The following is a 72089-nucleotide window of genomic DNA, read 5'->3' on the forward strand; positions in this document are numbered from 1 at the left end:
TTCTAGGATAACAGGCACAGCAGTATTTGACAGAGGAGGTGAGAACTCAAGGAAAAAAATGGTGAGAAGTGAAATAAAAGGTTCTGAGTGAGAACGGGAGTAGAGCTAAGTTTGTTAAAAAAAGAAGAGATGAGTTCTATTAATCTCAGTAATGTCACTATAGTCCTTCATTTCTATATGGAAATGTTTGCTTCTTAGAATGACTTTAACTTGTGTGGGAGACAAATACAAATGCAGCGTATAATCTATAACTGCACTGTGTAATTACAAGCGCATTCTAATATTTTGTTACAGGAGAGGTTATTTGATCTGCTAAACATTTTGAGAAGATTGAAAGGCAGGAAGGTCTAAACTAAACCCAAAGACTAGAGAGGGCCAAGTTCATCTGCATAATAGACATTGGAGTTCTTCCAGCAGGAAGAGCCTCGAAGAAGAAAGGCAGGAGGGCAGAGGAGGGGTGCTCCGAATGACGTGGGTCTGCATGAAATGAGGCATAAGGTTAGGAGATGTTCGGTATGAAGTCGCCTTGTTCGTGTCCCCGTCCGCTGCTCCCGTCTCACTTCACAGCCCTTGCACGCTGGTGTGTGTGTGTGCGCACACGTGCCTAGTCCTCTCACGTGCAGGTGTAGGTGCAGGGTACAGTGTAGAGACACTGCAGGAAGCTGGGCTGCCCGAGGCTGGTAACTCAGATAACAGCAGGGAGATGACTCATAATTGAAACAACAAGTCCACAGAGGCAAGATTTGGGGATAAGGTAAAAAAAAAAGAAAAAAAGAAAGAATTTGGAACAAGCTTCTAAAGAACTCCCAGAAATTTTAGGAAGAGCTTCGAACTTCCAGTGAATATGGAATGGATTTTTGGAAAGAATCCATTTTTTTTTTTTATTTCTAGAAGCAGAGTGACTCTTGTTTAAATCAAACTTTTGACATCTCTTATGTCTTAATCTGTTGAGGCTGCTACGTACAATACCATAGACTGGCTTATACACAATACACATTTATTTCTCACAGTTCTGAAAACTGCAAGTCCAGGATCAGGATGCTGGAATGTTCTATGTCCAGTGAGGGCTTTGGGGTTTTTAGATGGTGCCTTCTCACTGTGTCTTCACAGGGTACTAGGGGCTAGGGAGCTCTGTAGGGTCTCTTTATAAAGCACTAACCCCACTGGTGAGGCCTCACCTCTGAATGCCATCAGAGGGCGTTAGCTTTTCAACGTATGAACTGAGTGGGACACAAATATTCAGGCCATAGCACCTCTATTTAGGGGCATTTTCTATTCATATATCCGGGCTTATAAAAATAATGCAAATATTAACGCTTCATTAAATTGGTCTCGTTTGATGAAATTAACCATTCAATAGATTCTTTTTAACTTAATTGTGAAAATTTAATCTGTGCTTATTGTACTTTTAGATTTGCCTTTTTGTAATGTAAATCTGGATTTACTCAATTGTAATTTAAATCTGGGTTCCCTGTACCTGCATATTACTTTCTAAAGCAACATATAGGAACATGTATGTTTGTATAGATATAGGTCTATGTATGTTACTGAAATCTATGCACTTGTAAAAATGCTGATTTTAATGTGAGTTTTCCCTAAATATTAAGACAACGGGATGACTTCCACAATTTGTGCACCATTTGCCAAAACAGAAAAGGAATTCTAAGTTCAATGTCCTAGAAGCAACTTGCTTTCAATTTCCTGTAGTTTAAAACTAGCAACTGCCAGCAGGTATCACCAAGCACATTTCAACTGTCAGACAGTATCAGAGAGATAAATAAAATCACTAAGGTAACCAGCTCCTAAAAACCCTGTGACTCATGAAGGCTTTTTCTCATAATGTCAAACCTAAATTATGCTTGGGAGACTGAAATCTTAAACTGCTCCCTTAAAAGTAGGATTCATTTTCCACTATTGTCTGTTTCCAAAAGTTCTAAACACACATTCAGCATTTGTGCTATATTAAAATTTATGCTATATAGAAAAGAAACTATATTAGTTTCTTCTAAAACTCAAAATAAAAACAAAACAAAATAGAGAAGTTTTTCTTTCCTCCTTATTTTTGTATCAAACCTAGTCAAAGAGAGGCACCTTAACAGGTGAGTCAAATTAGGTCACGTGCATTCCTGCCACGTTAATAAAACAAGTGATACATTGAGAAATTGCGATGAAATGGGAAATTTGGACCCAGGCGGAACCAACATTGTGACCAATCTCAAATGTTTTCTTTTTCTGACTACAGCGCTGCATTCCTAAGCCTGAGATGGACTCCATCCCTTCTGCAACCATTTCTCAATTATATTTGGCCCCTGCATCTCCTACCTTGCCAGCTTTCCTCCCAGCCAGGCGACTCACACACAATATCAATCCTCACCTCTCAGACCCATACAATCCATTTATCTGATGCATAGCTGGCTTCAGACTGGCTTCAGATAGCTGTCATCTGTTGTAAATGAAGTCCCCGATGTGTGCACTGCTGACTACTCCCTAAAGGGTAGTGGTGGGCACATAAAACAAGTAATGCACTTGTAGGTACAGTGCTGTGAGAGACTTCTGCTTGTAATCAGTTATCGCAGGCCATATCCCCGACGATTTTGTCACCTGACAATGGTCCTGTGTCTCAGCACTGCAGACCGCCTGCCAAAGTTTGCAGAAATACAGCTAAGACAACTTTTATTTTCCCCAAACTGACATACAATGCTAGTTCATATGGGCCTCCAGAGCGTTTTAAGATTAATGTCTGTGTACTTTTTAAGCGTTTGCGCTAAAGCACAAGTTAACTGTTGCATGGACAGAGGAGAGATTATGAATTATACTTGCCATCTCTGAGGGACAGAAAAGGAGGTTCCTTTTTAATGTTTTTATCTGTCACGGACTGCTGAGAGATAATACACACAATGGTGACGGTCTGATCATTTTCTGCAGCTTTCTGAAGCTTGCCAATTCCAAAATTACTCCTGATGCAAGTTAATAAATAATGTATGCACTGTTAATAGATCCAAAATCTTAAGTTCCTGTTAGAGAGAGAAATTGTGCCAAATCATCAGAGAAGTGCTGTATTAAATTGGAGCGGGAAGGAAGCAGAGAGAGAAAGAGAGAGAGAGAGAAACAAAACCAAAGATGTGTTTATATCATGAATGCTACTTCCACTTTAAGAATTAAAAGTAATAAATTTTAAGTTATCAGAAAATTTTGTTCCAAGCCTTGAATATTTTTTATAATATTGCCTTTTATTTCCCTTCTGGTTTGAAAATTAACTTTCCATATTCTCCGTAACTTTATGAAGGTTAATTTCAAATATCGGGGGTTTGGCTCTCTTTGTTTGTTTCCTGGGAGTGGCTTCTAGTTTACTGTATTTTTAATCACCATTACATATATATTACAATTAATTTATACCATATATATATATATATATGTGTCTTTCATCTCAATAGCTCTTACACATCTACAATGTTATATGCAATAACTATTTTATTTTTTAAACTCTTACAGGATCGACCTTCATGTATGCATACGTTTCTACATAAAGGGATCAGCAAATGTCTCCTATAAAGGACTCAATAGTAAATATTCTAGGCTTTGCAGTCATATTGTCTCTGTCACAACATTCAACTTGGCTGCCATGATGAAATCCGAGTGCAATTCACAAATGGATCAGGGTGACCGTGTTTGAGTCTCTGGGTCGTAGTCTGCCATCCCGTATCCTTAGGAAAACTTAATCCAAAACAAGCATATTCCAATGTTTTCCTAGAATTCCCCAGGTTATTGTAAAAAAAAAAAATTTAAGGCGTTGGGAATTCTCCTTTGGCTGAAAAAGTGTGTAACATGCTGTACTTTAGAGGTATGAAGACAAGCCCAGTTTTCTTCATGGATTCAGGTGGATTGCTCATGTACCAGGAGACCAGATGGAGTCCCTTACCCACCTGTGCATGGCTGATTTGTCTCTGAGTCTAGGAGGGGACCCAGCCACCCACCACCTATCCTCTTTAAAGCAGGAAGGGCAAGCAGAAGAGCAGCTGGATGTGTGCGCCCAGAGCCTTTCTTGCTTCTGGAGAGCACTAGTTTTGTGAGGTCCTGCCAGCGAGCAGCATATAGAATGGCAAACAATGGGAGCTAGGTAGAATATGCACCCTTCTCTGCCCGTTTCCTGTTCAATGAGCTCCTTCCTGGGTTCAGAGTGAAGAGTTGACACTATTATCTCCGTGGAGAAAAGGATCAAAATGATAGATATTTGATCAATGAGTATATAAAAAATTAACAAATGTCAGTGAGGAGCATGCCTTTGACCGGCCACAAAATGAAGTGCTTTGTATCTTTCTTTTAACCACTTTTCAATGCACTTTGTTTGATTTCAGCAACCCCAAGGGACTGTATTTCAAAATGGCTTTTTATCTCCTGTACCATATGAAACACCCTTTGAAAGTCTAAACAAAATAATGTCACCTGTGTCTGTGTCACCTAGCTTTGCATTATCCTCGAAAAAGTCAAACGGATCTGCTCCCATTGGATGCCATTTTGATTCCAGGCTGGTGGCCAGTAAAAAAGGCGTTTTCTCCAAATCACTTTTCCAACACACACCCAACCCCACATTGATCAACACGTTTTATCTACTTATCTTTCATGTTATCCTCTGCTGTAATTGCCAATGAATAATTTGCTTATTTGAATATTCAGTGGAATTATTTTTTATATTAAAATGAAAGCAAACCATAAACACATGAACACTATCAAATCCAAAATGTCATCCCCCAGATCTGTGGTCTGAGCAAGTCTCTCTCTGTTTCTCCAACTTGTCGAATGCTCATTTCACCCAAGGCCATCAGGCTGCAGGGAAATCACCCTTTTAATCTGTGAAGAATGGACTTGCAAATGGCCAAGAGCATTGGTTATTGTCCTATGGCAGATTGTGTTGCAGATTAGACAAAATGTCTACTGCATGGCTGTGTGGACATCCAGCACCATCACATCAAAGACATTCACCTTTGCCAGCTCAGGGGGTACAGGTGTGCTGTGTTGTGACACATTCTTTCAGACCATGCTTTCTATATTTTTTAAAATTTCTGATGATGTTTTCAAACTTCTTATGTATATACAAAAACATAAAAAATATTTATAAGGTTACCTATCAATTGAATTCTGATCCCAGAGTACCTCTTGTTTTTCACATCTGTTCTTTGCCCCAATGCATGCCTCTCCTCTCCTGACCCTCCAGATGGCTCTCTGGTCCCAATGTAGGAGTAGAAAAGCAGTATCATGGGCTGTTGGAGTAAAAGAGTCAGAATCTTCCCACGTTTTCCCTTAAAAACATTTGAGAATTTGGAAAGGGCTCAAGGTCACCCTCAGGTTCAATGATTCAGCAGAAGGACTCACAGAGCTTGGTAAAGCTTTTGTATTCATAGCTACAGTTCAGGGATACCGATTACAATCAGCAGATGGAAAAAGTGAATAGGGTGTGGTTAGGAGAAACCAGTTGTAGAGATCCCAGCTGTGCTTATGTGTCCTCGCAAGGATGTGTGCCAACACTCATGGGATATTGCCAACTGGGAACATTCACCACCCTGTGGTGTCCAGAGATTTTATTGGGACTTTGTCCCATGGACATGACTGACCACCTGCATGACTAACCTGTGTCTCCTGTCCCTCCAGAGGTCAAGCTCATACCACATGGCCCAAGGCACACTGTTGGCATAGATCTCCATGAGGGCTCTGCAAGTTGTCCGCATCCGACATTCCTTGGGGAAGTCCCAGGTATCAACTTCTTTGTCACTCTGCTCATCAAGGTACTTCTCACTGATATATGTCATGCAACCTATTCCTTTTTGTCATCCCTTAGTTCTGGAACAGACAATCAGCCTGACTATTCTTACATTCTGACTCTTGTTCTTACTTGTTCCATCATTTTCATTCGAGTTGAATTTATTTTATGAGAAAAATCAAAGGTGCTACATTTAAAGATCAAATTAAAATTAAGGCAAAATAAATTGGCATGCACTATGTTTATCATATTTTTATATGTTTACACTTTTAACAAGGACAAGTGCTGCCTTGGAAATGCTGCAGGAGAAAAAGCCTGTAGTAGATTTCAAAGCACTGAAATGCGGAGGGACAGAAAATAGTAAATTTTCCTTCTTCAATCAATCTTTAGAAGTCAATTTAAAAAGGACAAAAACATTTTCAGTCTCTATGAGGGTGGTTTGAAAACATGCATCTGTGTATAATTTGGCTCTTTTCTCTCATATCCTTAACTATTGCTTTGCTGCAAAGAGCCATTCTGACCCTGCTTTAGTCACACGTCCTTCATCCTGGCTCTGTTTCTTTAGCTCGTGGGCATCACAGACACTCAGAATCTTGTCTATCTGTCATTTGCTTTCAGTTGGTTTATTTTCCACTTTTCTCATTTTTTTCAAGATAGTCTAAGGGAAAACCCAAATTTCCCTTCAGCGTTACAAGCAGGCAGTCTCAATAGTAATGTCTTTTCTGTCATTCTACAGCCATCCCAACAGAAATGGAGGGTGACAAGGGCTGTTTTTAGTGCTGAGGGCTTCCTGCCTCTTCCTCACACTACACCTGCTCTCAGCAAATGGACCTTTAAATCAGGCACGTAGAATGCTCTTTTCTTTTCTTTCTTTCTTTTTTTAAAGATAATAATGAATAGTAATGATTATGAATTGAAACTCACGTGTGCTAGAACATTCACGGATGTACAACTGGAACATAGATGCTCGTAAAGCCAGGTTTGGAATTACAGATCTGGCACTTGCTAGTTAGAGAGGTTAGTTTCCCTAATGTTTTCTTTACCCTTTTTGTCTGCATCATTACAATTAGCATAAAAATTCCACACGTGGGGGTGCTTGGCTCAGTGGGTTAATTGTCCGACGCTTGATTTCAGTGGAGGTCGTGATCCCAGGTTCGTGAGATCGAGCCTCCCATCGGGCTCCCTGCTCAGCAGGGAGTCTGCTTGAGAGTCTCTCTCCTTCTCCCTCAGCCCCTCCCCCTGCTCACATGCGTTTTCTCTCAAATAAATAAATAGATTTTTTTTTTTTTAGAAATTCCACGTTTATTAGCTTATTGAAAAGAGCAAACTGGGCATCACGTGGGTCCTGGGTTGCACTACAGTAAAGCACAACCCCAAACAGTAGTAACTTAGAAAACAAAGGCTTATTTCCTTCAATGGCTTCCCAAAAGTGCGCATGATAAAGTAAATAGAAATGTAAAATGCAGTTCCAGATTTTGTAAAATATTATATTTATATATTATGGTATCTACATATACATACAGTGTATTTATATCTCCGGCATTATGACCCACACCCGTGCACACCCACACACGTTCGTGATGTTTGTGCCTGACATTCATTAATAATAGAGTTCATTTTTTTTTCTGGAAATAGCTAGATTCCTTCAACGGCACACATGAACCGACAACACAATAAAAGTTTGGGGATGCAGCAGGAAATGGTTGTGGGGCGTCTGTGGTGGCCTCCAACAGGACATCGTCTTTGTTTTAAACACAGCATTTTCCTTAATTACTTAATAATGTAGGGTTAGGAGATGTAAATGTCCGTTTTTCCTTTAATTTTTTCTTCTTTGGACCAAAATCGAGGAGGAACAAATGTTGCAGTGGTGAGAGATGAGCCCTTGTACATTTACCCTTTTATAATTTAACTTTTTTTTGGTGCTCTGCCTGGTATTTCAGCTTAGGAAAATTCAGATATCATATTTCACATTTTGTCACTGAATTCCCTATTATTTTTTCTTTGAAGGCATTTAATTTTCTTAGCTAATGAGTTATCTAAGCTCAAAAGTTCTTAATGGCAATCTTTTAACACACTCAGTTAACAGGAACAACTTTTTAATACAAACCCCTTCTAAGAAGTCATTCCAAATTGCGTCGCTCAATTCCATCACTTGAAACTTGGAAGGAAAGGGAAAAATGTCCCCAGTTAAAGGAACTTCAGAAATCATTATCCTAAAACTCTTTTTTTCCCCCATATTCTTTATTGCTTTAGTTTTGGCAGAAATCCAAAAGGCTCTCAAAAGAGTTTATTTTGCTCTTCAAAATTATTCTTGTCACTTTCTTTTTCAACATCCGCTAGGCAAATCGGCGTAATAGATTTCAAATTTTATAATACATTTCAAAGTGATGGCTTTCATCACAGTCAAACCAAAATAAGAAGAGTACAATGAAAACAACAAATATTAATAGTCTCATGATTTTCACTTCCTTTACATTATTAGTGCAGTTATACTCCAAGGATTATGAAGAAATAAATTATAGAAGAGATTATGTGATTAGTTATTAATTCTTTCCCTGCAGGATTGAGAACCAAAGGATGCTGTAATATTTCTTCATTACAGAGATAGGCACTTCCCCGGTGACATAATCAGTTGGCACTGAGGCATGGTAATGAGGGATAGGCAGAAAGCTGAAAAGTGGATCTGACAGTTGTCTTCAAGTCTCGTTTTAGCCAAGTGTTTCAAATTTCCCCCAGCCCAGACCTTTTATTAGAGTTTATAACATCAATCAGAATTAATAGTGTGATTTTGGGGGAGGGTCAATTTTCATATTTTTGCTTGGCTTTCTGGGCTTGAATTATGGGCTGCAACCCTCTTCCATCTGCACATTTCCACTGTAACTCAAATCCCACGTCCTCGATTAGGTAGTTTTCATGAAGCTGGATCATATATCCACCATGTGGTAAATTAGCTGTTGTTACTGAAATTATCTGAATATAAAGATTTATCTGAGCTTTATATTTCTAAAATATATGTTCATTTATCGATTAAAATTACATTGTATTGTTTGAATCTCCCCTAAAACACACACACACACAGTATTGGAAATTGGTAGTCCATTTATAATGGCTTCTCTGTTCCTATCCCTTATTATTTTTTCCTGGGCTTGATTTTTTATTTGCTCTTTATGCCTGTAAAAGGTAGTGTGTAGCTTCTTCTGTCACTTGCTTGTTTCAATTTGGAACCCCTTTAGGGAAGTGGGGGACCCCTATGCTGGCCCTGACATCTATGCAGTTTTTTTTTTTTTTTTTCTAAGCAAAAATGTGAATTAGAGAGAACAAGCACCAGGATACACTTTCCCTTCTCTGGCTCTCTGAATGAGTGCCCCCTTTCTGCTCCTGTAGACAGGATCTCTACAATCCAATCTGTTCTTCCCACTGTCCCTTTGCACTTACGTCAGAAAATAATACATTAAGAAAATGTATTTCATGCCTTTTAATAAAAATGATGCAAAGTAATGCAGTCACATGGGATATAAATTGGAAAATACAGAAGGATTACATAAAAAGAGTGCCAGCTTCTTGTCTATGTATCCTAATGCCTATAGTAATTTTTTAAAACAATCTTTGTTCCCCCCCTTCCTCCTACGATTTCTCAAGGTCTGAATAATATGATTTTATATCTAGTCATAAAGTTATCAGCTATGTCTATCCATTTCCTGCCTAAAAGATGGGGATTTAGCTCAAGGACACTAGCCTCTTTTATTTAGGAAAGATTATTCTTATTTACTTATTCTTTGAAGTTTTTATCATTTATTAGGGAGGGAGAGAGAGAGAGCATGTGCATTAGTGATCATGAGTGGGTGGGGAGGGGCAGAGGGAGAGGGAGAAGACTCCCCACTGAGCAGAGAGCCTGATGTGGGGCTCAATCCCAGGACCTTGGGATTATGACCTGAGCAGGAGGCAGATGCTTAAGGACTGAGCCACCCAGGTTTCCCAAAAGTTAATATTTTCAATCATATTATCATTTGTCTTTCTACTTGCACTTTTTTTCTACTTTTCCCATAATTTCAGTGAGCACCACAGCATCTTTCCTGAAGACTGAGAACAGAGAGTCACTGGCTCTCCCCCCAACATCCTATGAGTGTTCCCTCTCATTTCTCCATTGCCAAATGGTTACCATTGTATCATAGAAAAAGTTGTTTCAAACCATGCTTTTAAGCAAGGGATATGCTAAATTTTTTAATACAATTTTGAAAAGAAATATAAAATTTTAGCTTATTATATGATGATCTAATATAAATCTCTTTCTTCCATTAAAAAAAAAAAATCCTTCTCTCTGATGGACATGTTAAGAAGCAGTGAAATTCAGAAAACATTGAAAGAACACGAAACCCAAAGGGCAGTCAAAGATTACAAGAATACAGGGACTGGATAACAAGCTTAAAAAAAAAAAAAAAAAAAAGAATCCAAAGCCAATAGTTGACTTTAACACAAAAGTTCTGCCCAACTGCACAATCACAACAACATAAGAGAGAAAGTTGTTGCACTTCTAAGTTTAAAGTTTTGGTTGAACTTTCGTGTTGTTGAAGGTGAGTAGTTGAGGTCAGGACAATTTATTTATTTAAGGAAGTAAAGAGCTGCACTAATTAATACCAACCTTTGTGATGAACAAGTGTTCTATATACACAATGCTCCTCACATAATGTCTTGCTATGTATGTATCTGGAAAACCTCAGTATTGTTGCACTATTGGTTGATCAATAGTTCTTTCCTGTTTCTATGGAAGCCATACCACATGGATATATGGGGATAAAGACCCACACATCAGTCCTGCTCTGTGAGGATGGATAGAGGTTAGTGATGCTGTGCACTTGAAGGGCCACAAAGGACAGATCTTCCAGTTCTGAAGGCTTTGTGAAATTTTTGCTTTGCCCATTCTGCTGTCTTGTACTCGATTCTATTTCAGACCTCTCAGAAATGCAAATACTAACAAATGCAAGCACAACAGTAAAGCTTGCTTCCATCTTCCGGTTCCACAGGAATGTCTCCTGGACCAGGCCACACAAATTTGAAACCTCTTTAAACCAAAACCAAAACCAAACTAACCAACCAACCAAACAAAAAAACCCACACCACCACTAACAAAATTGTTATCTCTTCAATCTAATTTTCCTGCATGAGTTCATAAATAGTGTCAGTATCGTAGCCAATGAGGTTTATCCGAGGCGCGATTATTGCTAATAGTGTCAGAATTTTGAATTTTTTAAATTTACTAAGTCATTTTGCCCATCAGGAATTTCTAAAAGTACACATGAAGACATGTTATAAAGTTACCTAAAACTGCTATGTAATGAGCAGTTCAATTCATTTATCAATATATAACTATAAGCAGAACTCCCAACACGTAAAGGTGTGGCTTAGATGTGTTGATAGCAAAAATAAATAAATAAATAAATAATCATGCTACTTGTTTGCAAAGAATTAACAATCTGTGGATGGGCAAGTTATTTTATACAAGTAATTGTAATGTAAGACTCACTGTAGGCACCGTAAGAGAAATGTGAACAAGATGATATGAATGCAACCATATATCATTTTAGGGAGTTATTTAATATATAGAAACAAATCAGGGAATATATTAGTATCCGTGCAACATTTCAAAACCATTCTGTGCAGAACAACATAAATAACATTATGAATTAAACCAAAACTTAATCTAATTCCTAATATTCACTGAAAGCTTCCTAAAGACATATAGGGGACTTAAAAAAATTAAAAACAAAAACAAAAACAAAACCTCAAATCCTCTCTGTCAAGTAAGGCAATTTGTGTTCTACTATTTTTCATAATGCAGACTTTTTGTTTCAGTGTTTTTGAAAGCTAGGTTAAAAATATACATACTTGTTTAAGGTTCAGAGTCTAGGTCATTCACTACGCGTATCCCTTCACGAATGAGAGTACCCGTCTCTTTTTTCAAAGCCCACCTTCCCCAAGATCCCATACAACAGTGCCAGCTCTCGAACCTTTCTCCATCCTCTGACGCCTCAGCACTGACAGGAAGTCAGCACTTTCCTGAATTTTTGCCTCTGGACTCATTAATGTGTCTTCTTTACCCCCCTATGTGGTCAGTTTTCTCTGGAGAAATGGTAATACAATATAGCCTGTGCCTCAGCTATATTAGAAATTTAACAAATGCTCATGCTTATTGGAAATGATGAGGTTCCTGAAGGGAAATCCATATACTTCCTTATAGATTATCATGAAAAATCAGAACGATGATTTATCAGGCATAAATCTACTCAACCCGGCAAGGGATAAATTTTGTTTTACATTTTGCTTATTTTAAAGTTAATTTTAACTTGAGAGTACTCTGATAGTGAGTAAATAAAACCCAAGCTTCCTACAAAGAGGAATAGTCTGATGTCACAACCAAGGGAATGCTTGCTTTTGTTCATGTCTGTAGGGTTTCTATGTCTACCAGTTCTTAACGGATCCAGACACTGGTCTCACGGCCCCTCTGCCTTTGCTGCTCGGAACCAAGACATTTTGATTCAGGAGGCAAAGGACTACTACACGTTTCCCAAAAACACACTGTAAAATTTTCAGCCCTGGGTAAGAATTTACTTGGTGATAAGCACACAAACTGAAACCCCATCATGACATTTACGGAGTAATAACTCCTGATAAGACAGTCTTACACTGGATGATAAACTGTGTCTTGGTGTCAATTAAAAATGCATTTCGAGAACTGTTTATCCTGTTTCCTCAATTGTCCTTAATTTGTCTTGCCAAAATTGAGCTTGCAGAAAAGCAGAAAATAGAGTTTTGTGTAAGATTTTAACACACAGTGATTTCTTTCTGAAACAATGTGTATGGAATATAGCAGGACAAACTTGAGAAAATGGCTTCCTTGGGCAATAATGAACCAGAACCATGGTAGAGTCACACCACCAGACCCAGTATTGGCTGCCATGTGCATTGTATGACCACCAACCCATTTTCTGATGTGACTTTAACTTCTTTTATTTAGGCTTATTCTCCTCATCAATGTCCTAATGCTAGACCTTCAGAATGTTCTTCAGGTGTTGATTAAGTCCTGGTAAGAATAGAAGGGCAGATCTTTGCTATCCAAAGTGGAGCCTGCAGCCCTTCAACATTGTCCCCAGCCGTGAGCTTGTTAGAGGCACAGAATTTCAGGTCTCACCCCAACCTTACTAACTCAGAACCTACATTTTAAACAAGATTTCCAGGTGTTTTGTTCGATCATTACAGTCTGGGAATCATGGGCATGTATGATCATCTCCTTCAATGTTACTGCCCTCCTTTCTTATATGAATCTTGTATTAATATTCATCTCCATGGTGTGGGTAAGTTACGGTGAAGAAAGCAAATGAAGGGGGTGAGCAGTGGGCAGTCACGGGACACAGGTGCTGTGTGTACAGGACCAGAAATAGAACCCAGCAGTCGGTGGCTCAGAGCTTGCTCAAACAACCAGGTAGCAGCATTCACTTTCAGGTAGAGAATTATTTCTTAACTACATGAGTTCCTGCATTCTGATTGCTGTGCAGAAGATAACCAGATTTCCCTTAAAAACTTCTGATCAGCGTAAAATAGTTTTTGTAGTGGGTGACATCAGAAGAATGGCCCCTACGAGATAACCAGCTGTTCTTAGCTTGGACAAGGTGTGAGTCTATGAAACATGAGCCTTCAAGTTGCTCAGTATTAAAATATAACAATTCCATGAATGTCTTCTTAATATTCCGTTAGGATGGTCTATTTCCAAAGAGTAATCTCAAGATCAGCAGTTAATATCAAGCATGAAATAATTTTGTTACTCTCACCCAATAACTTTTGAAGCCACAACAGAAGAGGCTATATTCAGATCTAGGCAATGTCTGAGTTACATTTATTTTATGTTGGACTGAAATAGTCCCACCCATAGTCCAGTGTGTTGTGGTGACATAAGAAGAATATATTCTGATTCCCTGGTCCCTAGGGTGATATCAGGTAGCCTAGCTGGACAGGGCTGGGAGAGGGCATCAGGGAGTTCATCAGGATGTCTACTGACTCCCCCCAGGCTGGATAGGCCACCATACTCTGGGTTTTGCCTGGAAGCAGAGACACATTATTAAAACCATTACTGACCCAGCCATCCTTCCAAATTTAAAACAAAGGTGGACATGTTCTGTGTCTCATTGGTATGACCACCGAGCATCCATTTTTATTCCCTCTTTGAGAATGGAGTGTGTTGTTTAAGATATGGAAGTTCTTTTTTTTTTTTTTTTGGAAGGTCTTAGTAAGTACATGGTCAAAGCCCTAAATGACATGCAAAGTAGCATTTCTCTATTAAATGGTAAAGTAATACAAATGTGTGAAGCACCTTTACGAAATAGATTAGGTGTTTTAACCGTTGCACAAGGTAGAATTTGCATTATCATAAAAACAGAATGCTGTGTATACATTCCAGGTGACCACAGAAATATTTCTGGGTTTCTGACTGACGTGAATATTCACATTGGCGCTTTAAATGATCTCTCTTTCCTTTAGTGTTTGCTTTAAATTCCTGGACTGGAGAAAAATGATCAAAGGTCAACTATCGAAGTTCTTTTACTCAGATCTTTTTCTTTCTCATTACAATATTAAACTTATTTTGTCATTACTGGTGCCTCCCTCACTCGTGCCAAGTCTCCTTCACTGCCCTAACTTCCGGCTGACAGGTGACTCCTCCCAGTAAAGGAAGGTCACGTATGTTGACCACGTTGGATTCAGTTGCCTCTCCTTTCACAACGCTCCTATAAGTTTCCCAGCTGACCAATGCTGACCCATAGGTAGGGACATCTCTAGGTCCCTCCTCAGCAGGAAGATGTTACAGAAGAAGAGACCTTCCACCTTCAACAACATTAAAGATTTAAGGGTCAGGGACGTCCAGGGGGAAGTGTGGGGGAGCAGAAAGCCAGCTGAAGACAAAGCAGAAGCTGACACCTTGCAACTCCCCCCACCACTTCTCACTCCTTGGTGGGACATGCGTGATATTGTTCCAGGAAGCTCCCAATTGTCTTAATGTTAATGCCCTGCTAGACGGAAAAACAACCTTAACTTGACAAGGCAAGGCCTCCAGTATCTTGTAGGTCCTCTTTAACATATGAAAATCTTTTTTGAAAACCTCCCTTTTCCTTACCTCTCTCAACTCCAGAGTATATAATCAGCTACCCCTCACAACCCTGGTGCGCAGCTCTTTCTGTCCAAGGGTCCTGTCCCTGTGCTTTAATAAAACTACTATTTTGCACTTAAAAAAAAAAAAAAGTATCTGCTAACTCCAGATCACCAGCTCCAAAGACTGGCCCCATATTCAGGTCTCACACCTTCAAACACAGAAAGTGCCAGATAGTTCCTCCCTAAACTATTAAGTCTTAGCTCTTTTATTCTTTTTTTTTTTTTTTAAGATTTTATTTATTTATTTGACAGACAGAGATCACAAGTAGGCAGAGAGGCAGGCAGAGAGAGAGGGGGAAGCTGGCTCCGTGCCAAGCAGAGAGCCCGATGTGGGGCTTGATCCCAGGACTCTGGGATCATGACCTGAGCCAAAGGCAAAGGCTTTAACCCACAGAGCCACCGAGGTGCCCCAAGTCTTAGTTCCTTTAATTCTGTCATATTCTTTGCCCTGTTGCTTTCTGAAGATGTAGGCATGTCCTCTGAGAAGAACAAAGGCTCTACGTTAGATGAAAATTTGAAAGTAAAATTTATTTTGGAAAACCAAAATGGTTGCATGCCTTGTATTCTTATAAGTGTTTACAATATTTTTGGATTTAAAGCATTATTGAACACCTACCAAAACAGCATGGCTTTATAATTTATTCTTCTAGGGAAACATGTGAGAAAAAAATACACATCGACCGGTGAACTCATAGACTATTTCTGAAAGTATAAGAGCAAACAATTTTTGTGTTTTTTTCTTAAATCATTCGTGTTTCTAGTAAAAATATAGGATTCATGTTTAGTACATGCACTCCTAATATTCTGAATATAGAGAGCCTTGAAATCGTACATGTAGCTCACTCCAAATAAGAAAGTTCTATAATTACGCAACGAGAAAGAGTGCTCACATTCAACTTTAGGAAGTGCATTAAGGATCCTCTATACCTTCTGGGCCACTTGATATATTTTTTTCATGGATTTAGCAAGAATTTGCCAAAGAACGTTTCCTCTAGTAATCCTTTCTTGTATCGAGAAATAAGAGTTGACAAATGGCGTCCTTGTTTCTAAGGAATTTTGTTTTGATAGGATTAAAATGACTAACATGAGGCACTTGACCCAATTTGGTAAAGCAACAGAGACATTTCCTATCATAAAATAGAAAAAAATTAAATCTTAGGATTGTGTAAGACAATGAGACATATCTGAAAAAAGACTGACTTCTAACCCATAGTTTCTGTCTCTGCTGATACGCCTTATTTCAAATACTAGAAGTCCATCAAGTTGCTAATTTGCCTTATATGTGGATTTTAAGCGCTGCCTTATTAAGAATCAAGTAGCATGTGACATGGGAGTGACAAGAGACTAGATCACTTTGTATGTTTTCAGTCCTCTTGCCTCATAAATCCTCAAACACTCTAATATCTACTCCCAAATAGATGTCTAGATGTATTTTCAAGCTTAAAAGGCATTGTAAAGTGAAAAAAGGATTACTTTATAATGTGATGTGTTTATTTTGTAATGTTGTAGAAATAGTATGTGGGGCCAGAGGTGGTTCTATATTTTATCAGCCTGTTAATAAAAACAAATTAAAAATCATATTTTAAAGAGTATTGAGTGTTGAAATGTATATCAGAAAAAATAGTTGCTGTATGGTTTTTGAAAACAGTTAAGCATGTTCTTTAATGTAGTTGTAGTTGGTTTAATGGTAGTGGTAGTTGGTTTAATGTAGATGCAGTTGGTTTAGTTCACGATGACTGCATAATGCACAGTCTTAATGCACTTGAAGTTAGCTAATCTGGAATTTTTAACTGTCAACAAATTCTTAGCTAATTGGATCATTATGATTGTTTACTAATAATGGATCATTATGATTATAATATAATATATTAATATAATATATATTTTATATATTCCACATATAGTCCATATAATTATATATATTCCATATAATAATATATTCCATATATTATTATATTATTATTATTCCATAATAATATATTCCATATAATAACTGGATCATTATGATTATTTACTAATTCCAGCCAACAATTACAAACCAGTTGCTTCTTTGACAACTCTTGGTCTTTCTCTTGAACTGAATGAGAACTGGTTTCAATTTTTAAAGATTTTTTTTTTAATTTTGCTAATTCATCAAAGTGCCCACATAGCATGGAGTATTTATACTTTTTCATTTCTGTTATACATGTTGGAATTAAGACATATTCCAATACTGTTTATAATTACACTGATAAATACAAACTTGGGTATTTAAACAATTTGGCATGTATAACTTAAAGGAATGCAATATTTAGAATTATTAATTATTCTCCACATCTTAATAACTGGTCAGAATAACATTATATCACATTGGAAATATATTTACAAAAAAATGAGGAATTTATATTTTCACTGAAGTAAACATAGAATGACCTGTTAGGCAGCAAACCCACTCTTGGGTATATATATATATATATATATATATATATATATATATATATATTTTTTTTTTTTTTATTAAAAATTTTTTTTTTTTTTAAAGATTTTATTTATTTATTTGAGAGAGACAGTGAGAGAGAGCATGAGCGAGGAGAAGGTCAGAGAGCAAAGCAGACTCCCCATGGAGCTGGGAGCCTGATGTGGGACTCGATCCCGGGACTCCAGGATCACGCCCTGAGCTGAAGGCAGTCGTCCAACCAACTGCGCCACCCAGGCGTCCCATCTTGGGTATATATTTATCTGAAGGAGATGAAGTCAGAAATCAGAAATGTTCACTGCAATGTGCTTCTCTATAGCCAAGGTATGGAAAGAGTCTATGTGTCTGTCAATGGTAAATAGAAAAAGTGTGGTATATATGCATAATGGAATAGCACCCAGCTAAAAAAAAGGAGGAAATCCTGCCATTTGTGACAAAAATGGATGAATCTAGAGAGCATTATCTTAAGTGAAGTAAGTCACAGAGAAAAAGACAACAGTGCATGATATCACTTATATGTGGAATCCAGAAATAGAAAATAGGATGGCTGTTGGCAGGGACTGAGGGGAGGGTGGGGAAGAGGTGATGTAGGTCAAAGGGCAACAAATTTCTGTAAGAATAATAATTTCGAGGCTCTGAAGTATGGCATGGACTATAATTAATGACACAGTTTGCATACTTGAAAGTTGCTGCAAGTAGATCCTAACCATCATCATCACATAAATAAAACAAAGAATGAACTCTCTTAACTATGTGAGGTGATGAATGTGTTAGTTATCGTGATCTTGGGAATCATTCTACAATGTATATGTATATCTAATCATCACAAGGTACACTTTAAATATATACAATTATAATTGTCAGTTATTCTTAAATAGAGTTAAAAAGAAAACTAATTTTTGCTTACTAATGCTTCCGTGTTTATTTTTTAAAGGATGTACACAGCATTGACATTCAACTGTATGAAATACATAGCAGATCATATTTTTCACATGCCTAGAATACAACTATGAATATTGTGTATTAGTTTAAAAAGGCAAGAAAAGACTATAATGCATACTAAAGATGTGTTTCAGTGATGGATTCTATCCAAAGAAATCAATTTTAAACTCTATTAGAGATAAATATTTAGGACAAATGAACGGAAGGGAACTTGAATTGCCTAGCCCTCCCCTCCCACTATTTTTTTTTTTTTAAACATTAGAATACTGTTCTCTTAAGCTCTATGTAGCCATCTGTCTACCATGGGGTGATCTGGATGTTAAACCATATTCTAGATCATAGATAAAGGACAAGGCGCCATTTCTGAGATATAGCAGATGTTCAGTAAAGGCCATTGATGGCATCCTTCGTGTGGATGGGAATGTCCTTACACTTAACAAGAAAAGAAGAGAGAAGACTACCACTGTTCTAGTAATAATGGCAGCAAGTTCTAGGACCATGGAAATGGAACAGAAGTAATTCCTGCAATAACCAAGAAGACACATTGACTTTGTTTGCATCTAGGTTATAGTCTGAAACTCTTTCCAAGCATGTTTATAAGCTACAATTCCACGAAAACCTAGAGGGAGACAAAATAATGTCTCCTTATAGATAGAATAATCAACCAGTGAATAAATAATGTTCCATTTCTCTGTCAATCTGCTGCTTTTCACAATGACTTTCTCTTAAAAAAAGAGCGTCAAGCCTAAATTTAAGCCTAACCTTTTTTCCCCCTTATATAAGAATGCTTCCTGCTCTAAGTCCATGATTCAGCTCACTACGTATTAAAGGTTTCTTGATTCTCACTACGTATTAAAGGTTTCTTGATTAATAGAATTTAAATACTTTTGTTGCCACATGGAAAAGAGCTTTGGTTTTATTCCCCCCAAAGGTGATGATAACTATTGGTTCATGCATGCTTGCATTTACATTAGTCAAAAGAAATGCTTTGGCACAACATTTAAGGCAGTTGCTTAATAGAGCTCTTATTTAAAGATTTATAGATGTGTGAGAGGTATTGCTACTTAATTAGCATCCCCAAATTGGTCTAATTATCAGTCTGTGTCTCACATTTCTTCATAGATCTTGTGTCGTTTGCTATTTATTATTTCACACAAATCAGTGTTCTCTATGATGGGATGGCTGGGGTGTGTTTATTTTGACAATAAGAAATTGCCAAATCAATGCAATAGTGAAATGAAGTAATACCTGAAAGTAACAATTAACAATTTCCACCGTTAAAACAAAATTAAAAAGGCAGCAACATATGATAGCGTTGAAAAAGTTTCCTAGCAAAGTCCACTACAGCTGGCTCACATGTTATAAAAATGTTTAAATTAAGTACTTAATTTTCAGCTAATATCCTTAGGAGGCTAACAGGCTTGGGGACTGTTTTATATTTTTACTATGTTGCTAGTTAAGTTAGAAAACATTTGGCTCAGGAGTCCTTTCCATCACATTTTTACAACCATACTAAATATTTTGTCTCATGTAGTCATATGCAATTCTGTTTTACTTTGCCCCTGTCTTCCCACATATCCATTTCAGTTAAACTGATTGGAAATGAATTTAATCTTATTGCTCAGATAGGAGGAGGCCTTGTCAAGTCTAAATAGGGAGAAAAGCCATGCGAGGGCCTCTGGAAAACAAAGCTTTGAAAACCCCCTTCCTGGGAAAGACCCAGTTTATAGAGTGGAACCAGAACACTGGCTGAAACCTTCAAACAACAGAGAGTCAGGTGCGAAGTCTGGGGCAATAAGAAATACTTTTGCTCTGTTCTTATGAACAGCAGTGGCGGACTTACAGTTGATTTTTCATCAGTCTATCTGCAAGATACCCTATGCAAGTTGAAAGGGCTACGAATTTTATTTTTTTTAAACAACGTTTTTTTTTTGTTGTTGTTGTTTTGTTTTGTTTTTTGGTTTTAAAGTCAGGTCGTAAGAGAGTGTGTTGTAAATATTGTTTCAGGGGGGCGCAGACCATGCTGCTCAGTGGTCTGTGCAAAGGTTTTGCGGACGGCGATGACCAATGACAAAGGGACTGCAGCACACATCACCCCGGCGGAGTCTCCCGTTGGAGGAGCGCAGATCCACAAAATCCAGAGCCGCCGCGAGCTCTCAGAGCGAGGGGGCTGAAGGAGGCCGGAAGGACCGTTGATTGTTGCTAGATTTTTGCAGAGGACAGGACTGCTCTTTGGGGTCTGAGAAGACCATCTGCAAACCTCCTCCGGTCCCTGGGACTCGGCCGCTCTGGGGCCGCTCGCTCGCCCGCAGCCTGCCGCAGGGAGGCCCCGGCGCCCGCAGGTGGCGCCCCACGTCCGTGCTTGCGCTTCTCGCCCGCGCTCCGGGCGCAGCTGGGAAACCGGCGCGCCTCCCCAGGTTGTTAGAGCTCAGAGTAGGCATTTTAATAAATAAGCGCGTGTGCCAGTGCGCTCAGGAGCCCCGAGGTTCAGAGGAGCAGAAACATAAACCCAGGCGGAGGCGCCTCTTTTAATCCCTGCCCAAATCTGCTATTTCCCAAACTGGCGATTCCGGAACCACAGCCTTTAAGCCATTAAAATCCCAAGCTTTTTCTCTCCATTTCAGTCCTTTTATTTTTATTTATTTATTCTTTTAATTTTCTTTTTTTAAAGAAAAACTGCTTTACCCCTTAATTATGAAAGTAGTCACGCTATTCAGGATTAAGACTTGGAGGGAATTTGGAAAAGAAAGAATCGAAAAGAAGAGCGACCGGTGCTTTGAGGGTGCCTAATTATTAAAAACGAGGCATCTGGGAGGAATTCGCTCTGGGTGTTTGGGTGAGAGCCGGACCTGGGCGGTGCAGGGTGCGGCGGGGGTGAGGAGAGCGGGAGCCGAGCCCGGGAGGGGGCAGTGCGCGGAGTCCTCCGGGCGGTCGCGAGGGCTGTGCCGTCTGGAGACGAGAGGAGAGGCCGGGACTGAGGGGCCCGGCAGAGAGCGCCACGCTGCGGGCGCGCTGTGCGCGAAGGGCCCTCCGAGACCGTGGGCCCGGGTGCGGTGCAGAACCGGTGCGGTGCCCGGAACTTAACCGGTGCGAAGCGCGGGGCGCTGCTCGGCGCTGGGCGCGGGGTGTGCAGGTGCCGGACGCTTCTCGGTGCGGGGCGCGAGGGTTCGAGCCGCTGTGCGGTGCGGTACGCCGGGCGAGCCGACGCCGGGCGACGCGCGCGGCGATGCCGGGCGCGGGACGTGCGGCTCCGAGGCGCGGCGCGGTGAGGGGCACCCGGCGTGCGGGTTCTGGGCGCCACGCTGGGCACCGGGGTGCGCGGCACGGGGCGTACGCGGAGCGGGCGCCGGCCGTCGCGGGAAAGGGGCAGGGCGGGGCGGCGCGGTTATTGGCCAGGCGCGGGGAGAAGGGCTGCGCTCCGAGTCTCCTCCCGCCAGCTCCCGCTCATCTTCTTTAAGCAGAACAACTTGGCGGACAGCGCTGCTCGCTCGTCATGGATGTTCCAGGTAACCAAAACCCAAGCCTGCCCTCCACGATCAGCACGTTAATTGCATTCCTGCAGATATTTTAATGAGGACCTTGGAGAATCCGCGTTCTGGAGAGGGCGAAAGAGAGAGAATATCGAAATCATTGTGTACGGGGTTGGGGGGAGGCTGGCTACTCCCGGAACAACAACTTCTCTTGTTGGATAGACTGTTGGAGGAGTTGTACGGAGGCTGTGGGCGGTGAGGGGAGCGGCTTCTTTGCTTTTCCTTTCTCCGACTGGGTATTGAAATGACCTGTCTAGTTTGGTGGCAGAAGAGAGGGTCGGGGAAAGTGCGAACGCGCGCTCAAGTTAGCAGAAAGCTCAGGGCTGCCTCCAGGCCGGGAAGGGCCGGGGGTCCAGGGACAAAAGCTGCCCACCAGGCCAAGCTTGGGACGCTCACAGCCGTGCAATCCTCTGGTCCTGCGCCAGAGAGAGCGATCCGAGCGGCTCCTCCAAAGGAGCTCGCTGCGGGCTGCGGGGACGGTGGAAGTGGGTGTTTGGTTTTAGAGTCTGTCGTCTTTATCTTTTCCTCTTAATCGAATTCACCCTAAGGAGCTTCCTTAGGATTTGTTTTTGGGCGGAAAATGGATACAATCTTTATTAAGTGGACTGTTTAAAAATATATTTCTATATCCAGGATGGATAAACAGAGGATGCAAGGGAAAGCAGAGAAAGGAAAAAGGTTTCTTGGTGTGGCTTTCAAGAAAATGCCACTAAAATGAAGGCGATAAACCTTTCCTACTTTCTCTCTTTGCCTGCATCTTAGCCCTTCTCCGCCTTTGCAGAATGGGCCCTGGGGGCGGCGTTGACGGCGTCTCTGAGGTCACCGACCATGTCTTAGGGCCGAGGCCCTGCAGAACCTCGGGCCCCTCACCATATCGCACCCCTGACGCGCGTCGCCCAGGAGGGACGCACTGATCCAGGGCGCCGGGGCGTTCCTCGGACCTGTTGTGCCAATCCGGGAAGGGGTGGCTATGTGCGGTACTAAGAGGGTGGCCTCCATGGAAAGGGGCCCTTGCGCTGCAGGCACCTGCTCCCCGTGCCCCTCTCCCCCACCTCCAGGTTCACCTCCCAGTCTAAGGGTTCGGGTTCTTTGCCCTGACAGGTCTGCTGGCGCCTTTCTTCTGAGGACGACCCTGGCCTTGACCATCAGAGCAGGGGACCGAGGCCAAAGGAGGCTTCCCCAGGCCCCGCGCAGTCCTGCGCGCCCTCCCGGGCTCCTCCAGCCCCTGTCCAACGTCGCCCTCGCGCGCCGCACCCCCCAGCTCGGATGCCGGCGCCCGGCCGGGGCCCCCGCGGGCCGCCGCTGACCATGCCCGGGCGCCGGGGGGCGCTGCGCGAGCCGGCTGGCTGCGGCTCCTGCCTGGGGGCGGCGCTGGCCCTGCTGCTGCTGCTGCTGCCGGCCGGCTGCCCCGTGCGGGCGCAGAACGACACGGAGCCCATTGTGCTGGAGGGCAAGTGCCTCGTGGTGTGCGATTCGAGTCCGTCGGCGGACGGCGCGGTCACCTCCTCCCTGGGCATCTCCGTGCGCTCCGGCAGCGCCAAGGTGGCCTTCTCCGCCACGCGGAGCACCAACCACGAGCCGTCCGAGATGAGCAACCGCACCATGACCATCTACTTCGACCAGGTCAGCCGGCCGGCCTGCCGCCTCGCCTCCCGCCCAGGGTGGAGAGGGCGGGGGCCTGGGCGCGTGGGCTGGGGACTTCCAGGCGCTCCCCGCCTCTCTGCTCTGCCCTGCCCTTCTCCTTTCTCCCTTTCCGAGTAAGCGCTCCTTACCATTTCCCTTTTCTCACATTGTAGCTTTTTTATCACTAGCGGCTCGGTTGGCACTTGGATGACTGACAGTCCTTTAAAACTAAGGGATCGGAAATGAATTCCCCAAAAGGACCCTGAGCATCTTACTTTTCGCTGGGACGGGGCTGTCTTTTGTGGTGGATAGGCTTCGGTCATCCAGGTGGCCAACTTGGGGACTGAGTCCGTGGAAAACACACCCCAAAGGGGGAGTCTCCAAAGGTCTCAGCCAAGGATCAGCAAATCTGTGCCTACTGCTTAGCTTGGAGTGGACTGGGGAGAGGACGCTTATCTTCAAGAAAAACAAGTCGCAAAGAGTGTGGGGGCAATAGCAGGGATGGTTATATAAATTCAAAATAAAGTAGAGTGCGGTTATGTAGATGGAATAGATAGTAAATACAACATATATACCGTGATGTATAAATATATACAACACATAAATATTATATATAGTGTGGCCGAATAGATTAAAAAAATACGAGGATCAATGACTTAAGTTAACCCAAGCCACTTGACTTCTCTCCCTTGGCTCAAAGCAGAGGCTTCGGTAAATGATCAGACTTTGGCAATCTCTTCTCTGGGTTTTTGGGCTCAGAATTGAAAGTTGTGACTTTCCTCTTGGGTCCTCCTGTCTTGGTTTCTGTTGTTTTTCAGAAACAAGTTGAAAACATTATAGTGGTTCCCAGACTTTACCTGCTCAGTCCCTTCCTTTTGCCAATATGCTTCCCACTAGAACAGAGTCCTGGGGTCTCTGGCCACACTTAAATGATTTCCCTCCTGTTAACCAATTCTTACACCTCAGTGTAAGCGTGAACCTACACACACCACTGCCCGTGTGTGGGGCAGAGGATTGATTTAATTTAATCCTTGCTAAGGATTATCTACTTGAAGTTTTTAGGGTTTGGAGGTGATCTCTCTTTCATCTGTTTTTAAACAGTTGTTTTTTTTTGTTGTTGTTGTTTGTTTTGTTTTGTTTTTTTTTTTAAATAAAACTAGTGGTTTTAATTATTGCCAGATAAAGCAGACACCCATCACTGGGTATTTGCTAAGTCCTTCATGTGTTATCATTAGTTCCGTCCCATCATTTCACTTGGGTTTCAGGAGAACCCTGTGATGTGGGGGCAAGATACTTTTCTAATTTCATAGATGAGCTAACTGTGGCAGGGAGGGTAAAATGCTGTTCCCTGCTTCCTGAGTTAGGGAGTCAGTGAAACCTGCTCTTCTGGGCTCCTTGGGTGTTCTTTCATTGACAGCAGGGCCCTACATTTACCAGTTTCCGGCATTTAGAACCTATGGAAAAGAGTCGAGGTAGTTGAGTTGGAAGAAACAGTTCCGAGGGCTTGGATGGAGAATGCTTTCTTCTTCTTTAAAGCATCGTAAGGCAGACTGAGAGCCCGGGCTGGAAGAGACGGAGAGCAGGCATTGTGCAGCTCGCGGTCTCGAACAATAGAGCCCCAAGTGTCTGTGTGAGCCCTGCCAGCGAGGGGGACTGAAGTGGTGCCCTGAGCTCCTCGAGGAAGCTGGTGCGCGTTTATTTCCGAGTGGCGACAGTGGTTGTCATGGGCAGATCGCACATCTCTGTGGGGACTGCGTATCGCTCATCTACGAGGAGTATGTGAGGAGTAAACAGCAAGAGTCATTCGGTTGAAATTTATTTTCTGAGCAGAAGACAGGATTCCTAACCTAGGGTTCTGTTGTTGCTGGCTGTTTGCTTTAAAAGCCCAGAACACCACGCGGGCCATTTTATTACTGTAATCGAGTTGTGCATTTGTGTGTGAGTAGAGGAGGGGACAAGATCCAGACAGGGTGACCAAATTCTGTCTCAAACTCCTGATAGGGAATTGGGTCTTCATGAGGGATCGCTCACTCTGCAGATTCTGCTTGTGACATGAACGCTCTGATCCCCCTGTCATTTGAGAAAAATCCTCTGCGGGGTCATGTGACCTCACATCCTCTGGCTAATTTGTCATTAGTCTTCGCAGGCTCCTGTAGTTTGAGCTCAGGGTATCCAACTGCTGTTTCCACACCCTTCATTTAATCAAGCTTATTTGCATGACATCAGAGCTCAGCCAAGGGAGCAAACACATTATTCAGAGGAAAGTGAAGGAAACAGGTGCAGCCAGTGCTTATCCACCTGAGTCTTCCCCTCAACCCTGAGCTTGGGCACCTCCTGTGTGCTCCCAGGGAGGGGGCCGGGGCCAGGGACATAGGGGACAAGCTTGAGCTGATGTAAGTTATTTCCCTGAATTGGTCCCTTAGCTATGGTCTCCTTCTCCTCGTTCAGCCTGGCGTGGCGCCCTATTTGTGAAAGTAAACTTCACGTGGAAACCTCCTGAATCCTATAAACCTCTGAACAGACTCCATTCCATTTGTTTACCGGCACCTCATTGTCTTCTATTCCTTTTTCTCTGCCTTGCCCCCAATGTGCACAATTTGCACCCATTTTTTCAATGCAGACATAAAATACATTTTTCAACACCTTTATTAATTACAGTCCCTTAGGATTCTTCTCAAATCCCTTCCAGGTGTAGGCTATTTTACCACCAGCCTCCCCCCTCCTCCTCCCCCTCTGCCCTCCACCCTCCCCTTCCCCTCCCACTCACTCCCATCCCTCTCTATGCCCCCTCCCAGTGGGGGGCAGATTTGGCCTGTGCTGCCAAATCTGGGGTGCTCCGTGGCTGTGGTTTTGCCAGTCTAAGTAAGAGACGCCAGGGAGGGGTTCGCTCTGTTTGTGCTGTATTCCCTCTTCTTTTTCAGGTATTAGTAAATATTGGCAACCATTTCGATCTTGCCTCCAGTATATTTGTAGCACCGAGAAAAGGGATTTATAGCTTCAGCTTCCACGTGGTCAAAGTGTACAACAGACAGACCATCCAGGTGGGTAGCTCTGAGGCTGTGTGGACCTTTTCAGCCTCAGAGGACTGCCGCCCCATGGCTGCCGCCGCCCCATGGCTCCAGAAGCCACTGCATCTTCCGGGCCAGGCCCTTGGGGTGGCTCCGTGGAAAGGGCAGGGGGGTATGGGGGGATCAGAGAACCAACGTGTGCCCGTGGGGTCCGGCAGGTCCGCTGAGCTCTACCCTCTGCACTGCAGGTCAGTCTAATGCAGAACGGCTACCCGGTGATCTCAGCCTTTGCAGGAGACCAGGATGTGACCAGAGAAGCTGCCAGCAACGGTGTCCTACTGCTGATGGAAAGGGAGGACAAAGTGCATCTCAAACTGGAGAGAGGGAACCTCATGGGAGGCTGGAAGTACTCCACGTTCTCGGGCTTCTTGGTTTTTCCTCTATAAACACAGAGTCCCCAGTCCGTGGGGAAGTTGCGATCTGGACACCGGACTCCGCCCTTCCTCAACACCCTGAACTTGCCAGAATAGGACCACTAATTTCCCACCTCCATCCGACGGTTGAAGTAGAAGAATGATTTCCTTCCAAATCTCCAGTATTTTCTTTGACTATAGACCATTCCTTGGGAACCTGGCTTCTAATTAGTTTTAGACGACAAGGTCTGAAGGAGAAATGAAATTATCGATTTGAGCGATTTGTACCTGTGATTGTAAAGTCAATATTGGATCTTATTGTGGGGACCGTTGGCTTTTCTTCTTTTGTTTGTTCCTTGTATCGTTGCCCCCACGCGAGGAGTGCCGCTGACCCCAGGATGGATGGCAGGTCGCAGGCAGCGCTCAGAGAGGAGCCCTGCAAATCACCACCCGCTGGAGAGTCCTTGACATGGGTTCTTTGTGTGTCTGTTCAGCCTTAAGAAAAAGAATGGCTTCACTTTCATTTTGTATTTTCCCCTGGGTGGACGGGAGGCCTCGGGAGGGGGAAGGGGACGTTGTGAATCTGTCAAGAAGTGCTTTATCCGGAGAAGCAAATTTTGCACGATTGGACTGCGACTTTTGCTTTGTGTTTTGTGTGTGTGTGTGTGTGTGTGTGTGTGTGTGCGTTTTGTGTTTTTTTTCCCCCCTGGAAAAGTTTTACTTTTCTTTCTACATTCAGCTCTCCCTCCTTACCCTGACTCCATTTTTTTTTTTTTTTTTTTTTTTTTTTTTTTTTGTGCTGGGATTGGGGAGAGAAATGTATGTTGAATTCTTGAACAAGACCAAACAAAACAACACAAAGCATACCTATGTATTTTGGTTGAGACCAAACCGAGCAGAAGGTACGTGTATATCAAAGTACAAATAACAGATGGACAATTCTGTTTCTTCTTTCCAAGAGATTCTCTCAGATGCACCTTTAGAACTAACAAGTTGGGATTTTCTTGTTTCTTGTATCTTTTTCTTTTTCTTCTTCTTCTTTTTTTTTTTTTTTTTTTTTAACGCTCTGGAATACTTTAAACACTCGATGCTCCTGGGTGGTCTGAATCATGTCAGATGAGGACAGAACCTGGAATGACCAAGTCTCCTGCACACATGCTTCCATGGCCCAGTGTGCCTGGGTCTTCCCAGCAGCCCGTCCTCATCTATCTACATCTGCGTCTGCGTCTGCGCGGGCACCCCAGCCTCAGGTGCTCCAAAGCCAACAGGATGAGTTAGTCTCCCTCAGGATCCTCCTCTGATCTGCGAAGGAAAGAGGCGTGTTCACACTCCCTGCAAGCCACCTACAAGTCACAGCGCTGACAGGTATTGGCAGAGGCACCCTGTGAGCAGTGGTGCAAATCCTTCTTGTCTTGGCCCCTTGTACAACAGTAGGATCACAATGCAGCTGGGAGCCGATGGGTGCAGGAGTCCTATGCCAAGGAAACGTTACTAAATCCCAAAGCAATCGAAGAAGAGACCTCACAGCGGATGTTAATTTGTCCTTTGTGTCACAATGTAACCAAAATATTGATGATAAAAAGTCATAATTTAAGATTCAGAATAAATGGGTTTGATGTCTGACTTGTTCTTCTCCCTTCACATCGTCTCCCAACTCCTACAAGGTGTGGAAGTAAAAGGCCAAGGACCAAGGACTCGGGGAAAGGAGATCCACACCGTGCCTCTTGAAAACATACACTCAGATGCACACTCCTGTTTGCAGACCTAGGGATGGGTCTAGGTGGAAATTGCACACTTAAATACACTTCAATTTATAAATGTATATATATATATATGTATTTTTCACATGAAAAGATTTTGGGGGTAGATATGTGGAAAGGACAGCATTAAAAATGCTTTATGGATAGGTAATCTGCTTTCATCACATACAGTCATTGATGTGGTACAAGTTCCAACCAATATTTCAATCAGAGAACATGGATATAAAAGAAACTGACATTTCAATATAGCATCAATTTTTTCTAAGACGCGTTAGCATGGGGCAGCATTGGTTTCTGTTTTCATATAAGAAACTCAGTAAGGATCATAGAAGTGAAAAAAAAAATCCAGTTTGATGAAGAGTCTAAGTGTTACTGGCCTTAGGTGGACACCATAATAAGATACAGAATTTAATTTGACTTAAAATGATGTTATATTTTGTTAAGAAAAGAAAAATCAAGAAACATCAACCAAAATGAATTTGGGTATTTTGCCTCTGTGATTAGGAGACACACTTCTAAGTATGAGCATTGCTCGTTAACGCTGATAATGCAAAGAGTAGGATGCTAGCAAATGTTTTTCTTCTGTGTTTTACTGCCCTTAGTGAATTAGTCCTCTGTCCCTCATCTTTTAAACCTTCCGTTCAATTTCAAACAAGCGGAAAGCTTCATTAGGGGACAGTATCGCCCTTTCAGAGGTTGAAAAATAGATGCATACGCGTTATTTTTCTCGCTTACTACTATGTAATGCACATATTTGCTTGTATTTACAGCTTTACTACGTACAGGTTGTTATTTGGTTATGCTGTCTAATAAATAAGTTATTAAATTGATCAGTCTAAAAATAAGCATATTTCAGGAGTTTATTTTGTATGAGGGAAAAAGCTTCACCCTGTTTATTCCACTCCTGCTATTATTGAATTAATTAGTTAACTAATTAATATCTTGAGCTGGATGCCAAAAACTACACTAGGGAGAAGCCCCAACAGTAGTTTTTCTGAAGTTGCTTCGCCGCCCATGGCTGTGGCTGCCCGAGTTCTGTCTGGATAAGGATCTTTGAGAGAGAGGACGCTCCTGTGCCTGGTTTACAAAAATATGTAGGTCAGAGCAAAATTTGAAACGTATTTTCCTTTAATTGAGGAATGGAAGTGACGTCTGGATATGCGCGGTCTGATTTGAGCATCCCGACCTCTCAGCTTTGGTTTTCCCATCTGTGGTGTGAGGGCAGGCGCCCCCGCATCTGCCCAACACACAAGGCTACTGTGAGATCACACAGATGAACCAGGCACCAGGATTACAAGAGCCGTTATGTGGCAGGGAGGGGGTTTCTGGAAAGTCGAGTTTTTCCACGTGCAGGTCATTAAAATGAACATCTGACAGAGGATACTTTTATGCGATGCTAAATTTCCATATTCCCCACTAGCTTATTAAAACTGTAGCACTTGGGAAGTTTAATTTGATTTTTAAGAATGATGGTAATATGAGCATGTCAAAATCTGTGCATTTTCGTAGTAACTCAATTCTTGATTATGTTCTTTGACTGTCCTGTGTGGCTCACGCCTACCTTTCCATTTCAGGATGTGATACCAACATTTTATAAGAATATACAACTGTAATATTTTTAACACAAGGAAAGACTGAGTTATCAATATTTTAGCATTATGATAGTGAGTTGATCTAGCTGATAAATGTTAATCCTACTAAACTGTAAATGCTTTTAAGACAACACTATTTTTTAACTTAAAATATGTTCTAATTTGAAACACAACCCTGCTTCAACTCTAGATCCTAAGAAATTGTGCTTACTGTCTGTTTCTGAGCCCTTTTTCATCCTAATAGTTTTGATCTATGTACTCATGTATAATGAAATTATTTACATTTTTAAAGTTTGTGATTACTAGGGCTGCTTAGAGCAAGGCAAGAAAGTCTATCCGATATGGGAAACACTCATGGAATCCTGTAGAGGTTACATATTTACTTGTTTGGAAAAAAATGTATTTTTTATCAAAATCTAGTGATACTAAACTTCAGAAGGGTTAGAAAGGATACATAAAAGCAAACCAAAACCTTTGCTGAATCCTTAATTTTATTCATACAATTTCATTGATATCTTATCAAGGACCTTGATACCAAGTCACATACATACCAACTGTTACATGTATATCCTTTGCCTTGTAAATACATGAACATATCCACATGATCTTTATCAGTGAATAAGACAAAATACATAGATTGGTGCATTCTCCTGGAATCTGGAAATAGGTAAGAGGAGCATTTGTTGAACCACTTTATACAAGCAAAACTAAAAGCATGGGCTTTTTGTTTAGCATGCCTCATATAGCAAAAGGAGCAAAGAATGTTCTGCCAATTTACGTCCCCATGATTTTGCAATCTTTTATAAGGAAATAAATATTGCAATAAGATAATGTTGCTGTAAATAAATAGTTAATGTTTATATTTCTACAGCATAGGAATTACATAATAATCCAATGCACAGGAAAGAAAGGCTGTGGCATTATATTGAAGGTTGTGTAAATGAATGATGGCACTCCCAGCAGCAGGTTACATTGAATCATTCTGAAGGTTTTCTGTGCACGCTGTAAAAACACTTGTAAACAAGATAAAACTAGATTAACCATAGAACTACAATGAGGTTTTGCCCTTTTACCTTGCTTATGTAGGAATTCATTTTGTCAATGGGACTCTGTTGCTAAAGTTGACAATTTGCTACTAGAATGGCAGATTATAAGCATAATTAACATGCAAGATCAAAGCCTATCTATGCATTCTCATAAGACTCTTTAAGTTAATTTTCTTGGCATTTAAGAAATAAGCTCACCAAATATACTGAAGTAAGGTAAAATATAATTTCCATTTTGGTTTTTATCATTTTATGATTTTTGTGCTCAGAATCTTTTTTCTTATGAAAACACTATGAAGATATTAGCTGACAATGGTCATGTTCACTAATCAAGTATGTTTCTGTATTTGGCTAGCCTCTTAAAACTCAATTTTTGCAGTTGGATTTCACCAAAAGGTGTATTACTGCCTTTGCAGATGGAAAGCTACAATACATTCACATTTAGATATTTTCAATGTCTCTATGTTACATAGCTATCAATGGTGGGATTGGTCAGACCCAGTCCTCACCCATCCTTTCAAAAAAAGAAGAAAGGTCTTTTCAAAATTCCTTTAAAGTAGATCCAATGAATATAAACTTTTTAAAATAACGTTCTCTGTATGAATTTGTATAATAATGTTACACCAAAATCTGAATTCTAAGTAAATGAGCTTTCTTTCCATTCCCAAGCCCAGTAGGGTAACTTGAAATTTTTAAGGGCAAAAGCCATGTGATTTTACCTCCCACAGATAATAGGAGCTCTGTTTTATCTTCCTAAGTGGATTTTGCTGTGGATTTCCATCACCAGAATCACCTAAGTGTCTATAGCATCATAAATCATCATCTGTATCAGCTCGCCCACATACACTCACTGTGTAGTGTAAATGAGCTCCCTGACAACTTAATTTGGAAAAGAAATCTTCATTCCCTCTTCTTAATGCCCACGGCAGGACTCCCCGGGGTTAGAACGCTGCTTTGCACTGGAGCTATCCTAACAGAATGGAAGCCACTTATTAATGAGCCACTACCATCGCCTGCAACCTGACTAGCTATGGCTGACTTTTTTATTATCGTGCCATCGTATTTTTCAGGAGTGCTGATATCTCCTTTTGAATTTGTTTCAGATGGCCAAACAAAATAACAACAAACAAAAACCCTGCTTGAGTTGGAGAATGTTGGCAATATATTGGGCTGTGAAACTCCTGAGTGTTTTGCTTAAGTCTGTTTGCTCTTGCTTTATTCGTCTTAAAATGCTTCCATAAATCTCTTATGCTCTCAAAGTCCTGTTGGATATAAAGTATCTTAACATTTCCTTGACTTCATACTATAAATGAGCATTTATTGTTGAGTCTGGTTGAAACTGGTATGAAACTGACTTAAGATAAGAATAATATTTAAAATACAGCCAAATTAATGGGGAAAATTGGAAAATATTCTAAACCCCTCATTTCTAATGTTTTTTACAGTGTTTTGCATGGATCTTAAAGATCCCTATTAGCTTTAGAATTAACACTAAAATCAATATTTATCTTTGAATTGCTAATATATCTTTTATTTTTTTAATAATTAGGTAACCATTAGGTCATAAATGAAATACTTTTAGAGAGAAGTCTATTGTCTAATAAAGTAAATGAAAATGTGATACCTATCTTTTTTTCATATTCCCAAACACCATGTTGGGATGTCATGCCATAGTTTTGTTCTGGGACCGTACACTATCAGTGGAGAAAGCAATTACATCATTTAAGAAATTCATTCTTTTGAGATCAGGGTGTAGATGTTTCCTTCTCATTCCATAACATTCACACATTGCTGCTTAGGGGCCTGATCGCGTGCTCACGGATGATGATAGAAAATAAAGACACACTTATTATGTGCCAAGAGTTTAACCCACTTTTGTTAAAAACAGAGCCTCGAGGGTATCCAGGTAAAGTCCATGGTAAACTCATGGGTGGGCTGGGTGTGTTTGGGAGGAACCTTAGAAACTGAATGCAAGCTTACTAAAGTGAATAACGTAATTTACATTTTCACACACAAAACAGAGAATATTATCTGGGTGTTGACACTGAATACTGAACACCCATTAATCTTCCAGCTAAAAGGTTCCCGGTGACTTCTCCTCCCATGCTGAGTATGGCTGGGTATTTGGCAGACCTGTGGCAGACTAGAGCTCACAAACAAACCTTGAAAGTATTAAAGTGGGATGGCATAGATATGGGGAATTTCCATTGTTTTAACATATGAGGGTTAAGATACAATAGCCATTTTTTTACAGTTTTATTTTGGTTTGCTTTGTGCGGTGAATTGCTTGAGAAGACAGAAGGCATGCTAGAATTAGTCGGATCCTTAGAAGACAGATCTAAAGCAAGATAAAAATAAGGCATGATGTGAAGTCCATTCTGAACAGAGTCGGATGAAGGGCCAAACCCAGCATTTTGGCTTATTTTACGAGATATTAACTTAATGAATACAGACCTAACTTAAGACATGCAAAAAATAAATAAATGCGAGATCAAATTGCACTGATTGAAAACATGAATTCTGCATGTTTAATTATATAATCACAAACACATGTGTGTTTGGGGGTGTGCGGAAGTTGAATACAAATGAGTATTTAGAGTCAAAACTTACCCCTGTCAAAATGCCTTGCCTGTGCCTCTAGCTTCCCCAGCCCTGAAACCCTGCTTTCCTAAAAGGGAGAGGTGACAGAGCCACATACCTTTTTGCTTGGGTACATATCTCAATTCTTTGGTGTGTTTCATGTTTTCTTTCTCGTATTCAATCTTAGGAATGTATTTCTCCAGAAGGTAGATACTACATCTGGTCTCCCTGACAGAGATTGAGAACTGTTGAGAGTAATGAAGCCATCTGGTGCTACAGATCCAACAGAAAGCTATGATAGGTGGATCATGGCCCAATCTACTCTTCATCCATGGCATCCGAATTACCTTGGCACAAAGGAGTAACAAGGGGCTGGATTTTCGACAAGATTGTCACATCTCCCCAATCATTTAGCAGGCAAAAGGCATGGATGCATCAGACTGTGATAATTAGGGAAGATGGATTCTCCCCTAAGGCCTATTACTTTGAATACTTAATTTTTCTTTTCTTTTCTTTCTTTCTTTCTATCTTTTTTTTTTAATGTCTCAAATTGTACTGCACCAGTGGATACCAACGCAATATGATATCTTACCAATTTCTGAGTTTGTTCACTGGAAGAAATTATTTACTATAATAAACTTCCCTTTTTATCTCTATGAAGACTTGAAATGAACATGTTTATTTTGTTATATTTTTTCCCCTAGAATTGTAGAAACATTTGTTTCAGGAAAAAGTCCCCAATAGATGGTGCTGCTGCTGTGATTTAAACCACTGAATAATTAGTATGCAAAAAAGCTCAAGAGAGAGAGGCCTCTGGGAATTCCCTGACATCAAGTTATAGAAAGACAAAAATGTGGCTTTAGTTTTGCTAAATGCAAATTGTCATCATTGTATAATTTGAAAACTAGAAAGATATTTTTTGATGTTTTGAGGTCAAGAAATTACTTTTTATCTCCATTCATATTGCAAATATCTTGGAAACATAACCACAAACAAAATTGAGGGTTTCAAAAAAGTGAACTGAATGGGCTTCCAAGTTTCTACACCCTCCCCCACAATTCTTCAAGGATCTATTAGTTAAAGCGCTGATGTGGAGATTATAGCACAAATGAAAAATGGTCTCCTTTCATATTTATGGGGGAAGATTACAGATGCAGGAATCCTACTGGCAGAATGATGTCATCACAGCTGTTAATGTTAAACCTTAATGCATCAACCCTTTGCTCATGCCATGCCCCATGTGGAGTGCTTTATAGTTAGCTTTCCATGTAATTGTCATGATAGCCTACCAAGTAGGCACTATCATTACCGCCATTTTACAGGTGATGGAGAATAAGGTTTAAAGCAATTCTATGATGTGGTCAAGACCTCAGAGCAGGTAAGTCACAGAGGTAGGAATCTGACCATGGGCCTTCTAACTCCAGGACCTAGTCCCTGTCCAGGTGTTACACCACATCTCAGAGTGAGCTAAAGTAGGAAAAGGATTCCTTGAATAAGATATCTATATATATAATGATGAATCAAAAGTGGTTGCATCATAGTCATTTCAATAAAACTCTTTGTTTAAAAAAACAGGACAGTTTAGCTTTGTACTTTGCTAACATAAACGCTGCTTGATTATAATCATAAGAAAAAAGTTACCACAGCTGCTGTAAATTTACTGACCCTGTGGTATCAGAGACAGGAAAGTTTGTTCTCTTGCTGTTTTCATGCAGAAAATGATAATGTCATCATTTCTTCCCTTTGGTTTTCTTGTCAAAAGTTTCTGCAAAGACAGGACTGAAAATGTACAAACGTTATTACAAAGAGCTCAATTTCCCAACAATATTGTTTATTTCACAATGGTCACAGATCACTCTCTAGAGTTCTAGAGTAAAACGTGAGAAATCAAGTGCACACAGTAAATAAGCTATGCATGAATTGAGCGTCTTGCCTTCAAGCTTCTCATGAAGGTTCCAGCCTGACCTCTGGAGAGAGAGAAATCACTCAGAACCTAGAGTCAGGGAGTTTAAGCGATTAGATCTCTTGCCTTAAAAGCGTAATTAGCTTTAAAATTAGTTTATAAAATTAAAATTAAAACTAATTAGACAGAATTGAAGTAGATTTTAGAAATTTTGCAAATGTAATTTGGTTGGATTAAGTGTTTTTACTATATTCTAATCTGAGGAAAATATATTTTAGGAGGTACCTAGTAATGAGACAAAACAAAATATGTCACCAAATGTTTTTCTGAGATTTCTTTTTATTTTTGGCATCTCCCATTTTATCTTTCAGATAATTTTATATTATATGAATAGAAAATATTGATTTACATCAAGTATTTATTCACATATATTATGTATTTTATTGGTTTTGTTTTTAACATTTTATTTTATTTTCATTTTTTAAGTTAAATTTAATTTCTTTTCCAGAGTTCCAAAATTCATTGTTTATGCACCACACCCAGTGCTCCATGCAATACGTGCCCTCCTTTTACCCATCACCAGGCTTACCCATCCCCCGACACCCCTCCCCTCCAAAACCCTCAGTTTGTTTCTCTCATGGGTTGTCTCCCCCTCTGATTTCCCCCAACTCCCTTCTCCTCTTCATCTCCCAATGTCCTCCATGTTATTCCTTATGCTCCACAAGTAAGTGACACCATATGATAATTGACTCTTTCTGCTTGACTTATTTCACTCAACATAATCTCTTCCAGTCCTGTCCATGTTGATACAAAAGTTGGATATTCATCCTTTCTGATGGAGGCATCATATTCCATTGTATATATGGACCATATCTTCTTTATCCATTCATCCATTGAAGGGCATTGTGGCTTTTTCCAGTTTGGCGACTCTGGCCATTGCTGCTATGAACATTGGGGTACAGATGACCCTTCTTTTCACTACATCTGTATCTTTGGGGTAAATACCCCATAGTGCAATTGCAGTGTCATAGGGAAGCTCTATTTATAATTTCTTAAGGAATCTCCACATTGTTTTCCAAAGTGGCTGCACCAACTCGCATTCCCACCAATATTAGAAGCGACACATTCCAATTCAAAAAGGTAAGGCAAAATGTGCCTTTTAACACCTTTGTATTTGTTTACAATAAGCCTCTTGGTCTTGGAGAATACTGAAGTGTGTATTTTAAGAGGTGGTTATCTACTGTGTAATAGTATTTGGGTTCTTTTCTGGGCTCTACCACCAGATAGAAAACCTCAATAGACCCTCCATTACTTAATACAACAGAAAATAAGGTAGATTAGCTAGAAGCATAATAATTACATACAGGGATGTTTTACTTCCCCGTGAGATAAGGAATTCATAAATTCCTGATATATATAAATAAAATTTCAAACAAGCATAAAATGTATGTAGATTTTGAAAATGTGAGGTTTTAAAATCAAAGATATTGAAAATTTTCTATTGATAACTTGAGATGGTTTCGTGCAGATTAAATATTATGAAGTTAGGCTTATTGGCCTGTAAGATAGTTAATGTGACTTCATAACAGCAGCACAGAAAAACATGGAGTGGTGGTTTATTGATGGTATTTTGGGGTCATAGAAGTTTATCCTGCCAATCCTGGTGGTAATCCCCTTAGTTAGAGAACATGATAAGAGTTCCACTAACATGATGCATCACGTCGGGCTTTAGCCACAGCAGGTGAGGAAACACCCCATGCTGCTACATTCATGTTCTCTAGCAGGTGGTGGCACTTTTCTTCCTGAATCTTTTGGGAAAGTGCATCTCTTCAGAGCACTAGCTTTGACTCCAAGGACATACATTTTGTAATTAAAATAACTCCCATTAGAAATGTATGGGAACAATACCAGGACCTATTGACAGGGATGATTGATGCTAAGTACATGTGAATAAGATGGATAGATAGATGATAGATAAATGATACATATCAGCATGGCAATAAAACAAACAAAAGTAATCCCATATATTTAACTTCTTTTAGGTTTTTGCTTTTGTGATACTTGCCTGACGTGCACATGCTATAAAAGGAGTTAACAAAAATAACTCAAGATGACGTCCAGTTTTGTTTACTGTTAACATGTTTACCTGAAAATATCTCCAACATCTTTTCAGTAACGTACAAACTTAGAGTTAAATCATAGATATCTGTTCTTAATATCTAAGTAAGAGAACCTGCTGAAACATTCATCATGAAGCCTACATTTAAGTTTTTATTATTCTTTGGCCTTCTAAGTTTCATACGGCAGAGAGAAACTAAATATACTTGAGTCTGTGAATAAACGTGCTCTTTTTGACACATTGAAAAGTTACAGTACAAGGAAGCATATACCTATAAAATTGTGACATGTACATTCCTAAAATTTGACAGTCTGCTACAGAATTGATAACTGTTTATTCCCTGGTTTTCTCTGGAAGGAAGTAAAGGTACTAATAGTTAAACATGATAATCAATATGTGAACATAATACTATAGGAAATAACAAGGGTGAAGGGAAACAACACTGTACACAACATATATACGGTATGAGGGATGTAGTTCTGGTATGGGGAAAGTACTCTTGCTCTAAAGGAAAAGGTGAAAATAAAGGACAAAAACTGAATGTGTAAGAAAGTTACAGGCAGTCTGGGAAAAAGGAGTCTTGAAAAAGGAATCTTATCTAGTGATAGCAAACCTGGATAAGAACAAGTGGTTTTATTTATAAGGTTTTCTTTTTAACAGTTTTAGTATTAATAGCACATAAATGCAAAACTAGAATTTGGCTTTTTCTCTGTTAAAACAACAAAGGATTTTTTGATTATTGATCTCTCAATAAGAAATTATTAATCCTTAGAGTTTTTGTTGTCATTTGTTATGTTTTTTAGTAATCCCCCTAGGAAACCAAAATTCTTGTCTTATCCGTGCTTTACATTGATTGTATTATGTTCTTAATGACTTAAGAAATGTGATTCGTCTCACTTTTTAATGAGTTAAGTTTTTGTCTTGTTTTGTTTTCTTACCATCATATCACTTTTCACACTTACTTTTGAATCAACTTGTTACTTTGGCTAAATAGGTAGCTACTTTTTTTTTTTTTTTTTTAGGTTCAGGATCTTATTTGTTCAATTAATTTTATTTATACAAATTTTGACTTTTTTTTAATATTTTGCCTTCCCAATCAAATTCTAAATAAAATCTTTATCATCTCAAACTGGCTCTGAGCTTTCTCAGAGGGAAAAATCCCAAAAGGATTTGTCTTTTCATCTTTATAAAAAGAGTAATTAAATTTATTTGATATGTTCAACTGCCTGATAATTCTTATCAAATAGGAAGAGGTGCTTAAGCTTCCCTAGGTTACATATGTATGGGTAAGTATAATTAATATAAATATTTCAGAAATTATATGAAGTTCTGAGAAAGTTGCCCATGCCTTTGCTGTCCATATGTCCTGGTATAATGTTATCAGTCATAATTCTGGTTGTTATTTAAAAATGTTATATGCCACAGAAATAACTAAATTTTTTGTCAAATGAATTCTCACCAGATCTTTAACCATAGTCTTAAGTTTAAGTCTTTTGTCACCCACAGATAAGTTTTAGTTTATTCTGATTCTTTTCGAAAGTCTTGCCATCAGCCGCAGACCGAAATGCTTTGTCTTCAATAAAAAAGAACTGTTTCCGAGACCTGCGGATAAAACTACGACAGATACTCTAGGGTATAGACTTCTTATGACTTTGCTTAAACATACTTCAGACCCTCCCACTGGACTGAGTAAGGAATTCCAGTGCTCTGATGGAGAAGCAGAAAATTTCATAAATGTGCTAACCTGAGATCAAGCAAAACAGTAATTAATTACATGGGACTGAATTAACTGATGAAGAGTGATTATGTATATATATGCATATATATGTATCTATATCTATTTTATAGTTTTGTGTGGAACAGAGCTGGTTCTTTCATGCTCTGTTTTCTGGATATAAGGAATCCCTTTTGCTTTTCTCTTAAGCTATCTCGAACTCGTGGCAATTTAATAGATTATACTTTTGAAAGTGAAACATTTGAAATGTACCATTTATTTTTTCTCCTTACTTGATGCCTCCAGAATTTGGAAACTTTTATGGGATGTTCTCATTTTCATGGCAATAGAATTATTTGCATAATTTCCATAGGAATTCATTCTCTTTATAACAGGACACAATCAGGAAAAAAAAAAAGGTCATAAACCATAGCTTTGACTGACCTGTCATATTTGAGAATGATGTGTATGGAGTCAGCTATGACCAGAAAGCTTAATGGAACTAAGATCGACTTGAAGGAGCCCATCCTTACAAAGTCCTTTTGGAAAAACCATCCTGGTGTCTGGCTTCTGGGGTTCCTATCCTTACTGGTGAGGAGGGAAATTCACTTCCTGGTAGGCCCAGGAATTGAGGATATCTTGGGGACCTCAAGAAGAGAGGAATTCACTTAAATCTGTAGGTACTGCAGGTGAATGTGATGTTGGGTTCTTGACTTGGCTTTCTATCCAAGAGAAGCTTCCGGAAAGAGGCAATCCCCCAGCAAATTTCCAGCAATGCAAGTTTGAAAATCCTTATGGGTTATTTGTCATTCTTGTTACACTTATGCAAATTTAATGATACCACACTTACACGTGTAAACTTTGGTGTTCTTTGGCCAAAAACAGGGAGAGGGCTGAGGGTGGAGGATGTACTCAGTGACAGATTGGGGTAAGCTCTGGATGTGGGTGACAAGAAATATAAGGGCATGCATGACAGGATTAGGGAAATCAGGGATGCGATGTGATTTCTATCTTGGTAAAATCTATTCTTCTTAGTGAAAATCTTTTACACTTCAGATATTGTTAAGCTCTGATTTGAAACAGAGGCATCTATAATAGGTGACAAATCTGTTTATAGTGTGACTTTCAGGGAGCTGGGGAGGGGACGCTTTCTCTCTGCTTTCCTCCAAAAGGCATTCCAAGTGAACAAATTTTACCTGTCAAGACTAGTCCACTTTAAATGAATACGTATGGTTAGTGGGTTTTGTTATTTTGCATCTAACTAAACAGGATTTTAGGTTCAAAACGTAAAACTGAATCTGCTACAATACCGACTTAATATTCCTTGTCAAATTGAATTTGGCTCTTGAACCACTGATTCATGGTGCCGATTGTGATTCCCAATCCTGGAACCAGGGAACTGTAAAATATCATGAGCTAGATTTCCAGAAAACCCCTGCTAACATATCCAGGAGACATACAGAGGATACCGTTTATTTACAGCATTCCAATGTTCTTTAGATCTTAATTGTAATAGTCACGCCTGTGGTTTTCCTTCACGTTTGTTGGATTCTGAAACTTGCTTCAGACTCTACCTAAATGACGTTAACATAAAAGCAAAGTTTTAACCCTTAACAGGTTTCTTTCGCTGGCATCTCTATTAGAACTCACACTCGGGGGGCGCCTGGGTGGTTCAGTGGGTTAAGCCTCTGCCTTCGGTTCAGGTCTTGATCTCAGGGTCCTGGGATCGAGCCCCATGTCGGGCTCTCTGCTCTGCAGGGAGCCTGCTTCCTCCCCCCTCTCTCTCTCTCTCTCTGCCTGCCTCTCTGCCTGCTTATGATCCTGTCTGTCAAATAAATAAATAAAATCTTTAAAAAAAAAAAAAAAGAACTCACACTCGGAGGCTAATCAGTATCATGAATGAAAATGAGGAGGGTTTATTAAAAGCTTGTCATGTACCAGGTGCCATTCAAAGTATTTCCCACATTTTATGTCTTGTCAAAAGCCAGGTTCTGATATGTTCTCCAGTTTATTGCAGGGAAAACTGAAGCAGAGGTTAGTCAGACAGCACTGCTGGCCATCCCAGCCAAGGGCAGTCCAGACTCGCTGGCTCAGGATTCACACCATTACAGATCATGGCACCAGCCCTGTGCTGGGAGCTGCCCTCAGACAATTTCGGTAATGGCTGAGAGCTCCTTTCTCTAATTGATTATTGTGGCCAGATGCTTATCTTGCAGAAGTTTTCCTTTTTGCTCCATCAATCAATTATTCATTACATTTGTAAGTTAAATATATCTGAGGTTAACATTTATTTATGAATTTAATAATATTTTTTGGCCAAGTATAAAATGCCAAATTAAATAACAGCACTGAAGTCCTTAATTTGATGGCTTAATATATTTGCCAGTCAGACTCAAAAAGTTTACTTATTTATGTATTAGGGTTGATTGCTGGGGTAAGATGATGAAATAGTCACAATGCATGAAGCAAGCGGTTTGGGGGGATTTGGCTAAGCAGAGAGGTAACTACCACTCTGTGCAGGGAGTGTTAGGACACTGAGAGGCATAGGGACCCAGGGCAGGGACAAGCTGGAGGGACAATTGTCCTTGCTGCAGGGGAGGTTTTATGGGGAGGTGATGTGTGAGCTCCTGTGAGGTTTGAGAGGAATCGGAAGATTTAATCAGCACAGCCTCCCCAGGAGGGGCGCCGGAGAAGACATAGGAAGTTAGAGGAAAAAGCCCGTGAGACATGAAGAGGAATTTGGAACTGAGCTTAAAGGCGAAAGCTTTACAGTTTTAAGAATGAAAGTGTGATGATCAAATCTAAGTCACTCTCATGAGGCTGTGGCAACATGAATATAAAAACTTAGAGTTTGGAGAAACTGAATTATGCAGTGTTGACATTTCACATTTACTGAGTCCCTTTCTCCCTTGTAAAAATGCACGTGGCCGTGTCATAGCTGAACATGGCTTACTCGTGCAGGTGTAAAAGACATGCCCAATACCCACTCGCTTGGTTTCAGGCTGTCATAATTTCCCACCTGCAGCATATGTAGCTTTCAAAGAAAAAAACAGCAGTATCACAAAAAAATGCAACTTCGGTCTGATTTCTAAGACAATTTGAAGGACAAAGCATCAGCCATGTTTTTCCCAAACAAATACATGTGTTATATTTTTGGTAATCATATTTTGGTTCCTGTTTGGTTTTTGTTGATCTTTAAAGACTTGGAGAATATTTAACTTTTTTCCATATTTTTATTAAAACATAATTTTTACATAGTAAACACCATCCTTCTAAGTTACAGTTCTGAGGATCTAGATACAATTACAGAGTCTAAACTCCACCAGCCCCATAGTCAAGACACAGAACAGTGTCTTCACGGCCATGGATTTCCATCTGTCTCACATGCAGACTTTCCTTCCATACCCAACGTTTAGAACCTACTGATCTTTGCAGCTTTGTTGTTGTGCCTTTTCTAAACTATCATATAAATGGAATCTTATGACGTGTACTTTCCTGGGCCTGGCTTCTTCCACCTCATGTAATATATTTAAGATTTTATATTTTTATGTCTATCTGTACTCACTCCTTCTAATTGCTGAACAGTGCTCTATTTTTCGGCAATTACCGACAGAGCCACTGGAAACATTCACGATCAGGTTTTGCTTAATGAGCTTTTCCTTATGTTTGGGTAAATACCTGGGACTGTGATGGCTCATACTCTTGGTATTGTATTTAAGAAATGTTGCCTTATCCTTTTGATTCTTCTAGGTTGTTTCTAGTTTATATTTTTCACTTAGGAGTAAAAGTTGTACTGTAGACAGCTAGACCACGTGGGCTTTCAAGAGTCAGTTGTTAAAACCGTAAACTTTTGTGAATTTCCTGATGATATTATTAACTGAAGAAAAGCCAGGTCAGTGTTAATTTTACCATGAAAACCAACAAATGTAAACATTTAAAGCTTTCCCCCCTATACCACACAAAGTTGGTTGTTACACAATTACAAAGAGGACCTTCTATGATCCATGTTAAATTAATTTTTGAGCAAGGTGTAGAAAGAGATAGATGCTTATTTTGCTGCATACAAATATCCGTAAATTCCTGCAGCATTTGTTGAGAAGACCATGTTTTCTCCATTGAATGTTTTTGGTACTGTGTTGAAAATCAGCTGACTATGTTCCTGTGAGTCTTCTAGAATCATTTCTGTTTCATTCATCTGCAAGTCTGAAATGTCTGGCTGACTACAGCTTTACACCAGGTGCAGAAATGGAGAAGTGTGAATCTTTACAATTCTTTCTGTCTTCCGTTTCATTTTTTTTTTCTGTCTTCCTTTTCAAAATCCTTTGACTGTTATAAATCTCATTTTTCCTTTCAATCCTAGCTTTAGCTTCATGGACCTTTCAACTCCATGCATATGCATGTTAAAGATTCGTATGTCATCCTGGATAATTACTCTTTAGTATGTAATGTCTGTCTTTGTCCCAGGCCCTGATCCTTGTTCAGAAGACCAGTTTCATATTAGGATAGCTACTCCAGCTCTATTTTGATCAGTGTTGGAAGATAGCATATAATTTTCTTTTCTCTTAGTTTAAACCCATTTATGCCTTTACATAAACTGTATTTTCTTTTGTAGACAGTCTACAGTTGACACATTTCCCACTCCCTCCTTGATAAACTTACTATTTTTCTCTTAATTAGTGATTTTAGACCATTAACATTAATGGCATTATTAATATAGTTGATGTAGATCTATCATTTCCCATACTATTTTATGTATATTTTGTGTTTGTTTCTTTTTTTCATCCATTTCTACTTTTGTTTTGGATTACTTTTATGATATTATTTTATCTTTACGTTTAGGATGATATTTATAACTCTTTTAAAAATCATTTTTATTAGGGGGCCTGGGTGGCTCAGTGGGTTAAGCCGCTGCCTTTGGCTCAGGTCATGATCTTAGGGTTCTGGGATCGAGTCCCGCATTGGGCTTTCTGTTCAGCAGGGAGCACGCTTCCCCCTTTCTCTCTGCCTGCCTCTCTGGCTTCTTGTGATCTCTCTCTGTCAGAAAAATAAATAAAATCTTTTAAAAAATTGCTTTTAGTGATGTCCCTATGATTTAAAGTATGCACCTTTATTAATCAAGCTATTTTCAAATAGTTTACATGTAGTTCAAAGAACTTGCCACACTATACTGACAATTCCTCCCTGCTATTATTTATTTATTTATTTATTGTGATTTGTGACATATATTTTACTTGCACATACATTACAAACACAAAATATGGTTGCCTTTTTTACTTCGGACAGTTAAATCATCTTTTAGAGTAATCTATAATAAGAAAGAATACATTTCAAATCCACTCTAACTTATTCATTTCTGGCACTCATTTGTTTGTGTAGATTCATGTTTTCATCTGGTTTTCTATGTCTTCTGCATTCAAATTTTTCTTTAAAAATCCCTCATGGTGCAGGTCATTGGTAATAAATTCTCTTTTTATATCTTAGGCCCAAAGACTTTATTTCTTCTTGATTTGGGAAGGATCCTGTCACTGGCTATAGAATTTGGTTGTTGGGCTTTTATAATTTCCCAGCACTTCAAACTTGCCTCTCCATTGTTTTTCTGCTTACCTGGGCTTATTATGAGAAGTCTATACTTGTTATCTGTGTTCCCTTATTTGTAGGATATTTTCATCTTCATTTACCTGTAAGATCTTCCCTTGGCTTTTCTTTTTAGCAATATACCTTTGATAAATCCAGGCATGCATTTTATTTTTCTTGCTTGACGTATCCTGGGCTATTTGAATCTGTACTTTTGTGTCTATTAATTTTGGAAAATACTTGGGTATTGTTTTTTCAAATACTTCTTTGTCTCCATCTCTCCCTCTCTCTCTCTCTCTTCTCTTCAGGGGGAATCCAACTTCATATATTTTAGTCATATTTGGTGTTTTCCCACATATGCATGCATGAGTATGTGTGTGTTCACTTTTTTCCTCTTATGTTTTAACTTTAGGTAATGTTTATCAATCTATTTTCAAATTCTTGATTCTTATCTTGGCTAAACTGAACCAGATGAGCCTATAGGAAACATTTTTTCCTGTTTTAGTTCTAGAAATTTCATTTGTTTTCTTTCTTATAGTTTTGGTCTCTCTGGTGAAATTGCCCTTAGACTCTTTTGTGTTTTCCCTTGTTTACATTAAAGTTTTTTACATATTAGCTATACATTTTTATACTTCCTTTTAATTCTAATATCTCTGTCATACCTGAGCCTGATTGTATTAATTATTTTGTCTATTGACATGGGTTTGTTATGTTTTGTTTTGTTTTCCTTGATTTTTATTTTTATTTATTTATGTTTTTATTCTTGCCTCATAAATTTTTGGTGAAAGATAGACACCTGTGTAGGATGATAGAAAGTCAGGTAACTATCTTTTAAGCCTGGGAATTGGCAGGTATTTCTTCAGTTAGGGCTTTTTGGCAGAGTATTCAGTCAGCCTTATCAGGAGTTGAGGTTTATTGCTGCTGTGGTTATTATGAGTAGACTGCATGCTTCAAATTTCTCCAGTACTAATTGTATTTAGAGTAAGGTATTCTTTCAGAAGATTTGTTTCTCAATATTGACTTCACTTTCAGCTTTAAGTCTTCACTTTTTGCTGTGCTTTGTAAAGAGTCTCTCTATATACTATTAACTTCATTGATATAATGCTTTAACTTGTAACCTGGTGTTCTTCAACTTGGTAAGAAGGAATTGGGGAGATCATGTCCTATTATTCTTTTTTTTTTTTCTTTTTATAATAGAAAGCTTTTTTCCCCCTTTTTTTAAAGATTTTATTTATTTGACAGAGAAAGACAGAGAGAGAGGGAACAGAAGCAGGGGGAGTGGGAGAGGGTGGGCAGGCTTCCCACTGAGCAGGGAGCCCAATGTGGAGTTTGATTCCAGGACTCTGGGACCAGAACCCAAACCAAAGGTAGACACTTAACAACTGAGCCATCCAGGTACCCCATGACCTGATGTTCTGATTGGGCTGCAGTTTGCAGCAGGCATTGTGTCCCTGAGTCCCATGAGTGAAATATGGGGAATTTCTTTATTGTCCCCTCTCATAGAACAAGAAATTTAAGTAATGTTAAAATGTTTGGCTAAGTGCCAGAATGTGTAGGAATTGAAAGAAAATTCTAATATGTTCTGCTGAACAGTTTTTGAATGATTTTACTAAGAAAAGGAAATCTGGAGATTTTTTGAAAAGAAAAATGAAAATATGTCAAACAACTTTTGGAGAAAAGGAAGAGAAAATTTGTTCTGGAGATACTGCCTAGCTGGAAAGCAAATAAACTATTTAGTATTTATATTAGTACCGTTGTAATAAGATAAAAGTAACCAGATGTGAGAGCCTTTCTGTTTATATGCTTGGTCAAAGACAAGGTGATAAAATACTCAATGTTACTGATTTTTTGACTCAGACTTGTATTAATACCATTTTTTTCTTTATCCTTATCTTATTATCATGGGAAAGTCCTGAAACTCAAGATATGGCACTGGGGACTGTCATTCTCATTGTTTTCTCATTGTTGTGAGATAGTGGCTTGTTACATAAATGAGCTGAAGATGGCCCTCTGTATATCAGTTTCCAGGCTTTTTTTGGTAACTTTACAGGCAGCTGACACCCATTAGCTCAAAAGCCCACAGGGTCCAAATCCAAAATTTTGCACATTCCATTGTTTTCATACTAGTCCAAGAAAGCAGATATTTTGCCATTGCATTGCCTGCCTGCTCCACACAGCCTATGAAAATACACTCAGCATCTAGTGGCCATGGATAGAATAATCTTGTGACTTTAAGACACAAGCAGTGGTCCTTCATAATCTGTGAGGAGAGACTCCCCACCACACTGCTGAGCAACACCAGCTGGACTCAAATCTGGTCTTTGATTTTCTCCCCCTACAAGTTCCCTTGCCCCTTCTACCCTGGATGGAGGCCTTCTTGCCATAAGCCCCTGCGCAGTCCCATCTTGTGAGGGACCATCTCTCTCATGCAACCCTGTTCAAGTACCACCTAACAAAATTGTGTTACTGCCTCTCACCATCTTATCTTCTCCCTTGATCAGCAACCAGAGCCCTCAACGACCCTCACACTGTGATTGCATTCCTAGCTGAAGGGATCATCTCCGCCTGCTATTGTTGGGTTTTGTCTGGCTGCTAATAAGAATTCCAGCTAGGACTGATTGTCAGGACTTTTTTTTTTTTTTTTTTCCTCCAACTTAATGAGGGGGCACCTGGGTGGTTCAGTTGGTTAAGCATCAGACTCATGGTTGTGGCTCAGGTCTCACAGTTGTGGGATGGAGCCCTGAAGGGCGTTGCACTCAGTAGAGTTTGCTTCGGTTTCTCTCTCCTCTCCCTTTGCCCCTCCCTGCTCACGCTCTCTCTCTCAAATAAATAAATAAAATCTTAAAATCAAAACAAAACAAAAAAACCTTAATAAGAAAACTTTCTTGGAGTAACTGGTAGACGAGGGCCAACAAATTTTTCATCTCAACACCTCTGCAAGACCACCTGATGAAAATAAGTTCCCCCTCCCTTTTTTAAACTCATGTACTTAAGAAGGAAACTAGTAATGTCAATGTGCAACTGTCTGCAGGAAACGTTTGGCCACCATGGCAGAGACGTGCTGTACTGCCCAGTCTTCAGTGGTTCCTACTCCAGCGTTCTGTCCTCCATCAGAACAACCCACAGTTTTTCCTAGAAGAGCTTAAACTGTCTATCTACTAGTCACCTCTGTGGATAAAAAGAGAGTGTACAAAGCATTTCAATCAACCCCAAAGGCATTTACTAATATTTCCATATCAAATTCTATATTTGGGAGTTGCAGTCTGTTTTTGAATGGATGGTTAGCCATTTTGTTAAAAAAACAAATTCCTTGCAAACACTTACTCTGTTGATAATGTCAATTAACAGGGAACACAAGGGAACAGGGAACACAAGGAACCTTTGCATTTTAAACATCCATTTCTATATCAGTTAAATGAGATCAGGAGTCAGAAGGACAGTCTACAATATAATAAAGAAAAAGATGTACGCGGAATGCAAGCATGCCGGTTTGTAGCTATCATGAGGTCAGGAGAACAAACGTATGGTGTCTATATTCGTTAGGTGACTTTTCATTGAGCTTGTTTTCAGTACCTGAGCACCCAGGTTATTTTCTACACCCTACTCAGCAACTGAAGATAATTTTAGCATGTGATAATTCTAAAATACTTTCTTATCTTCCTAATATTACTATGGAAGAAAGCTGCCCTGATTTTCTTAAATGCATTTAACACTTAGGTAGGTAAGCCTTAGTATCATGAGGTGTTAATGACTCACCTAATTAGATGATAGATCATCAGGGCCCTGAGCTATGTTTTTTCATAAAGAAACCTTCCTTTTTCTGCATTTGACTTTACTTTTTTCCAGATTCGCAAAAGGCATGAGCCAACAATACACTAACAACAAATGCTGCAATTTATTATGTGCTAATGATATGCTAGACACTGAGCCAGTTCTTCTAAATACATTAACTCTAGTGATGGAAAACCGTATCAGAGACTACAGTACGCTTCTGTGCATTAAGAGTTTGAAATTAATAAAAGACATATTGGATGAAACAAACGATACCAAAGTATGCATCTTGCAAATTGTTTTTCCCAATGACCTCTTCTCTTTTTAAATTAATTTTTTTCTCCCCCCAATGACCTCTCAACTTGCCTTACTAGGTGGGAACTCAAGACACATATGAGAACTTTGAACACATAAACCTCCTCAGCTACCTGTAGAAGACGATATATTCAAATTATCATCGCATGATCCCAAACTCTATTCTCATTAATGGAGAAAGTACAAAGAAACATATTTTATTTACTCTGTATACCATATGTAGCTATTTTTGTTCTTAAAAACCATGGATCTGCCATGAATTAGTAAGGAAAAGGGAGTAGTTACTTCACTTAGTAATTTACTTAGTGTGGGATTTGACATTAGTATGACTTTAAAATGTGTTTTCTAGCTCAAAAAATGTCTGAACTGGGGTGCCTGGGTGGCTCAGTGGGTTAGGGCCTCTGCCTATGGCTCAGTTCATGATCCCAGGGTCCTGGGATTGAGCCCCACATCGGGGTCTCTGCTCAGCGGGGAGCCTGCATCCCCCTTTCTCTCTCTCTGCCTACCTCTCTGCCTACTTGTGATCTCTGTCAAATAAATAAAATCTTTAAAAAAAGTGTCTGAACTGACCACTTTTATCTGTTTCAAAGTCGAATGCTTCTTTTGTTTAACGCTTTGATCTTGACCTAATATATATAGCGCTTTAAATAAAGACCTATCATTCTTCAATTTCTTCTAATATAATTAGATCCATTAAGTAAAATTATTTAATATTGAGAGATACTATGGGAAAATAAAACTTCCCTGACTTTCTCAGGGCTCTTGTAGAATACACAGCCTTGTAAGGCTCTTCAAATACCAGAAGACTTACATCTGTAGGCATTTGTATAGCTAATTTATCTGATCCCAAAAGGAAAGGATAACAAAGCTTCTCTTTTGTCCCGGAGAGGGTCAAATAGTTATCTCCTAGACGAAGTATCAAGTGGCTAGAGATCAGTGCATTTTCTTTCTTGGTATTTATGGTTAGAGATGAAGCCCTAGAACTTGGAGACCTCTGTTGGTCTCCAAGAAATGAAGGGCCAAGAACACCATGGTCTTCAAAAGCAGAGAACATTTCCTGACTGAAGGGCTTGGGTGGAGGAGCCAAAGCCTGGTGGTTGGGCTGGGTTAGAGAGAACAATGAATGCCCTGGGGCTGCTCCACAGGGAAAAGCTAGGTACAGGCTAAAAGGTCTCCTGAAACAAAATTCCAGACACCTCACTCCCTAAAGGGAAAATTGGCTATAAGGATTCAGGATAGAGCCATGTGTTCAAGATGCTGCTGCCTTGAAACTCTGTAGACTTGGGGTTGGGACCCCAAGGTTCCACACTTTGAACTCCATGTCAATGTCTGGCAGTTTGATGGGGACTGTGGGTTTGCTTTTAGCTTTCTGGAGTGGGTTAGATTTGCTTCCTGGGCTTGCTGACAGTTTACTCCTGGTTTCTAGCCTTGGGTGGTCCCGCATCTGCATAACCTCTGGGAAAGAGCCTTGTCCCCATCACCGGGCTGGGCCTCTGGGGCAATGCACCATCCCATTGTGACTTTGAGCAGGGCATCCATGAGGATTCTGGTTTCTGGATAGGTGGCTGTGCCAGACTCTTTAAAGATGAGTCTGAGGGGGCTCCTGGGTGGCTCAGTGGGTTGAGCCGCTGCCTTCGGCTCAGGTCATGATCTCAGGGTCCTGGGATCGCGTCCCGCATCGGGCTCTCTGCTCAGCGGGGAGCCTGCATCCTCCTCTCTCTCTGCCTGCCTCTCTGCCTACTTGTGACCTCTCTCTGTCAAATAAATAAAATCTTAAAAAAAAAAAAAAAGATGAGTCTGAGGGGTCCCTAAGGGGCTCAGTGGGCTAGGTGACTTGCTCTTGATTTTGGCTCAGGTCATGATCTCAAGAGTCCTGGAATTGAGACTTGCCTCAGTCTCCATGCTCAATAAGGAGTCTGCTTGAGATCTTCTTCCCTCTCTGTTTCTGCCCCTCCACCAGCTCCTGCTCATGTATGTGCATGCACGCGCGCGCGCGCACACACACACACACACACACACACACGGCTATCTCTCTCTTAACCAAAAAAAAAAAAGAAAGAAAGAAAAGAAAAGAAAAATGAAGATGGGTCTGGGACCAGGGGTCTCTAGCACTGGGTCAGCCATGCATTTCTTATCCCAATGCCCCCTTGATGGTCCATAGGAAAGACAAGAAAATGGGATGAAGCTCTAGAACTTGGAGATAGACCTATCTTGCCTTGCTAGCTCTTGGAGAGATTTTATTTACATACCAAAGGCCTAGGGTTAGATTTCAGAAGCATTACATTTCCAAGGACGCCCTTTCAGAGAGGAGAAGGACAGCAGTCTCCAACCACTTTAAAAGCAGGGGAAAATAATTTCTCTTTGTCCCTTGGCGGTGGGCACCCGGCTTCTACTGGGTACAGTTGACCTGGCTCTCACAGTCACCCCAGCGGCAAGGCAAACGGGTGAGACTCTTATTAATAAAACTGCTTCTGACCCAGAACACCTCATGCATGAACTCAAGATAAAGTTAATGAAGATAAATATCAACCCCCCCATGCCTATCTATTTTATACATGATTGTATTGAATAACATGTACTAAAGAATTTAAAAACTTTTCTGTGTAAGATAGTATTTTCTCATCTCTCCCTAAATGTTGACTGTGTCCCAATATAGTAGGTTTTTGACATTAGCCTCTTCTGAAAGTAATATGGTTCATGTCTCTAAATAGTATATTCTGATAAAAAATTAAATTTAATAACTGTATTTCTTTAATTGTTTTATTTCATATCTGAGTATACATAGCATCAATTTTAATAAGACATGCAACTCAATTATAAATCAAGGCATCAGTTTTTTACTTAAAACAATACATTGTAAATCGAGTCGTGATGTTTATCCTGAGGCGCTACAGAAAATAGGAAAGGCCTTTGCCAAAAATATTATCCAATTTAGTGTTATTCTTATAGTATGTGTATTTTAATGGAAAATCACTTAAAATTTTCTACTACATATTATATAAATGTAGAGTTTGTTGATTAGAATAATTTGTTAATCAAAAGACTGTGACCATGCTGTTTTATTGTATTTAAATATTAAAGTGTAAATTACTAATTTACTATGCTTTCCCCTTTAAGCCACTAATTTTGTTATTAGTTTAACAAAGTCCTTTTGCCACCAGAGACAGAATTAAACGGCAGTTAGCTTTAATTTCCTTTTTTACGTTCCGAGATTCAGTGAAGTCGCACTTGTGAAAGTTCTATCACACTTAGGATAAGGTACACTAAATGTTAGACACCAGTTAGCTGACTATACATCACTTCGCATGTGTATTACATCATAAAAGGTGATGCATAAGATGGACCTTCAGAAAACAGGAACTAGCTGATTACCAGTCTCAGGGTGTTCGAGAAATATGCGGATGCTCTTCATTTTTAAAATTTTTTACTGTGTTTGAGAAAGGAGTGGGAAGTAATGGGAAGGAAATGCATCACGGAATTACTCTAAACGGCAGGTTCCTGGAGGAAGATGATACACTATTAGGCTAAAGCTTCCTCCGTTCATCTGAGCATTTTTACTAATGCATGGTTTAGAATTTCGGTTGGTGAGGAGGGGACAGGGAGCAGCTCCAGGGGCTGGTGCTCCAGGTCGCTGCGCAATCAGCGTAGCCCAGGGTGAGCGCAGGGTACGCCGGAATGACGGGGAAATGTTCCTGGTCCAGGGCTCTAGGCGAGCAAACGTGTGATGGAATGCAGCGAGCTTCATCAAACCTAAAACGTGTGGAGCTCGGCTGCTGCCGCAGGGGCTAGACTGGTAACAGAAAGGAGAGTTAGGTGAACCTCCAGCCAGGACGTGTTGACGCTGAGAAGCAGGGTCAGTACGTGCAGCTGGGTCCCCGAGAGAGCTCAGGAAGATCTGGAGAAATTTTTACGGAAACTTTATAAACAAAGTATTCTTTTTTCTGCCCAGTAAAAACACAGCTACACCAGGGGAGGGGGGAAAAAAATAGAAAAGAAGAGGAACACTAAGCCTGGAAATAGTAACATTGATGTATTATAATGGTCTTGTTTTGCAATACTATTTGATTTTTCCCCCTTGGGGTAGGGCAGTGAGCTTTTCCAGTGGAGCTTAGTGCTGAGAAGACCTTCAATAAAAGAGGGCCTGGCAAAAACAAAACAAAACAAACTACAAGGCATACCACTGTCTTGCAGATGAGGGGCAGGCTAGAGACAAAACCATTTCTGTTCATTTGCTACTTATGGACCCTTCCCCTTCCCAAACAATGGGCTTTAGGGCTTTCCCACCTGCTCACAGGGCAGATGTGCCGGGGTGCAGAGAGAGTGGGAGAGGGGCTGAAGGAGCCCTTTCAATTTATCTTTCCCTTCTTCTTATATGATCCGCTAATATGTACTAGCAAGGGGGTTCCTGAAAGTGATTTTGGCCCTCTGAAGAAATTTAAAGAGAAGACAAGGGATGTCTAAAGTCCGAAATCACAATAAACAAACAAACAAACAAACAAAGCAGGGAACTCTATTTTCTTTTCCTTTTTCTATTTTCTTCCCCCGGTGTGACTTTTTTTCTCTTGTATCCTAGCCATGTTTTCTGCCCCTGTGATTTCTAAACACACATGTGCGCACAAATCACCTAGGAAATTTGATTGTAAATACTTTCATATATCACTTACGTAGTACAGGTGTCAAAAATAAGATATATCGCCCGAGATGGCTGTAACCTGTGAACATTTTGAACCAAATAACCGAGTCATTGTGGAATTTTTGAACTTTATTTATAGGCTTCCTCTTAGAAGAAAGGGCATGAGATGAGCCTTTCAGAAAGTTGAGAGAAGAGGAACTGTATAGCCTGAAATGGCTAAGGTAGAAGATACATTCTTTAATTCCAAAGAAACTGGGAAAATCGTGGTTACTATCTTTATGACAGTGACATGCTGTGCAGGGAAAGGAAAGTGAGCTGTATTGTAAGGTGGCATGATTAAGACCCCAAGGAAATATTGTGAAATTAATTAGAAAAAAAATCAAATCTTTCCTTTTAAGTAGATTATGCTCAGATTTGAGGAGGTCTTTATTTCTTCTCCTGGTCTTCTCCTCAGCCAGTAGCAATTTTGAAAACTTTCATTCAGTAGTACCTAGTACTCTGTTTTAGGTAATAGCTCACTCCTGAAGGATTGGTTTTGCTTTGCCTTTATCTCTATTTTTGATGATTGGATAAGTGACTCGATCGGGCTTTATGTAATAGTATTGCTGTAGTGATAAACACGCTTAGAATATATATTTTATTGAACAAGTTTGTCTTTCCATATGACAAGAGATTTGAAACTTTCATAAAACCTAATTTAGGACATGATACCATCATCAACAAAAAGAAATGAATCTAACATAAGTCTTTTTCAAGAAAATTGCGTAATACGTTGAAGGTGAAGGTTTCTCATTCAAAAGCCGAGAGAGAAAGACATTTGATAAGAGAGAGATTTGATATGATAAAGACAACCAAGAAACTGCAATGATCACCTTCCCTTAAATTATATCTTTAATAAAAATTTATATAAAAATGTACCAGTTGTAATACCAAATGTATATCCAGTACCACCAAAACTCTAAAATATTTCGTGGAGTATCTCCATACTGAACCTAAAAATGGTGACTATTGAAGTGCTGACTTTCGCTGATGTCACACAGCTATCGAATTAGGTCCGCTCACCCCGTAACACAGATTGTCCATTCTTTCTTTTCTTAGAGAAAAAAAAAGCTGAACTGCTACAGACACTGGAAATCTGGATGAATTGTTGAGATCTATCTCTCAAGAAAGGTGGGGGATGATAAGCCCTAATCTTAACTCTATCTTTAGCTGCCGGCTACACAAATTCATGGGTTACATGTGAAAGTGTTCAATCTTTCTTCCTGTCAGACTTGCTTTCTCTGATTTTATTTATTTATTTATTTGTTTATTTATGTATCTATTTATTCATTTTTCTGCTTTAGAGGAAAACAAGTTCTCGGTAGAATCGGCAGTGATGTTCAGGAACGCGAGGACATAGGGTACATAGTATAGGATCTGCCGGACGGGCACTCACCCCTTGTGGACTCATATTCTGCAGGTGGGTAATTGCTGTCTCATCATGAAGCTTCATTTGAAAATGAAGAGCATGAAATAATATTCATAAGGAGTAGTGATTAAATAGAGGGGGAGAGAATCAATAATTTGTAACAAATATGGCTTCATGAGCTGAAACATCATACAAATAGGAGTTGTTACATTGTGGACACATGAAGGGAAAACTTTGTTGTTCTTCAGCGGGGGTTTGCAGATTCTCCACTTTCTCCTCCTCTGTCCCCACCCACTGCCACCTTGCTTGTGGACTATGTGGTCACCAACATTGCTCTACTTGAACTCATTCTTGAAACCCTAAAACTCCCCTTCTTAATTCCAATCGCCAGTCCTTTGCACACTTCCCATTTCCTCTGCCCTTTTTCTCATGATCCGTTTCTCAGTGAAGCTGTATCTTCCTAGCTCATCTGCATTTTCTAGCTCTTTTTTTTTAATACTTTATTTATTGATTTAACAGACAGAGATCACAAGTAGGCAGAGAGGCAGGTGGAGAGAGGAGGAAGCAGGCTCCCTGCTGAGCAGAGAGCCCAATGCGGGGCTCCATCCCAGGACCCTGAGATCATGACCGAAGCCGAAGGCAGAGGCTTTAACCCACTGAGCCACCCAGGTGCCCCCGCATTTTCTAGCTTCTTTTGTCTCCCCTGGCATCTTGCCTTGCCTTCTTGTATGGACTCTTTCACGCTTCCCCATTCAGTTCCTGTCTTTTCAGCGATCAGCCCTGGGTAAGCTCTATTCCTTTGTCCATTATCGAGTGTAGCAACCAGCCCTGAATGGGCACCACAGTCTGTAGAAGGAAAATACGTAGAGACACGCTGACTGTCTTCAGAGGAATGAGTAGGAATCATACTGTACACATACTTCCTCAATCAGCAGAACAGTCTGTGAGAAGTTTAAGTACCTTGAATAAATTTAGTCAATAACCAATGAGTCCAGAATTCAACAGAAGTGTTCTTAATGAGTTCCAGTGTTCTGTGACCTTATATTGCTGTGCTGGTGGGATCATGAAAGGTTCACATGACCTAAGCTCTGACAAGCCTCAGCTGGACTGTCGTACAGTCTGTATGGAACTTTTCCATCATCGCTGTTCCAAACCTCAAAATCTTCAAATGCATGATCCCAGTCAACTCTCACTCCATAGTTGACCTAATTTCTGTACTTTTCTTAGACCAAGAAAATTCAAGTGACTTAACTACCCACCTCTTCATGGAAAATTTCTCTGCATGTTTATTTTTCCCAGTTTTTGCCCTTAACCGTCTTCTCGATGTGTTTTCTAAGAGTTTCACTTTAACTTCTTTGGGTGGAAACTAGCCCTTAATTTATTAATTTATTATTCTTTTTCTCAGTTCTTCACTCAGATGTATACATTCTGCTTGCCAATATGTCCCTCATCCTTAAAAATAACCACTCAACCACTTCATATCATTATAGCCTATTCCTTCCCTCTGATGCTGACTTCTCAAAGGATGAACTCAATACCTTCTCTGCCCGATGCCCACTGTCCTATTTATCCTGTATCATTAAGTAGCACTGCATTGCCTATGTGCAACTCCTTTATAAGGGGGAGAACATTAATTCATTTCTGCATTACTTGGAGTGGAGGATTGAACTTTGTGCCAAAGAAAGGCAAGTGATGAATAAAATTTCAAGTAAGTTTTTGAGTTGACTTAACCATTGTGACATTAAATTTCAAAACATATTTTGGATTACTTGCACAAAATATTTTAAAGATGATGTAATACTGACATATTTTCTAACTAAATATATTTAGATTTACAGTAATATTTTCCACATACGTAGGGCACATTGGTGTTTCTCAGTGCTCTGATACAGGTTCCAAAGTCGTCAATAATTATTTACTACACCTCTCATCATTATTTTACTTAACACACACATATGAACATGCATAGGCACACACATGCACACAAGCTGGAGTGAATGTCAGAATCTTTAGATAAACTTACCACTGTTTTAATCTAGATATATCTTTTAATACAAATGAAGCACACGTTATTATTCTAGGAATTGAGATAAACTGGATAGCTATGAATGTACTTTGCAGGATATCTCACTTTCCTGGTATAATAAACCCTGTGTCTCCTGAAGTAGTCCTAATGGTTAATGATTCACAGCATCCCTAACTCGGAAAGCCCATGTACCATAGAGTCAAGAGCACAGACTCTTGACTTGAGTTGAGATCTCAGCTTCACCACCACATAGCTCTGTGACTAGGTAAATTTTATAATCTCTTTGTGGAGTAGATAGGGAGAGTACCTACCTTCTAAGGCTGTTGGGAGGACAATGTAAAGCACTTAGTGCCCGTCCACAGTAAGTGCCAGGTGAGCATTTGCCCTTGTTATTTAGAAAAAGCTACACTGAATAAATATCGATGTTACTCATTCATTTGTTAGTCCATGGCTTTGATTAGAAAAGGTGTATTTATAGAGTGATATTTCCTGATTAAAATAAGGGAAACTTACTCTTTTCAGGGAGCCATTAAAAAAAAAAAAAAGATTTATTTATCCATTTTAAAGAGAGCAAGACAGAAAGAGAGAGAGAGAGAGAGAAAAGGAACAAGCAAGCAGGGTAAGGACAGAGGGAGAGAGAATCCTCAAGCCGACTCCCTACTGAATACAGAGCTCAATGTGGGGCTCCATCCCAGGACCATGAGATCATAACCTGAGTCAAAATCAAGAGTTGGAAGCTCAATTGACTGAACTACCTAGGTGCCCCTGGAAACCCAAAAATTCATGAGTGCATATATATTCAAGATTTTATTTATTTATTTGAGAGAATGAGAGCACAAGCAGGGAGAAGCAGAAGGGCTGAGGGAGAGGGAGAAATAGACTCTTAGCTGATTAGGGAGCCCAACATTAGTCTCAATCCCAGGTCCCTGGGATCATGACCTGAGCCGAAGGCAGATGCTTAACTGACTGAGCCACCCAGGCGCCCCATGACTGTATATTTTAAAGAACCAAAAATATAAACCAAAAAATATGCATCCCAAACTTTTAAAAAATAGTTAATCTTCTGATACAAATCATACATTTTTATAGAAAATTCATATTAAATGATATCATGGTAAATGTTGATGTATTTTTTGGTATATGTTGTGTACTAACTTAATAGAGACTCAGCTCTTCTCATTTATTTTTTTTTCTTGATTTTTAGATCAGTTTCTACAAAGTTGCCTGTTGTGATTTTGTCCAAAAAATTAATAAATACAAGATGTGTGACCTATAATCTATACACACAGCTCTGTGAAAATTTTAGTAAACGTCTCTTCCAGTGTTTTCCATAACGATAAAATAATCTGATGAACATAATCATCATGAATCACTGATTCATTCACTACATTACCGATTTTTAAATGCTTCTATGTTCAATTTATGTTGCTACGCTGCTTGAAGACAATCAGCTCGTGTTTCCTCACAGCAGTCCAGCTAGCTTGGTATTATTATCTTTATTTTATAAGTAAAGAAACTAAAGATCGGGAAGCTTCAATAACTCGCCCAAGTTCACCCATTCAATATTTGGCAGAACTGGCATTCTGTCCAAGAACTGACTGCCTCCAAACTCCTTGTATTTTCAAATGAAAAATATTTTTACAAAGCTAAAATTGTAGATTTCCCCCAAATGTGTAAATCATGACAAACCTACATTTTATAAAGAGATTATTGGAGGCAGTCTGTAACATTAAGATATGTGCCACATTCTCCTGTTCTTGTTCATTTTAGTAATGTAGGGGAATGTGTTTTACTAAATGAAATACTCCAGAAATTGTACACTTTGCCATGCAGTTGCCAAGAATTCTAAGAAAAAGCTGATACTGCTTTAAAGTTCATGATACATGCAGTGTTTAAGATAATTTATTTTTTCTTATGGGAGAGTACTAATATGATTATAGATGGCTAGCAAAAAATTTGGAGAAAACAATCCTGTTTATTCTCAAGTTTATCACCATCTCCATGTACTTACATACATAAAATTCCATGTTTCGGTGTGTGTAGCTGTTTTGCTGCTTTGTTCTAGCTCAGAGCTGAAGAATTTTCTATCCTTAAAGTCTGTTATTTTGCGATAGATATTTCTAAATGCCATGTGTGTTGCAAATTGTCATTGGAGAGATCCCTTTGAGTAGTTTTCATATCTTCATAATAACCCAACATAGAGCATTTGGTCACTCTAAGTAGAGAACAGAGGTGAGAGGGTGGCTAATATGCTTGTTCTGGAAATAAGTTGTGAATCAAGGAGATGTGAAGAAGAGAATGTACGTAGTGTTGATTGACAGACCGTTTCTTAAGTTATTAGAATGGCATTATATTTGGGGAAGAGAATTTCATAAACCCAAAGCAGAGTGTTGATGTTTATAAATTCTTTTTTTGATTTCTTATGAAATCTTATGAATCCGGGATCCTGCTTCCATGACGACCATTTTTATACATATTAGATTACTTTATATTGTAATTTACAACCCAAATGTGCACAACTCAACAGTAGTAGCAGAGTTGGAATCTAGCAGGTTTATAGCTTTGCCTGGCCCTCGGGACAAGTAATAAAATCCCAGCTTTAAGTACCATTGGGGTTTATAGAATGAAAACATCTGCATTATTATATTAAAATGTTCCTTCGTGTAATAAATATAACTGACAGTAGTGCATGACTTTCTTTATGAAAAATATGTTGATGGCAATATAGTCTTAAATACTGAAGAAATTGCCGATTAAAATTTTATGTGCCTAGTTACCATCTAAATGCTCCACAGATGTCCTTATTAACAGTTTACTGCAGGATATTTCTAATAAAAGTCTTAGTTAAGATTATTTTAAAAATACCCATGAAAACACTGTATTAACCTACTATTTATTTTAATAGTGTTTCCTGTTTATTATTTTAATACGTTCTTTGGATGGATACAACTTTAAATAAGTTTTCTGTGATAATGTCCTAGAAATTTGAGTGTCTCCTAAATAGTGTCTGACGGTTTTCCCTGAATCTGTGGGAGTGTTTGGAGGAGGCACAGACATACACTGCCTTCAGACTCTCAGCTTTATACCCTAATCTTGGGATGATTAGCCCTTGGGGTCTGCCGGGGTCTGAGGATTTTCCTCGTAGAGGAAACAGTCTGGCTAACACTGGGCAAATCCCAGCAAACCAGGTTTTTTTTTTTTCTCCTTGCTGTGGCCAGAAGAATTGTTTCCAACTAATATTCTGCTCATCTAGATCTTCTCAAATCAATCCTATACACAATCAACCTTCCAAAACTGTTGAGGACAGCACAGAATTTCTGCCCATTTACTTTTCGCAAGAAAAATGAAAATTACACAGAGTTACAGATTGATTACCAGCATATATCATTTTAACTTCCATCAGCAGTGAATACATGAAATGCCACCTACCAAATGAGGTGTACTGTATATATAATTTGTTAATATTTTGTCTTCAAATTCAGTCCTTCAAATAATCACAGAGACATGCATATAATTAATGGGTAGCACACTCTTTTATCGAGGACTATGCATTGATTAAGTGGAAGGAAGTTATTTGTATGATAGTCCCTCAATTATCTTATACAAGTTCTATTATTTGAATGTGAAGTAGATTGCATTTTTGAATTTTAAGTTTAAAGATATATTGATTTATCTGAGAGAGAGAGAGCATGAGCGGGAGGAGCAGAGGGAAAAGGAAAGAGAATCGCAAACCGACCCAGAGTTGAGCACAAATGTGAAGTTCAATCTTCTGACCCTGAGATCATGACCTGAGCAGAATCAAGAGCCAGATGCTTAACTGACTGTGCCACCCAGGTGCCCCAGATTGTATTTTTTTTTTTTAAACAAAAACACTCCAGACCTTGCTACCCACACTTCTTTGATTTTGCATGACTGAGAGTTATAGTATCTATCTTGAGATCATTAACATAAATATTTGTGTTTTGGATGATGGTGATGTGATAATCATGATCAATTATAATCATATCTCAAACAGTGCCTAGAAAGAGACATGTCAGAATTTGTGTAGTTAGAATTAATATGTATTTTCTAACCTTAATTTATTCTTTCTCAAGCTAGAGCCATTTTATTTTTTGAAAAAGAATCTGTTGTCCTTTGGATATTAAACGTAGTAGTAAATTTCTCATTTAATCTGCAAGACGCAGCACAGGGAGTGTCTCCTCTTTGAGACTTTGCAACGTAGATTTCTCCTTTCTGTGGCTTTTGCATATTTCAGACTATTTACACACTAAGTTACAATCATTGACGAATTACTTGGCTTCTTGAGAAGAGGGAATTGATAATTAAACATAAATCCTTATAAGTATTACTTTTATATTTAAATTTTATTGAGAAAAATAAATGTATTTGCAATTAGTATCTTGTTTTTTTATGATTAAAATATACAAGTCAATTCTATGTGCCTCTTATCTAAAAGAAAGGAAACAAAATGTGTCCAACTATATCCATATTAATCATTTACCAGACATCAAAAATCACTGACATATAAAACAGAACTCAAGAGTAAAGACTTTTTCTTAAATTAGGTAATAAAACGGCTATAATTATGCAATTCAAGCAGAGAGTAAAAAGTTTTTGATCAATTTTTATCCCTCATGAAAGAATAAAATTAACTTTCTAAACCATCCTTTTCTGTGTTTTTAATGATGATTTCACACAGAAAGACCAAAGGTAATGGCCAGAAATGCACTAAACCATGGTCAAGAATTGTGGGTCTGCATCCATATCTCATTACACAGCCTATTCTATTCCCTGGAGAAACCAGGGGACAACCTCAGGCACACAGGTTTTCACTCGAGTTGGGTAGCCACTTCTCAAGGCCGTTTATCTTGTCACTACAACCATGAGTCTACCCTGATCTTGCTTGGTATCATCCAATAACATGCCTTGTTGTCTCCCTGACACCTGGAGCTGAGCACATAGTTTTTGCTGGCACCCATGGGTTATTATAAAAGGAGTTGTTAAGTCCTGGAGGATACTTGCATAATACAAAAGTTTTTTTTTGATTTTTGGTGGTTTTTTTTTTTTTTTTTTTACAGATTTTATTTAATCATTTAACAGAGAGAGAGAGAGAACACAAGTAGACAGAGAGGAAGGGAGATGGAGAGGGAGAAGAAGGTTCACTGAGCTGGGAGCCCAATGTGGGGCTCGATCCCAGGACCCTGGGATGATGCCCAGGCCAAAGGCAACCGCTTAACTGACTGAGCCACCCAGACGCCCTAATACAAAGAATTTTTCAACATAGGATGTCATTTTTTTGTTAGGTAATCTCAAAATTTAAATAGTCCAAGGATCACAATATTGGTTTAAGCTGAGTCTGAATGATTTGCTCAAATCTATCAGCCTAGAAGTAGCTTCAGTTTTGTTTTGTTTTAAAGATTTATTTATTTATTTACTTACTTATTTATATGAGAGAGCGTGCACAAGTGGGAGGGGCAATGGGAGAGGGAGAGAGAATTTCAAGCAGACTCTGCGCTGAGCACAGAGCCCCACGTGGGGCTCAATTGCAGCATCCCAAGATCATGACTCCAGCTGAAAATGAGTTGGATGCTCAACCAGCTGTACCTGGGAATGCTTTCCATTTTTAAAATCAAGTTAACTGATTTTATGTAGTGATCTATAAACCACAGACCCAGAGTCAGCTGTCTTGGGGATAGGATGGTGGCATTCTGTTCACTATTCTTCTAGTTAATTATCCTGTAAATGGGAGAAGGATCCGTGGTTGACATGTTCTTTCATTTCTTGTGTAACAGCTGACTTTATGTCTTCCTGGTTAGGCTAGGGGACCCAGTTGCTTGGTCAAACACAGGCTTAGATGTCCTGAAGGTACTGACATTTCCAAGCACTTAGTTGGAAGTAGAGCAGATGCTTCAGTTATGTGGGTAAACCCCATTCAATCAGTGGAAGGCCATAAGTCCAAAAACCAAAGTTTCCTGAAGAAGCAGTTCTGCAAACTAGAAATTCTGCCCGAGTTCCCTGTCAGGTTGCAAGACTCAAGATCAACTCTCACCTGAATTTCCAGCCTCCAAATTTACAAGGCCCCTCAGTCAAGGGAGTCAAATTCTGTGAAATATATCTTTCCCACCACACTCCATCTTTCTCTTTCTTCTAAGGACACCAGTCATATTGGATTACAGCTTACCCATGTTGACTGACTTAACTTTAATTTCCATTTAATGGCTCTATCTCTAAAAACAGTCATATTCACAGGTCCTGGGGATTAGGACTTCAACATATGAATGTTAAGGGAACACAATTCTGTCCATACATTCATTCGTCAAATCACAATACTGACATATGGTATTCTTTAATAACAAACCCAAAATCACCTCCAAGGAGTTTCAAGAAATAGAGTACAAATCCAAGATCCAAGGAAGCTGTCACCAATATACCCACTACATGTCTAAGAATAAAATGATTGGAAATGATATTTTATGATAATGAAATTTAAATTGTGCTCCATGTTTGAAAATCTGCAGAAACCAATTTCAAGTAACTGTTTGTTTGTCTGTTTTCAAAATCTGAAATGCGGTATGTTCTCAAAGTAGATTCATTCATTTTTTTTTTTAAGATTGTATTTGTTTATTTGACAGACAGATATCAAAAGTAGGCAGAGAGGCAGGCAGAGAAAGAGGAGGAAGCAGGCTCCCTGCTGAGCAGAGAGCCTGATGTGAGACTTGATCCCTGGACCCTGAGATCATGACCTGAGCTGAAGGCAGAGGCTTAGCTCACTGAGCCACCCAGGCGCCCCAAAATAGATTAATTCTTAAGATTTAATTTGATATACAGCATTTCTTAAGATTAGATCCTGCCCTATGACCCAGCAATTGCACTACTGGGAATTTACCCTAAAGATACAAACGTAGTGATCCAAAGGGGCACGTGCACCCGAATGTTTATAGCAGCAGGCACGTGCACCCGAATGTTTATAGCAGCAATGTCCACAATAGCCAAACTATGGAAAGAACCTAGATGTCCATCAACAGATGAAGGGATCAAGAAGATGTGGTATATATACACAATGGAATACTATGCAGCCATCAAAAGAAACGAAATCTTGCCATTTGCGACAACATGGATGGAACTAGAGCGTATCATGCTTAGCGAAATAAGTCAAGCAGAGAAAAACAACTATCATATGATCTCCCTGATATGAGGAAGTGGTGATGCAACATGGGGGCTTAAGTGGGTAGGAGAAGAATCCATGAAACAAGATGGGATAGGGAGGGAGACAAACATAAGTGACTCTTAATCTCACGAAACAAACTGTGGGTTGCTGGGGGGAGGGGGGTTGGGAGAAGGGGGGTAGGGTTATGGACATTGGGGAGGGTATGTGCTTTTGGGTAAATTGGAAGGGGAGATGAACCATGAGAGACTATGGACTCTGAAAAACAATCTGAGGGGTTTGAAGTGGCGGGGGGGTGGGAGGTTGGGGGTACCAGGTGGTGGGTATTATAGAGGGCACAGCTTGCATGGAGCACTGGGTGTGGTGAAAAAATAATGAATACTGTTTTTCTGAAAATAAATAAATTAGAAAAAAAAAAAAAAACCCTTGTAATTGATCCAGAATGTCAGAATATTTCTCAAAGGTGAATACCATTATTAAAATAACTTAATGATCAAAAAAAAATAGATCCTGTCAGAAATCATATCATATCTCCTATGTACTGGGAGAGTGAAGATCCCAGGCCCAAAGTGTAATTTCACTCTTAGAGGCGATGCCAATAATTGGACCAGTTCTCTTTGTTAGTGACCTTCCCCTCCTGTTCCTTCGGTTTCTAAGGGAGTCAGGTGTCCAGTGTGGCCTGAGAGTTAGCTCCTTTCAGTTGAAAACAAGTCAAAGAAACAACATGCTGTAGGAGGAGTACGTGTGTGCGTTTGTCTGACTGTATCTTGGGTGAACTGGGCTTGGATATCGGATTTCCAGTCATCCAGTTATTTCTGCTTTGTGAAATCCAAAAAGGAATTTGAAAAAAAAAAAAAAACCCAACTTATTTTTACACTCTGTTCATTCTAAAAAAAATAAAACCCAAGAATCTCTTTTCATTTCATGGTCTCCAGACCATTACCAATACTACTTACTTTCTTTTCTTGGAATAATAATGGATGGGAACAATGATCATAGCAGGGACTGTATCAGAGTACTAGACTCAAGATTAATCTGGTAAATAAGTTAATAGAGCATGCATCTGAAATTTGAGAACCACAAAACCTTGTCTCGTTATACCCACAATTATGCAAACTTTCTTCTAAATAAAATGAGATGCAGAACTAAACTAATAATCTAATAAAATGCTGTTGCATGTGAATATATCCACTGGTCAATTCCCCTGACCATGTAACTGCATTATCAGAGAAATATATAAGGACATTTTTAGACATAATCATGTAGAACAGCTATAATAAAAAGACCAAAATATGCTTTATGCTGTCAGCAAATATATTTGCTATACTCTTAATATCTTTTTATAATAAATGTTCTAATTTTAAACCAAGATATGTGCATAATTTCTTAATGATTGCATAGATTCTACATTGATTACAAGTGATGTAGGTGAGAAAACAAGGCAACTATTTTCTGAATTTCTGATGTTGAAAATATAAATGTCTATATTCTAATTATAGTTACATCTCTGCCCACAGATATGTGTGTGTGTGTGTGTGTGTGTGTGTGTGAGAGAGAGAGAGAGAGAGAGAGAGATGCAGGTGTGCAGAAATGGAAGGAGAAGTGTCAGAAGATGTCACAGTGTAGAAAACCAAGAGGAGTATAAGAAGTGCTACCAGAAGTTTTCTGTAAGTGCCTACGCTTTTCTAATGTTACTACTGGGAGTCACTAGGTACAAATTTCTTAGTTACTGCTGGCAATAACTAGTGCTCTCTGACATATTGGTCACTCTGTGCTCAATTTATTAAAAATTAAGCTATGCAACCATCATGAAGGATTTTTAAATGCTTTGTTCTGAGTAAGTTATTTCATAAAAAAAATAATTTTCTACTATGTGTGGAAGAATAGGTAGCAGGCTCTCTGGGATGCTCAGGGCTGACATAAGCAACAGCTTCTGGTGGAGAAGTTAAATAAATAGGAACTTGTAGTGTATCAACACACACAAGGTACTAACTCGTTAGCAAGCTGAGACCTTGACAGAATGTATATTAATTTGTTTATTAATTAATTCTAGAAACCATAGCTCCTTGGCCTGGCATTTCATGCACATCTTACCTAGAAGAGAGATTTTTGGTCCAGGCTTCGCAGATCTTAGCTATAAGAATAAGAACTTACTCTGCACAGATGTTATAAGGATTAAATGAGATTATACATGAAAATTGCTCAGCTGTCAGCTGCAAATGTAAAAAAAAAAATGTTAGCTGTACACATTTACATATGGTATCTATGGACAATTATTAAAATGCTTTTTTGGCCTTTATGACTTGCTAACTTGTAGAGAATATATCATGTATTCAACCAGCAGACTTTTATTGAACACCTATTATGTAGTAGGTGCTGTGCTATTTACGGGGAAGAACATAAAGCTTTGCAATGTGCAGCTTTTAATAGGCTCTGCCAAACATAAGGCTGACCAGACCACGACAGTTATTACTGAGGGATCATTGTTCCGGCCCATGCGGTCTGGAAACAAACAATCCTCCTGTTGCAGCATCGGAAGGTCAACCAACGGTAGCCTAGCGCCATGCCTCATTGCCAACATCCGTCCTTCGCGTCACTGCATCTCATCATGTAGGTATTTCATCACCTCACGTCATCCCAAGAAGGAAGATGAGTGCACTACAAGAGAGGGAGGGACTACATCCACAGAACTTTTATTACGGTTGATTATAACCGTTCTGATTACTTACTGTGGTTAATCTCTTCCTGTTCCTAATTTATAGAGTAAGCTTTATCATTGGTATGTATGTAGGTATAGGAAGAAACATAGTAGATAGAGGGTTTGATCTGGGTTTCAGGCCTCCCCTGGGGGTGTTCTAAGACCCGTGGTCAAAGGAGGATTTCTGTAGCGAGATGGGGCCCTGGCTGGTCTGGTCAATGAGATGTAGATGGAGGATCAGAGTAGAAATGAGCCCCCCAGCTCTGGATTTAAAATCCACTCACTCCAGGACCATTTGGATTCTTGCCCCAGGGACCCTAGAAGCCATGTTCCTGGCAAAGCAGCTCCAGTATGAAGAAGACACTGATATACACTGAACTTACATGAGTGAGAAATAAACCTACAGTTCACGAGGCCATTGAGAGCCATGTGTTTGGGTGTTACCCAGGGGCCTGTGATTCCATCCGATTTGCAGACCAGCAGGACGGACATCATCTGGGTTCTTGTTAAAATGTAAAGTCTAGTTCCTCTCCCCAGACTCAGTGAATCACAAACTAGTATCTATACCTTCTTTTTTTTTCTTATTCCATGTACTTGTTACTTGAAGCAATTTTGGGTTATAAATAAAGCTTTACTTGCTTGATATGAAGAAAAAGATTTAAGAAATGCAGAACACTAGGGTATTAATTCTATGTTACAAAGAAAATTGATACCATAATCACACTAAATATATCCTAATTGCCTATCAAATAGAAAAAAAAATACTTTATGTGGATGATTAACTTCACATCCCAAAGAGCATTCTAGCATCCTTCTTCTCCTACTAATTACAGACTCAGTACATTTTTCATCAGATTTTAGAAATGGACTGTCATCCTGGTTCAATAACAAATCAATGCCTTGGTCCTTCTCATGTTATTATATGCCCAAACAGAAAGGTGATTATTAGTCTAGCCATAAGAAGCTGCATGTTATTTAAACAATTTTTAAAATTTATTTGAGAGAGAGAGAGAGAGAAAGCCAGCAAGAGAGAGAACAGACTGGGGTGGAGCAGGGAGCCAGGCGCGGTACTCAAATCCCAGGACTCCAGGATCATGACCTGAGCTGAAAGCAGACGTTTAACTGACTGAGTCACCCAGGCGCCCCATTATTGAAACAATTTTATCAGGGAAAGCTAATAGATTTGGGCATGATGCTAAGCATGAACTCAGCTGGGTTATTTGAGATCAAACCCAGACTTTGATACTTTCCTATGAAAGGTATTAAACTTCCCTTTTTTCTTTCTCTTTATAGATAAAATAGGTATAGTAATAACACTCATGTCATAACTCAGTTTTGGATTAAATGTTAGCATATATAAAGTACCAAGAGCAACACCTGGTGCTTACTTAGCTCTTTATAATATTGAAATCAGGGGATCTGATGAACTTTTTTGAAACAACCCCATAGATTCCCAAGAATGCATTTTTAAAAAATCTCAGAATCTTACTGCAGGAATTAAAACTCATTTATAGACAGTGCGTGTGCCTCACAGACACACACCATGATGTCATTGATACATTTAAAGCACCTCAGAGTCTTATTTTATAAATATGTAGGAAAAAATGTGTTGTGCCTCAAATTATGCTAACATGTATAAAACAAACATGTTAGCCTTTAAAATTATTAGAATTCTTTCATATGAGTCAAACCTTATTTTTGGCATGGAATCAGTGAGTACTCCATCTTCCTGTGTGGGAACCCTATTTATAAATCACATTTAAAAAGACTCTTAGTCTTTTGGAGGTTGATTTTTGTATCTTAACTTGTTTAAAAAGAATGTGAACATTGTAGCAGATGCAAATTTAGGCACCTCTGTTGGTCTTGTTGGCTGACTTTGGTCTGAAGCTGGGGTTGAAGCTGAACTCTGTGGCCATCTTCAGAGAGACAAATTTTATTGCTTATCACTCACTGGGAAATGCTGTCGTTCTGTTAGCAGCTGGCTCTGGCCAGGACTTTGCCGGCAAAGAGCACACTCAGGTCAATGTATTAGGCAGTTTCTTTCTGGAGGACATTTCCATAGGACCGGCTAATGCTTGGCAGCTGCCGGGTCAACACCAATGAAAACCATCTCATTCGCTTTTAAGCCTTGACTATTTTGTTCTTTGTAAAATGTGAAAACAATTTCATGAAATGGTTATTCATGAAAAAATATGTCTCATGAATATCATTTTATGCATGGTTTAACATAAGACATTTAGAAGCGAAATGTCTCATAAATTAGATGCCTTAAAAACCCCGAGTTAGACGACAGCACGAGTTAGGTTTTCAGTTAGTCTCTTCAGTTCTACTTTAGTCTCGTATGACATTGAACAAGACTCTTCATCCTGGGTTGCTTCTCTCTTCTTTCTGTCATGACCACCAGACAGTATTTATTTTCTTAGTATTTTCAGGAACAAAAATCACTATAAGCACCTACTGTGTATGCAGTACTGTGTCAGTACTTAAAGGAACTATCTCGTCTTGAGAGTATAACAAAAGTCTCTTTCAGACCCTAAATCCATCTGCCCATCTTCCTGGAAACAGAGCTCCCTTTCTGCATGGTGGTCACTCCTCTTACGCAACTCGCATGATGAGGGTTCCTTTCTGGCTCTAGAGTTCATTTGTCATTGTTCTAATCCATTACTAGCAAGGCCCTTTTCTTTCTTGTTCAGTTATAGGTTCAGAAATATAGAAGGGTCCTAGTTCCTCTCAAGGAATGTGAAATGAAGGCTCCTGGGAATGACCTTCTAAGTAGCAAATGCTGGGAAGAAGGACTTCTTAGCCTCCGGATGCGGGTATATCTGCCTGCAATGCACGGAACCACCTCCAGGGGGGCGCTGAGCCAAGAAGTGGGAAACACTTGGCTCCTTGATGTCACAGAGCACTCCCTACCCAGAGACTTCTATTTATGAAATAACACATTTCCTTCTTGTATAAGCAGTTTGGTGCAGGATTCCTGATTATTCTAACTCATGTAAGAGTGACTTCCACTGATGGTGTGCGCATTTGTGGATTGTTGCACGTATATAGGGTCATTCTTAAACAGTATGCCAGCTAACACTTTCAATCCGTTGCAAAACAACATAAAATAAAATAACCCAAACTGACATATTGACTCCTCTGTTATTCGTGATGCTGGTAATAATAAAAACATTTATTTTTCATTGAGAGTTTAATACACACAGACAGTATTCTCAGCACTTTACCTGAAGTATCTTATTTAATCCTTATGACATGATGGAGTAAGAATTCTAATTAATGCAGTCTTACAGATAACAAATGTGTAGTTGACAAAAGCTAAGTATTATAGCACTATCAGAATTCTAGCTGAGGCTGTCTGACTGACATATAAGCGGAGCCACTGGGATATGCTGACTCTTCTTGGAGTAAAAATCTGTGGAAGGTTCTTTGTCTTAAATTGTTTCTAATTTCATGACAAAATGTGTCTTTTTTTTTTTTTTGAAGAAAATTCAGGTGCTAGATTTGCAAAATACATTGGTGGCCTTTTAACAATAGAAAATTGAAATTACTAGATATTAACTACAAATAATGTCCCTCCCCAAAGAACATCAAGTTTTATGGCAATAAGACAATATTGTTTTGGTGCTATGCAATTACTATGTGCTATTTCAAAAATTTCACATGTGTTATATTTAACAGATGGAAGACACTTATGAGACAGATACTATTATTATTCTCATAACATGAATAAAAAAAACAAGGCATAGAGACACTGCTTGTGTCTCTGCATGCTGTTAAGTGGATGGATGTGTATGGATTTTCACTGGAGTCTACTTCCATAGGGAGTGCTCAGCCTCTAAGCTTTGCTGCTCCCCATATTTGCTTATCAGAAGAAAGACATATGTCTTTTTTTTTTTTAAGATTTTTATTTATTTATTTGATAGACAGAGAGAGATCACAAGTAGGCAGAGAGGCAGGCAGAGAGAGAGGGGGAAGCAGGCTCCCTGCTAAGCAGAGAGCCTGATGCGGGGCTCGATCCCAGGACCCTGAGATCATGACCTGAGCCGAAGGCAGAGGCTTAAACCACTGAGCCACCCAGGCGCCCCAAGACATATGTCTTTTAAGTACTTTCCTTTGCTTTGCTTTATAAACATATAACTTCATATTTATAAATTTTATTTATTATAAATTTAAAAGTAAAATAATTGCATCATAATTTACTTTGCTGTTACAAACATAACCAATATGTACACTACAAAACTGAATAAGTTAGGCTCTATTCTTTTTACTTTTGACAGTCTCAAATGTTTCCATAGATTTATTGCTTTAAGGGGAAATTTTAGGTTGCTTACCTTGGTGCTTTGGAAACAGAATGTTCCTGAAAACCACAATGAGAAACCACCTTATACCAGTTAGAATGGTCAAAATTAACAAGACGGTAAACAGGAAGTGTTGGAGAGGATGTGGAGAAAGGGGAACCCTCTTACACTATTGGTGGGAATGCAAGTTGGTGCAGCCACTTTGGAAAACAGTGTGGAGATTCCTTAAGAAATTAAAAATAGAACTTACCTATGGCCCTGCAATTGCACTACTAGGTGTTTACCCCAAAGATACAGATGTAGTGAAAAGAAGGGCCATCTGTACCCCAATGTTCATAGCAGCAATGGCCACAATCACCAAACTGTAGAAAGAGCCAAAATGCCCTTCACCAGACAAATGGATAAAGGAGATGTGGTCTATATATACAATGGAATATTATGCCTCCATCAGAAAGGATGAATACCCAACTTTCGTTTCAACATGGATGGGACTGGGGGAGATTATGCTGAGTTTTGAAATAAGTCAAGCTGAGAGAGTCAATTATCATATGGTTTCACTTACT

The 72089-nt window shown here is 39.5% G+C and overlaps 1 protein-coding gene across 1 annotated transcript; it reads left to right on the plus strand.

The window, feature by feature from the left end:
- The first annotated feature begins 23143 nt into the window (after window positions 1-23143).
- CBLN2 (cerebellin 2 precursor) lies at window positions 23144-29523 on the plus strand. Its single transcript, XM_044242820.1, has 3 exons — window positions 23144-23500; window positions 26422-26541; window positions 26757-29523. Exons 1-3 carry the CDS (start codon window positions 23144-23146, stop codon window positions 26952-26954), a joined length of 675 nt encoding a protein of 224 aa, XP_044098755.1. The 3' UTR covers window positions 26955-29523.
- The last annotated feature ends 42566 nt before the right edge of the window (window positions 29524-72089 follow it).

The sequence above is a fragment of the Neovison vison genome, chromosome 3 (assembly GCF_020171115.1).
Source record: "Neovison vison isolate M4711 chromosome 3, ASM_NN_V1, whole genome shotgun sequence".
Classification (NCBI taxonomy): domain Eukaryota; kingdom Metazoa; phylum Chordata; class Mammalia; order Carnivora; family Mustelidae; genus Neogale; species Neogale vison.

Bases quoted from the DNA above. Each gene is read 5' to 3' on its own strand.
- CBLN2 (XM_044242820.1), top strand. From the start codon at position 23,144: ATGCCGGCGCCCGGCCGGGGCCCCCGCGGGCCGCCGCTGACCATGCCC. The intron at 23,501-26,421 runs GTCAGCCGGCCG...CTTCTTTTTCAG, and splicing joins TGACCATCTACTTCGACCAG to GTATTAGTAAATATTGGCAA. The intron at 26,542-26,756 runs GTGGGTAGCTCT...TCTGCACTGCAG, and splicing joins ACAACAGACAGACCATCCAG to GTCAGTCTAATGCAGAACGG.